The 69,965-nt window shown below is 46.5% G+C and overlaps 4 protein-coding genes and 1 long non-coding RNA gene across 9 annotated transcripts in view; 1 reads left to right on the top strand and 4 right to left on the bottom strand.

Moving 5' to 3' along the window:
* Positions 1 to 12,633, bottom strand: part of LOC144578912 (uncharacterized) — a 20,994-nt gene extending 8,361 nt beyond the window's left edge. The window contains exon 1 of the long non-coding RNA XR_013525450.1: positions 12,397 to 12,633. This is a non-coding gene — a long non-coding RNA (uncharacterized LOC144578912). The remainder of the gene's footprint in view (positions 1 to 12,396) is intronic.
* A 10,247-nt stretch (positions 12,634 to 22,880) lies between these two features.
* DEFB136 (defensin beta 136) lies at positions 22,881 to 49,841 on the bottom strand. Of its 5 annotated transcripts, XR_013525272.1 has the most exons (8): positions 49,772 to 49,841; positions 45,452 to 45,587; positions 43,704 to 43,884; positions 39,052 to 39,068; positions 38,831 to 38,941; positions 38,478 to 38,719; positions 27,054 to 27,290; positions 22,881 to 25,713 (listed from the first exon to the last, which is right to left on the bottom strand). XR_013525272.1 is itself a non-coding variant. In XM_017963638.4 (7 exons), the coding sequence occupies exons 6-7, from the start codon at positions 38,530 to 38,532 to the stop codon at positions 37,557 to 37,559; spliced, it is 237 nt and encodes a 78-aa protein (XP_017819127.3). In that variant the 5' UTR covers positions 38,533 to 38,719; positions 38,831 to 38,941; positions 39,052 to 39,068; positions 43,704 to 43,884; positions 45,452 to 45,587; positions 49,772 to 49,841; the 3' UTR covers positions 37,535 to 37,556. The 5 variants fall into 5 exon arrangements, 4 of the variants coding, with proteins under 4 accessions (XP_017819127.3, XP_078203017.1, XP_078203018.1 ...); XM_017963638.4 differs by lacking the exons at positions 22,881 to 25,713; positions 27,054 to 27,290 and adding an exon at positions 37,535 to 37,738; XM_078346891.1 differs by lacking the exons at positions 22,881 to 25,713; positions 27,054 to 27,290; positions 38,831 to 38,941; positions 39,052 to 39,068 and adding an exon at positions 37,535 to 37,738 and having other exon boundaries at positions 46,963 to 49,841.
* DEFB135 (defensin beta 135) lies at positions 45,505 to 47,566 on the top strand. The gene is made up of 2 exons (XM_017963642.3): positions 45,505 to 45,568; positions 47,397 to 47,566. Exons 1-2 carry the CDS (start codon positions 45,505 to 45,507, stop codon positions 47,564 to 47,566), a joined length of 234 nt encoding a protein of 77 aa, XP_017819131.1.
* Positions 49,842 to 53,662: 3,821 nt separating the features above from the next.
* Positions 53,663 to 55,664, bottom strand: DEFB134 (defensin beta 134). The gene is made up of 2 exons (XM_017963619.4): positions 55,542 to 55,664; positions 53,663 to 53,805 (listed from the first exon to the last, which is right to left on the bottom strand). The coding sequence occupies exons 1-2, from the start codon at positions 55,597 to 55,599 to the stop codon at positions 53,663 to 53,665; spliced, it is 201 nt and encodes a 66-aa protein (XP_017819108.1). The 5' UTR covers positions 55,600 to 55,664.
* A 7,409-nt stretch (positions 55,665 to 63,073) lies between these two features.
* On the bottom strand, positions 63,074 to 68,504 carry LOC103787423 (beta-defensin 130B). The gene is made up of 2 exons (XM_008979025.3): positions 68,416 to 68,504; positions 63,074 to 63,255 (listed from the first exon to the last, which is right to left on the bottom strand). Exons 1-2 carry the CDS (start codon positions 68,471 to 68,473, stop codon positions 63,074 to 63,076), a joined length of 240 nt encoding a protein of 79 aa, XP_008977273.1. The 5' UTR covers positions 68,474 to 68,504.
* Between the last annotated feature and the right edge of the window lie 1,461 nt (positions 68,505 to 69,965).

The raw sequence follows: 69,965 nt of genomic DNA, 5'->3' as shown, positions 1-69,965 counted from the left end.
GTGTGAGCTGTGGCACCTAGCCTTTTTTATTTTTGAGACAGGGTCTCACTGTTGCAAAGGCTGGAGCGCAGTGGCACAATAATGGTTCACTGTAGCTTCAAACTCCTGGGCTCAAATAATCCTCCTGCCTTGGCCTTCCAAGTAGCTGGGACCACAGGCGTGTGTCACCACACCTAAATTAATTAATTAATTTTTATTTATTTATTTTTTGTAGAGACAGGGTCTCCCTATGTTGCCCAGGCTGGTCTCGAACTCCTGGCATCAAGTGATCCTACCACCTTGAACTCTCAAAGTGCTCAGATTACAGACACAACCCACCATGCCTACCCCCATTTCTCTTTTTTCTAAAAGAAAAAGTTCAGTGACAGTGGCAAGAGGCAATGAATATGTGGCCTCAGTGTTGGGGAGAAACTAAAGGAGGGAGGAGGAACAATGGAACGTGTAAGCCTTAAACAAAGAGGGTATCTTCTACTCAGTTCTAGCAGATTCCTGCCGAGTGGGGATGAGAGCAGAATGTTGCCATGGCTTCTGGTTTATTCGCTAGAAGTAGAAATTCATATTTTTGGATGCAGCCTCCTGCTTTTTAAATGTTGACTCAAATGGAAGAAAAAACAGGAGTCCGGGCCAGAGGAGAAGGAGATTTGGAGTAGGGGGGCTGCAAGGAGGTGGTGACAAGTAGGACTACTCTGAAGGCAGAGACTTCCTCATGGGTTGGGCATGGGTATGAGAGAAAAAGAGGAATTGAGGGTGATTCCACGTGTGTCTCTGGCTGAGCCACTGGGCTCTGGAGCCTCCTAATGACCCCCTGCCTCCTACTCACCCTCTCGCCGGCATGCCAGTCTCAAAGCTGCACCTGAGGGCTTATTCAAAACCTGTCAAATCATGCACTCCTCTGTTCAAAGCCCACCAATAGCGCCCACGCCATCGAAGTAAAATCCCAGGCCCAGGGAGGAGAATGGGGTCGGCCAAGGGCTAGGGAACAGGGACCATTGGTGTTTAATAGCTGCAGCATTTCAGCTGGGGCATGAGAAGGTTCTGGAGATGGAGTGGAGACGGTTGTACAACAATGGGAATGTCATAAGCGCAGGTGGGAAGACTTCAGAGGAGGAAGTTTTATGGGGGCGAGCAGGGGCTCCGTTTTGGGCACATCAAGAATGGGATGCCTCATAAAACATTCAAGCCAAGACAAGTTCACAGAGTGCCAAGATCGGGACATGGATCTGCAATCCATCAGTGCAGAGATGGCATCAGCTCCACAGGACTGAGAATTCACCAGTAAAGTCTTTTAGGCTGGCTGAGGGTACCCTGGGCACCATGGTGAACCCCGTGACGATGGCCTCCTGGAACTAGAAAGTCTGAAGTAACTGGAAAACCACCAAAGGAGAAAGAAAGATCAACCCCTGTGGGCGCCTAATCACCTTTGAGACATTCTCTATTTTTCCTTACTCCTGCCTCAATTGATAAGGCAACTGGACTTTGTAATCAACCTTGGTCAACCTCGTGACTCCAAACCCTACGACCCCCCTCACAGCTTGCAAAAAGCTGCCCTAAACTGTAACTTCTGTAACTTTCCACTGCCTACCCCAAACCTATACAACCAACTCCTATCCCACGCCCTCCACTGAGCCCTCCACTGACTCTTCTTTCGGACTGAGCCCTCCCACACCCCGGGTGAATAAACAGCCATGTTGCTCACACAAAGCCTGCTTCGAGGCCGGGGTGGGGGGAGTCTCTTTATTCAGAGCCTGCACATTTTAACAACCAGTGTAGTGAGAACAGCCAAAACCAAACCAAGCCAAAACTCTCTCCACAAGTCCCAAAAGTGAGCCAAAGACTTGAAGTCTAAAAGGTCAGCGACCCAAGGAGGGACGAAGAAGGGGAAGATGAGGAGCAACATCGAGGGAGGGAGAACCGCTGGAAGGTGGGCACTCTGCTCGTGGGCTTGGGTGGAGAGGTGCATTGGGAGCTCCACACCATCAGGGTTTGCGCCTGCATCTGTCCACAGCCCCTGCTAAATCTGAGGGCCATCGGGAGGCAGTTCAGGACTGGAATTTTGTGAGGACACAAGATTAGGGGTAGGAATTGAGGAGCAAGGCAGGAGGACCAGGGGTGGAGGGAGGTGCCCCAGAGGAGGAAATGGGAGTGTGTGGGTTGGGAAGCAGCTATTCAGAGGGGTCCCCTGTGGGGCCCAGACACTGGAGCTGATCTCCAGAGTAAAGAAGACATACGTATCCTCTAGGGACCTGAACTGTCCCCCTACCCCCATAAAAACAGTTTGGAGCTGCAGATAGCAGTCTCCTCAGTTAACTGACTTGGGGCCGACAGTTCACTGATGGTGACAGCCAGGGATGGCAAGGCCTGCACAAATGAGGCCTGGTCTGTGTTATGGTCTAAATAGTGACTTCCCCCAAATTCAGATGGTGAAGCCCTAAGCCCAGCTACCTTCGAATGTGACAGTATTTGAAGATAAGTTCTTGACTTTTGTTTTGTTTTAGGGTCTTGCTCTGTTGTCCAGGCTGGAGTGCAGTGGCATACTGATGGCTCACTGTAGCTTCTACTACCTGGGCTCAAGTGATCCTCCTGCCTCAGCCTCCTGAGTAGCTGGGACTACAGGTACGGGCCACAACACCCAGGTAACTTTTTTTTTTTTAACGCGCCACCATGCCCAGCTAATTTTTGTATTTTTAGTAGAGACGGGGTTTCACCTTGTTGACCAGGATGGTCTCCATCTCTTGACCTCGTGATCCACCCGCCTTGGCCTCCCAAAGTGCTGGGATTATAGGCGTGAGCCACCGCGCCCGGCCCTAAACAAGGTTTTTGAGATATAGAAAAAAGATTCTCTGCAGCCCAGTTCACGTTGGCCTGAAGCAGATTTCCTGAACAGAAAAGGAAGTGCAGTGCCCAGAAAATCTGAGTCTTCTGGGATGAGGCCCCTTGCTGCCAAACCCTCATCAACCCTCAGGTTCCTTCCTGATGAAATGAGAAGCTTGGATCGCTCCCAAAGGTCCTTTTCTTTTCTTTTCTATAGACAGAGTCTTGCTCTGCTGCCCAGGCTGTGGAGTATAGTGGAACGAACTTGGCTCACTGCAACCTCCACCTCCCGGGTTTAGGTGAGTCTCCTGACTCAGACTCCCACATAGCTGGGACTACAGGAGGGCACACACCACCGCACCTGGCCAGTTTTTGTATTTTTAGTAGAGACGGGGTTTTGCCATGTTAGCCAGGCTGGTCTCGAACTTCTGACCTCAGGTGATCCACCCACCGTGGCCTCCCAAAGTGCTGAGATTACAGGCGTGAGCCACCATGCCCAGCCAATTTCTTTATTTTTATTTTTGTGTATTTGTTGTATGTTTTTAGATTTGAGGTTACTGTGAGGCTTGCAAATAATATCTTATAAACCATTATTTTAAACTGATGACAACACTGATTGCATAAACAAAAAACGAAATAATAAACAAGCGAAAAGAAAACTAATATATATATATTTTTTGAGACGGGGTCATGCTCTGTTGCCCATGCTGGAGTGCAGTGGCATGATCTCAGCTCACCGCAACCTTCACCTTCTGGGTTCAAGCGATTCTCCCACCTCAGCCTTCTGAGTAGCTGGGATTACACGCACATGCACACACCACCATGCCCAGCTAATTTTTTGTAATTTTAGTGCGGATGGGGTTTCACCATGTGGGCCAGGCTGGTCTCACACTCTTGACCTCATCATCTGCCTGCCTCGACCTCCCAAAGTGCTGGGATTACAGGCGTGAGCCACCACACCCGGTGGACTAATAAAAATTCTACACTTCCACTTCATCTCCCCACATTTTAGCTTACTTATTTAGTTTTTTGAGACAGAGTCTCACTCTGTCACCTAGGCTGGTGTGCAGTGGAGCTATATCAGCTCACTGCAACATCCACCTCTCAGGTTTAAGCAATTCTCCTGCCTCTGTCTCTCTAGTAGCTGGGATTACAGATGAGCCCTAATTTTAAAATTATCATTCCTGGCTAATTTTTGTATTTTTAGTAGAGACAGGGCTTCACCATGTTGGCCAGGCTGGTCTTGAACTCCTGATCTCAGGTAATCCGCCTGCTTCTGCCTCCAAGTGCTGGGATTATAGGAATGAGCTGCCACGCCTGGCCCATTGTTTCTATGTACTGTCTATGACTTGAACAGTCGTGGTAGTGGTTATTTTTGATTGGTTCATCTTTTAGTCTTCTTCCTCAAGATATGAGTAGTTTACACACAATTACAGTGTTAATAACATTTTCTATTTTTTTGTGTACTTACCAGTGAGTTTATATGATTTCCTTTATATGATTTCCTATTGCTCATTGATGTCCTTTTCTTTCAGAATGAAGAACTTCCTTTAACAATTTTTTTTGAGATGATTTTTTTTTCACTCTGTCACCCAAGCTGCAGTACAGTGGCGCAATCTTGACTCACTGCAACCTCCATTTCCCAGGTTCAAGTGATTCTCATGTCTCAGCCTCCCGAGTAGCCAGGATTACACACATAAGCCAACAAGCTCGACTAACTTTTTGTATTTTTAGTAGAGATGGGGTTTTGCCATGTTGGCTGGGCTGGTCTCGAACTCCTGGCCTCAAGTGAAATACTTACCTCAGCCTCCTAAAGTGCTAGAATTACAGGCAGGAGCCACGACCCTGGCCCCTTTAGCATTTCTTGGGGGACAGGTCTAGAGGTGATGAAATCCCTCAGCATTTGTTTGTCTGGGAAAGTTTTTATCCTTGATGTTTGAAGGATATTTTTTGCTAGACAAACTACTCTAGGAAGACGTTTTTATCTTCAGCATTTTAAAGATGTCATGCCTTCTCTCCGGGCCTTTCCACTGAGAAGTACTGCCAGGTGGATGGGAGCCCCACTGTACGTCATGCGTTTCTGTTCTCTTGCTGCTTTTAGGATCTTTTCTTTAGGCTTGACCTTTGGGAGTTAGATTATTAAATGCCTCGAGGTAATCTTTTTTGGGTTAAATCTGATTGGTATTCAATAACCTTCTTGTTATTGATAGTGATACCTTTCTCTAGGTTTGGGAAGTTGTCTGTTGTTATTCTATTGAAGAAACTTTCTGTAATCTCTCCTTTCTCTTTAAGGGCAATAGCTCTTGGATTTGCCCTTTTGAGGCTACTTTCTAGGTCTGTAGGCATGCTTCGTTGTTTTTTTTTAATTTATTTTCCCTTTTGAGGCTTTTATTTATTTGCCCTTTTGAGGCTTTTATTTATTTGCCCTTTTGAGGTCTGTGGGCATGCTTCGTTGTTTTTTTAATTTATTTTCCCTTTTGAGGCTTTTATTTATTTGCCCTTTTGAGGTCTGTAGGCATGCTTCGTTGTTTTTTTTATTTATTTGCCCTTTTGAGGCTTTTATTTATTTGCCCTTTTGAGGTCTGTGGGCATGCTTCGTTGTTTTATTTATTTATGTGCCCTTTTGAGGCTACTTTCTAGGTCTGTAGGCATGCTTCGTTGTTTTTTTTTACTTATTTTTTGTCTTCTCTGATTGTGTACTTTCAAATAGCCTGTCTTCAAGCTCACTCATTCTGCTGGAACAAGCCTGGAATCAAGCACCTGAAGGGCCCTCTTGGTGCTCTTCCTCACTGTGGCCGAGCTGGCACCTAAGCTCATAGCAAAGTGCCCTTTCCTCTTCCCTCTCCCTTCCTCCAGCAGTGGTCTCTCTTCATAGCCACCAGAACTGTGAATGTGCTTCAAGTCACACCTAAGCCGGCATGTCTCGGTCTCACTCAAGAACCACTGTCTGCACTACTTGGTTATTGCTGCGATTGTTCTGGCCCAAGGGCTCTTTAGTCAGCAGGGGATTCATTCTTCCAGGGCTGAGTTCTTCCCTTCCGGTCAGTGGGTTCCCTTATGGCCAAGGGTGTGTCTAGAAATGTCACCCAGGAAATAGGGCCTGGATCAGAGGCCTCATGACTGTGACTAGTGTCCTATCCTACTGTGGCTGAGCTGGTATCCAAGTTGCAAGACAAAGTCCTCCTGACTTTTCGTTCTCTTCTCCTACGCATCAGGAAGGGGTCTCTTCTGGAGCCGTGAGCTGTGCTGCCTGGGACTGCGGGAGGGGTGCTGCAAGCACTCCCTTAGCCACCCTGGCTGGTGTCTTACGAGGTCATGTCCCCCCAACATCCACTGGCTCTGAGCCCACCACAGTACCACGACTTGCCTAGGAATGGCCGTCCTTGTGGCCTAAACATCTTCAGGTTTATTTAGAGCCCTATCACCCCACCCAATGGTGGTGAGGCTTGCCCAAACTCAAGGTCCAACCTCTGGGATGGGTTGGGATCTATCCTTTTGGCTAGGACTGTTCTAACTGCTCCCTCCAGGGGCACAGGCTGAGTTCTTCCCCATGTCAGTAGCTCTGAGTTCCAAGTCAAGATCCCACAATTGCTGTGCCCTCCTTCTCCCAAGCACACTGATTCTCTCTTCATTCCACATAGCCAGCCACTGCCAGGGGATGGGAAGTGGGGGGTGATCGGCAATTTAAGATTGCCTTTCCCGACCTCTTCAGTGACTCTTTGAGGAATATGATGCTTAAAACCGGGTACTGTGATTCCTCTCCTGATTTCTGGTTCTTATTAAGGTATTTTTGTGAATGGATAGTAGTTAAATTTGGTGTTCCTGCATGGAAGATGATCAGTGGAGGCTTCTATTTGGCCATCTTGCTCCACTTCTATTTTTTTTTTTTTTCTGTAGAGACAGTGTCTCACCATATTGCCCAGGCTGCACCTGAATTCTTGGGCTCAAGCCATTACCTGCCTTGGCTTCCCAGAGTGCTGGGATTACAGACATGAGCCACCATGCCCAGCCTCTACCTCTATTTAAAAAATTTTTTTGCATCAACTTTGGACAAGAATTTTTCAAGAAAAATATTTTAAAATTTAAATTAAAAAAATTTTGAAATCTCTGCTCTCAGAAGCACACAAACATTTTTAATGTGCTTATTATTTCACTTCTGTGGAAAAATATGATAGGAAAATTGAATAAAAGAAATTTAGATTAACTTTTTTGGGGGGACCATTTCATTTTTGTACACATATTTGCTTAAAATCAATGAATGTCTAGGCCAGGTTCAGGTAACTGAAGGGCCTTTGTAAGTGGTTTATATTTTCTATACACAATGTTTACTGCAAACACAGTCTGGAGCAAAATGGGAAATAACATATTTCTGGAGATGGGCACAGAAATTCTAATCCAGTAAATTGTTTCTTTCCCAGGTAGCAAGGCTGCTAGGCCACAATTCATGGGCATAGCCTAGAAAACAGGGTACAGACCACCCAAAACAAGGCCAGCCAATCCATGCCGTGTGATGATCAGGCTTCAAAATTCAAATCACCTGTCTGCAAAGGTAAACTTATAAACCCCTTGTGAGATGCATGCTATCAAAAGGAGATCACTGGGCCGGGCACAGTGGCTCACACCCATAATCTCAGCACTTAGGGAGGCCAAGGCGGGCAGATCCCAAGGTCAGGGGTTTGAGACCAGCCCGACCAACATGGTGAAACCTCGTCTCTACTAAAAATACAAAAAATTAGCTAGGCATGGTGGTACATGCCTGTAATCCCAGCTCCTTGGAAGCTGAGGAAGGAGAATTGCTCAAACCCGGGAGGTTGAGGTTGCGGTGAGCCGAGACTGCACCATTGCACTCCAGCTTGGGCAACAAGAGTGAAACTCTATCAAAAAAAAAAAAAAAAAAAAAAGGGTTCACTGGATGGGCGAGATGGCTCATGCCTGTAATCCTAGCACTTTGGGAGGCCAAGGCGGGTGGATTACCTGAGGTCAGGAGTTCAAGACCAGCCTGGCCAATACAGTAAAACCCTGTCTCGACTAATAATACAAAAATTAGCCAGGCACAGTGGCTCACGCCTGTAATCCTAGCACTTTCGGATGCCATGGCAGGTCGATCACCTGAGGTTAGGAGTTTAAGATCAGCCTGGCCAATATGGTGAAACCCCATCTCTACTAATGATACAAAAATTAGCTGGGTATTAAGGCGCACACATGTAATCTCGGCATCTGGGGAGACCAAGGCAGGTAGATTACATGAGGTTAGGAGTTCAAAACCAGCCTGGCCAATATGGTGAAACCCTACCTCTACTAATAATACAAAAATTAGCCGGGCATGGTGGTGCATGCCTGTAGTCCCAGCTACTCAGGAGGCTGAGGCAGGAGAATGCTTAAACATGGGAGGCAGAGATTGCAGTGAGCTGAGACTGCGCCACTGCACTCCAGTCTGAAGGAGAGAGCAAAACTTCGTCTCAGAAAAAGCAGGGTGGGGGGGGATCACTGCTGTTGGTGAGCCAGCAGCTCTATGAGCCTGTGTCACGTTGTTACATTCAAGATGTGTCAAAAAAACTGTCTACTAGGCCATGAAGCCATGAAGGGTAGCATTAGGTCCAGTATGTGCGGATCCATGTTCACGTAGACTCCTTTCTGCTTATGGAAGTTGGTTAATTTTTCCAGTTATCATATGAATAGTTACATTTTCCTTGACAGTATATCATCGGCTTGATGATTTTGCATCTCAGCTTTATACCCCGCTTCTCCCAGCAACCAGGGCCTCCCAGTCTTCCTCACCAGGGTTTGCTGCAACCTCTACTCAGCTGGCCCGGGTACAGCCATCTTTCAAGAAATCTAGATTTTGAAGCAAAATTTCAGAGCAAAACTTTCACAGGGACTTTCTAGCATCATTTGACCAGGTCATGGTTGTTTTTTCCCTTCCAGGCTGCGTGGTTCCTGGCCTGCTGTCAGAGCATGATTTAAGAGGGTTGTTTGCTTAGCATGAGTGGAGGCCCCCACAGGCCAGTTCCCACCCCAGGGGGACTTGAGGGCAGCATGGGGGTTGAGGGGGCTGCTGAACCGTGGACATCAGACCAGCCCGCGCAGGCCGGGAGAGGGCACAAACTCCACAACACAGCGAAACTCCACTCGTTTCTTCAGAAGTCTTTGAAAGGAGCTTTCATTTTTGTAGTTTTGCTTCCTCTGTTCTTGGCTTGTACAGTGACCTCAATGTCCCCTGACCATGGAATCACATGCCAGTATCCACTCTGGAGTCTGAGCTTGGCGAAACCCCTACTCTTTCGCAATAGCTGGTTTGTGGCCTGGTGTCAGCAGTGGGGAACAGTCTTCCTGCCACTTTCCAGTCATGTCCACGTGATTCCAATCTAAAATAGATTTTTCTGGGGAGCCCTTGATGGTAACCTCCAACAGAAGAAGCCATGCTAGGCAGATTCTCCTGAGACAGGCCCTTATATGCTAGGAAGAGCCTTTGTTGAGTACTTTTAGCATTTACAAAGCCTCTCCAAAGACAGACTTTCATTTCATCCGCCCAGCAATGTCGGGTGTAGGTGTTTCAAGTGCATTTTACAAATGAGAAGATCTGCCACTGAGTGGGAGAACGGTGGGGTAGGAAGTGTGGTTAAGGAAGAGAACCAGCATTTATGAAGTATCTTTCTGGGGCTAACACTGTGCTGGGTGCTTCACGTATGTTTCATCCTTTAACACACTTCTGAAGCTAGTAGCATTTTCATGCTATTTTCTTTTTTAGGTGAGACCGCTGAGGCTCAAACAGGCACAGCAGTAAGTGGACGAGCAGAACTAAAACACTGCTCTGCTATCTCATGGTTTGTGCTTATGCCCATCACTGCTTAATCAGTTACCTTTTTCTGAGCAGCAGTTTACCCCCAAACTTAGTGGTTTAAAACAACAACAGTGATGTGTGAGATCCCAGATCTCACGTTTCTGTGAATCAGGGATCTGGGAGCAGTGAAGCTGGGCTGTTCTGACCTATGGTCTCTGGTGGAATCGCTGTGAGGTGTCCACTAGGGGGCGCTGTCACCTGAGGCTTGACAGGCTAGTGCATCTGCTTTTGAGGTTGCTCCCTTGCATGGCCAGCAAGCTGGCGCTGCCTCCTGGCAGGAGGCCTCAGTTTCCCTTCATCTGACCAGCTTCAGCACCCTCTCCACATGGTGCTGGCTTCTCCCAGAGTGAGTGACACCAAAGAGAGCAACGCAAAAGCTGCTATGCCTTTTAGGACCTTGCCTTGGACACCAGACAGTCACTTCTGCAATATCCCTCCCAGTGGTTACACAGGTCAGCCCTGTGCAGTAAGGAGGGTCAGCAGATGTTGAGGTCGCTGTGCAGGAACAGGTTCAGAGAGGAAGCTCAGGTGTGTGAGCACCAGGAGCAGGGACTGCTGGAGCTGTCTTGAGTGCTAAGGATAACGCTGAGATACAACACTGCTCATCCAGCCAATGAAAATGGGTGTCAGCATTGGCTGCTGAAGAACACTCCTTACAGGAACAGCATTTTCATAGTGTTACCTGCATTCCAGGGTCTGAAAGTGTGACGCTTTTTAGGTGTTCCTGACTTTATAATCAAAATTGGACTCGGGTTTCTTCCCACCAATAACGTGAACATTGGAAAGGATTAACATAAAGAGATAGGATTTGGATTTTGGAGTATTTCATGAATTAGAAATTTTAAGCATTCAGTATATGTTTTTAAAAAAAAAAGATTTCCCCCTTTGAGTCCAGGAGTTTGAGACCAGCTTGGGGAACATGGTGAAACCCAGCCTCTATGGAAAATACACAAATCAGCTGGGTGTGGTGGCATGCGCCTGTAATCACAGCTACTCCGGAGGCTAAGGCAGGAGAATTGGCTCGAATCCGCAAGGCAGAGGTTGCAGTGAGCTGAGATCGCACCACTGCACTCCAGCCTGGATGACAGACTGAGACTCCTTCTCAAAAAAAAAAAAAAAAAAAAAAAAATTCCCAACATAGCTTAAACTAAGATTATCACACTTAAAAGTAACAATTCGGCCGGGCGCGGTGGCTTAAGCCTGTAATCCCAGCACTTTGGGAGGCCGAGGCGGGTGGATCACGAGGTCAAGATATCGAGACCATCCTGGTCAACATGGTGAAACCCCGTCTCTACTAGATACAAAAGATTAGCTGGGCATGGTGGCGCGCGCCTGTAATCCCAGCTACTCAGGAGGCTGAGGCAGGAGAATTGCCTGAACCCAGGAGGCGGAGGTTGTGGTGAGCCGAGATGGCGCCATTGCACTCCAGCCTGGGTAACAAGAGCGAAACTCTGTCTCAAAAAAAAAAAAAAAAAAAAAAGTAACAATTCTTTGACATCACCTAATACTCAATCCAGGTAGACCTCTAATGTCCTTTTCAGTTAGTTTACATAGAACCCAGCACTGCACCTGGTCGTTACGTCTCTTAAGTGTCTTCGACTCGAAAGTAGACCCTTTCATCATCACTGATCCCGGCACCGAGAGCTGTGCCGCATGCCCCACTTTGCGGGCTTGTCTAGTTGCTCCCTGTCGTGAAGCTCAGTCTGTTCCTCCACACCTAAGTTTCCTATAGTGGAAAGGTAGATGGATTAAAAGCAGCTCATTGGCTGGAATTAATCCCAGGAGATGTACTTCATGTTTCCATGAATCAAGAGACACAGAGAATCTGGCTGTACTTCCATTAGAGTTGCTTACAATAACTCCTGGATTCGAGGGGGACACCTTGATCTCCCCATTGGACAGTTTCTTTCCTGCTTGTGTCCAGAAAGTAATATATATATATAAATATATTCTTTTTTTTTTTCTTTTTTTGAGATGGAGTTGTTGTCCAGGTTGGAGACTGGAGTGCAATGGTGTGGTCTCAGCTTACCGCAACTTCTGCCTCCAGGGTTCAAGCGAATCTCCCGCCTCGGCTTCCCGGGTAGCTGGGATTACAAGTGCCCACCACCATACCCAGCTAAGTTTTTGTATTTTTAGTAGAGACCGGCTTTCCCCATGTTGGTCAGGCCAGTCTCGAACTCCCGACCTCAGGAGATCTGCCCACCTGGGCCTCCCAGAGTGCCGGCATTAGAGGTGTGAGCCACGGCGCCCGGCTTTCCTTTTCATCCACAGCATGTGTTCGCTGTTGTAAGTTTCGTGTCATGCATCTCTGATAGGACACATCAGGAGGGCTCCGGGAAGCTTAGTTTACGTGTCAGCGGCAGTTCCGTGAGCAATGCTAAATTAAGACATGCAGAGACCCGCGGTGGCTCGAGCCTGTAATCCCAGCGCTTTGGGAGGCCGAGGCGGGTGGATCACGAGGTCAACAGATCGAGACCATCCTGGTCAACATGGTGAAACCCCGTCTCTACTAAAGATACAAAAAATTAGCTGGGCATGGTGGCGCGTGCCTGTAATCCCAGCTACTCAGGAGGCTGAGGCAGGAGAATTGCCTGAACCCAGGAGGCGGAGGTTGCGGTGAGCCGAGATGGCGCCATTGCACTCCAGCCTGGGTAACAAGAGCGAAACTCCGTCTCAAAAAAAAAAAAAAAAAAAAAAAAAAAAGAAAAAGAAATACAGAGACCTCCCCACATGCTTTTTCTCACCTTCTTAGAAGGAGCCTCAAGCGTCGCTTCAGTATCAACGTCGTCCGCCATTTTCTCTAGACGCCCGGCCGGCTTTCGGGCACCTGCGGGGCTGACGTTCGGAAGAGACCGCTGCCGCCGCTGCTTCTGTCGCCGCCGCTGCTGTGGCTACGGTTCAGCCCCAGGCGCAGGCCACGGGACGGCCCGGCGGGAGCATCAGGCCCCAAGGACCGTTAGGCCGGAGCGAACCCAAATCTCGCGAGACGCCGCGGGTGTCTAGGGCAAAGGCAGTTGGCGGACGGCCTGTCCATCTTTCAGAGAGCTCCGCCTCGGCCTCCCGCTCGTGGCGCCCCCTCACGGCCGCAGAAGGGAGTATTTGAACGTTCCCTGGGCATTGTCCAAATGTCCGGTTCCCTGTTTACAATTCACTTCGTAATTTCTTTCTTTTTCTTTTTATTTTTCTTTTCTTTTTTTTTGTTGAGACGGAGTCTCGCTCTATCACGAGGCTGGAGTGCAGTGGCGGGATCTCGGCTCACCGCAGCCCCCGCCTTCCCGGGTTCAACCGATTCTCCTGCCTCGGCCTCCCGAGTAGCTGACACGACAGGCACGCGCCACCCCAGCCGGCTAATTTCTGTATTATTGGTAGAGACGGGGTTTCACCATGTTGACCAGGATCGGCTCGTCTCTTGACCTTGTGACCTGCCTGCCTCGGCCTCCCGAAGTGCTGGGATTACAGGCGTGAGCCACCGCGCCCGGCCAGTGTCCCCATTTCACAGTTAAACGGAGCCGGGTCCTGAGAGGCTGGGAGAGAGTCCGGACTCAGTCCAGGGACCCGGGTCGAGCCATTCCCAGCGCTGTCCCCCGCATCTTACAGGAGCGACCTCCCACAGTTCCCAGCTCTGAAATCACAGTCCAGCTCCGACTTCTTTTTTTTCGCTACCCGAATCCGGTTGGGGACCGTTTGGACCCACAAGTACCCCGTTGATGCCCCTGAGCCCTGCATTTTTGAACGCAGGGCTGTGGTCATGGCGCACGGCAGCCTGCACCTCCCAGGCTCAAGCAATCCTGCCACCTAAGCCTCGGGAGTAGCTAGGACCGCGGATGCCCGCCACCATGCCCGGCTCATTTTATTGATGTTTTGTAGAGATGGGGTCTCGTTAGGTTGCCCAGGCTGGCTTGCTGGACTTTTGAGCCCAGGAAACGAGCGGATCCCATTGCCTGAAGGGACCACGTGCCGTTGCATAATGGACAGCCACCATTTCTGCACTATCCATCTACCGTACGTGGGTTTGACAGGCCTCTCCAGGCCCGGATCTGCGTCTAATGTAGGGTTCAAGTCATGCAGGCCCGTGGGCCCCTGGAAGTCATCACAGAGCGCTTCTCCACCAAGCGCTTCTCAGGCGTTCCTTGCAGCGGCTGCGGGGCCCGGCGGCGCCCTCCGATAATGCCGGCAGCGCCACCAAGCGGCCAGTTGGGAAAGAGCAGCCACCTCACTCCAACGAAGCAGGGATGAATGAGGAGCGGGTGGGGAGAGCCCCGCTTCGGTCGCGATCCGGTGGACACCATCCCGGCGGGGAGGAGCCAAGATCTTTCTCTAGGTTTCACTCTGGTATCCAAGACCTCAAGAGTCCCTGCTCAGATGGCACTGAACCCATGTCTGGGGCTTGTATGTGTTCCCATAGATCTGACCTTGACAGGGTGGAAGGTACCTGCAAGCCAAGCGTACTGTCAAGAGGTGACTGTCTACTGGGGATGTCGCCGGGGTATTCACACGAATGATTGAGGTGCAGCGTGGAAATGGGTGTGGAAAAAGAAAGGGGGCGGACCATCATTTTTACTTTTTTTTTTTGAGATGGAGTTTCACTCTGTCACCAGGCTGGAGTACAGTGGCGTGATCTCTGGCACACACCACCATGCCTGGCTAGTTTTTGGTATTTATAGTAGAGACGGGGTTTTACCATTTTGGTCAGGCTGGTCTTGAACTCCTGACCTCAGGTAATCCACCCATCGCGGGTTCCCAAAGTGCTGGGATTACAGGCGTGAGCCACTTCGCCCAGCCCAGTTTTACTCTTGTTCCAGGCTCTCCAAATGTTAGGGACAGGCCTGGGAAGATAGGCATGGGGACTGAGAGGTGGGGCGTCACTGCAATTTTAAATAGAATGGCCTTTTACTAAAGAGGAGGAGGAAAGGAGTGGCATGTGTGGCTGTCACTGACAGTGTCCTCCAAGCCCAGGAAAACTGAGTGCCGAGGTGCAGAAGCAGCCCTATGCCTGGCACGCCCAGGAAAAGTAAACCTGGGCACCGTGGCCCAGGGGACCTGCCACATCTGCGTTTGTGCAAAACCTAAAAGAAATATGCCCTCGATCACTGTTGGGTTGAATGAATGAATGGTCTCACCTCCAGGAGGAGCCACTCCCAACAGCACACAGCTGCCTCTTCTTCCCGGCTCTGTGCCAAGGGGCGTTTCGACTTTGCTTTGATCCCGATGACCAGGCACTGCTATTCTTCAGGCCAGGATTTCCCCAATCCTTGCTGTTTTGAAAAATACATTCCGGTTCCCTTGAAACTCTCTCCTTATCACCTCCACTTTCCTGTTTTCATCTCCCGCTCCTCGGCTCCCTCCATCTCTTCACGGTGTCCCCATGACACTGCCTGCGTGTGGGTTGACCCCAGCCTGGGAGCTTCTCAGGGACATCCAGGCCGGACATGGCTGCAGACAGAGCTGAGAGGGCAGCCTCGGGTGGGTGGTGGCAGCCTCCAGGCTGTGGGGGCGGAAGTGAGGGCCTGGGAGGTGGCAGCTCAGGCCTACGGCAGGACAGAGTCAGAGCTTGGAGACATGACCTGATAGGTCTCAGCCGTGGGAAGGAGTTTGGGGTTTTACCCAGATAAGCAAAAAAGACCTATTTTGGGGGACAGGTCATAAAGTTTTGACCTCCCATAGAGCCTGGGTCTCAGATTTTCTGTGGGTGGCTTCTCAGGTTCCCTGCTACCGCTCTGGGCACCTTCTATCCTCAGAGACAGAAGGGCTCCCCAGGAGGGGACAGTGCATGGTGGCCCCCTTTAGTGAACATGGATACAGCTCTCCACTTTTGAGGCTGCCATCTCCTGCCCTGTTGGCACATGCTGCTCTCCCTCCTGCCCTTCCTGCCCTCCTCTGCATCTGCTCAGCTACAGGCCTGAGCACAGGTGGCCTTGCCCCAGGAAGTTCGTCCTGGCCAGCAAGGCCCCGCCTCCTAATTCTGGGTTCTGTTAATGAGCCCACTTGGTGAGTGAGGCAAAGCCAGTCTTCTACTTTGTTTTCTTTCTCAAACATTTTCAGGCTGGGCACCGTGATGGCTCATGCCTGTAATCCCAGCACTTTGGGAGGCTGAGGTGGGCAGATCACCCGCGCTCAAGAGTTCGAGACCAGCTTGCCCACCATGGTGAATCCCCATCTCTACAAAAAAACAAAACTTGGCTGGGCATGGTGGCATGCACCTGTAGGGCCAGCTACTCGAGAGGCTGAGGCACAAAAATTGCTTGAACCCAGGAGACAGAGGTTGCAGTAAGCTGAGATTGTGCCACTGCACTCCAGCCTGGGCGACAGCAAGACTCCATCTCAAAAAAAAAAAAAAAAAAAGCTCCCCCAGTGCTGGAGCTCATCTGAAGCTTCCTCAGAGCAGAAACTGATTCCAAACTCGCTCGCGTGGCTGTGGGCAGGATCTCATTCCTGTGGGGATGCTGGCCCACCACACTCAGCTTCTAGCTGGCTGTGCACCAGAAGCTACCCTGCTCTTTGTCTCTATCATGTGGGTCTCCAAAACTTACTGCATCAAAGCCAACAAGGGAGAGTCTGGTAGCAAAACATAAGTCAGGATCTTTGGTAATCTAATCACAGAAGAGACATCCCTCGTGTTGAGGTCTTCGAGTAATTAGAAGCAAGTTACTCAGGAGGAGGGATTACATGGGTGTGACACCCGAAGGGAGGAATCACTGGGGAGCATGGTAGGAGCTGAACACTGCACAGTCCTTTGGGTAGGCTCTCATGTGTGGACCCAGGCCTGGCCCCGGAAGTGTTCCGCCTGGCACCTCCTCTCCATCTAAAAGACACTGCTTCAAAACTCATGCTTCAGAGTCAGCCAAGAGGCCAGGTATGCTGGTTCACACCTGTAATCCCAACGCTTTGGGAGGCAGAGGTGGACAGATCACCTGAGGTGAGGAGTTCGAGACCAGCCTGGCCAACATGGTGAAACCCATCTCTACTAAAAAGACAAAAATTACCCAGGCATGGTGGTGCATGCTTATAGTTCCATCTACTCGAGAGGCTGAGGCAGGAGAATCGCTTGAACTTGGGAGGCAGAGGTTGCAGTGAGATGAGATAGTGCCCCTGCACTTTAGCCTGGGTGACAAAGTGAGACTGGGTCTAAAAAAAAACAAAAACCCCAAAGTCAGCCAAGATATGTGAGAGCCCTGACTCTATCACATCATAGTTGGGTGACCTTGAACTAATCTCCCTGAGTCTTAGTTTTCTAATCTGCAACCTGGGATAATAAATGTCCTCAAAGAGCTTATGTAAGATAATATTCAGCCAGTATGCACCACCTTAGACAGGCTTACCAGTTCTTGAAATACTGAAATCTGCCAGGCACCATGACTCGTACCTGTAATCCCAATGCTTTGGGAAGCTGGGCTGAGAGGATCCCTTGAGGCCAGGAGTTCCTGTCTCAGGCTCCCAAAGCACTGGGATTATAGGTGTGAGCCATGTAATTCCAATGCTTGAGGAATTACCCAATTTTTATTAATAAAAATTCCCATTTTTATTAGAGATGGGATTTGGCCATGTCATCCAGGCTGGTCTTGAACTGCTAACCTCAAACCATCTGCCCACCTCGGCCTCCCAAAGTGTTAGGACTATAGGTGTGAGCTACTATGCCTTGCCCCTGGCAGACATTTTGATTGCACCCTTAGGAGAGACCCTGAAGCAGAGATCTCACCAAGTCATTCTTGGACTCCTAACCCACAAAGACTCGGAGATAATACATATGTGCTTTTTTTTAAATCCTCTAAATGTGTCCTGGTTTGTTATGCCACAATAGGTAAGCAATACGGACATACATCAAATAATATAAAAACGATGGGAGTTATATTATTTAGACAAAGAGTAAGACACAACACTTTTAGTTTGATTTTATTTAATAATTTATATTCGTGACAGTGTCTGACTCTGTCACCTAGACTGCAGCTGTGGCAAGACCTTGGCTCATTGCAACCTCCACCTCCCTGGTTCAAGTGATTCTTGTGCCTCAGCCTCCTGAGTAGCTGGAATTACAGACGTGCTCCACCAGGCCCGGCTAATTTTTGTATTTTTAGTAGAGACAGGGTTTTTACCATGTTGGCCAGGCTGGTCTCAAACTCTTGCCCTCAAGTGGTCCGCCTGCCTCTGCCTCCCAGAGTGCTGGGAGTACAGGCGTGAGCCACCGTGCTCGGGCTCTACCCAGATGTTTCAAACAAAGCCTTGGCTGGATGCTGTGGCTCACGCCTGTACTCCCAGCACTCTGGGAGGCAGAGCCAGGAGGATCACTTGAGGGCAAGAGTTTGAGACCAGCCTGGGCAACATAGTGGGACCTTGTCTCTAAAAAACATTAAAAAATTAGCCTGGCATGGCGGCACACGTCTGTAGACTCAGTTACTCAGGAGGCTGAGGTGGGAGGATCACTTGAGCCTGGGAGGTTAAGGCTGTGTGAGTCACGATTGTGCCACTGCACCGCAGCCTGGGTGACGGAGCGAGAGACCCTGTCTCAACAAACAGACACAAAACGAAACAAAACAAACAAATCTTGATAGAAGTTGCAAAACTATGTTTTCACAACTACAGGCAGTTAACTGTCTTTTTTTTTTTTTTTTTGAGACAGAGTTTCGCTCTTGTTACCCAGGCTGGAGTGCAGTGGCACGATCTTGGCTCACTGCAACCTCTGTCTCCAGGGTTCAAGCGATTCTCCCGCCTCAGCCTCCCGAGTAACTGGGATTACAGGGGCCCATCACCACCCCCAGCTAATTTTTAAAGTATTTTTTTAGTAGAGACAGAGTTTCACCAAGTTGGCCAGGCTGCTTGCTCTTGAACTCCTGACCTCAGGTGATACGCCCACCTCGGGGCTTCCCAAAGTGCTGGGATTACAGGCGTGAGCCACCGCTCCCGACCAACTGTCTTTAAATATTTCTCTGGGACAGAATATTTTTAGTTGAGGCAAATCATCAAATTATTAGTTAAGTAAATGTTAATTAAGTAAGCTCAAAAGATGAGCCATGGCAGAGGGGCTCAATGCAGCTTCGACCTCCATAGCAGCTGGGAACACAGGTATGCACTACCACACCCGACTCATTTTTAAATTTTGATTGATTGATTTTTTTAACTTTTTACTTTGAATAGAGATGAGGTCTTGCTATGTTGCCCAGGCTGGTCTCGAACTCCTGAGTTCAGGTGATCCTCCCACTTTAGCCTCCCAAATCACTGTTGGCAAGTGCCACCACTCCCAGCCAACAGCACCCAATTTTACCCTTTGATAAGAAGGTAACTTTGTATGTTTAATTGCTAGGGTAATCATGATAAAATAGTGCATCTACTTTTCAAATTAGTAGAGGAAAAGGACGGAATGATTAAATTAAAGTGAAGAGCCAGGTGCGGTGGCTCAAGACTGTAATCCCAGCACGTTGGGAGGCTGAGGCAGGTGGATTGCTTGAGCCCAGGAGTTTGAGACCCACCTGGGCAGCATGGTAAAACTCTATCTTTACAAAAAATTTTAAAATTGGCTGGGTGTGGTGGCTTCCACCTGTAATTCCAGCTATGTAGGATGCAGAGGTGGGAGAATCGCTTAAACTTAGGAGGCTGAGGCCACAGTGAGTTGTGATCATGCCACGGCACTCTAGCCTGGGCATCAGAGCGAGATCTTGTCTCAAAAAATAAAAATAAAATAAAAAAATAAAGTGACAGTAAGAAGAGAGAAAAACAGAACAGTCAGGACAAATAGAAAATTACAAAAGAGGCTGGGCATGATGGCTCATGCCTGTAATTCCAGCACTTTGGGAGGCCAAAGTGGCTGAATCATGAGGTCAAGAGATTGAATCCAGCCTGGCCGACGTGGTGACACCCTGTCTCTACCAAAAATACCAAAATTAGCTGGGCATGGTGGCAGGCACCTGTAGTCCCAGCTACTCGGGAGGCTGAGGCAGGAGAATCACTTGAACCTGGGAGGCGGAGGTTGCACTGAGCCGAGATCATGCCACTGCACTGCAGCCTGGTGAGAGAGCGAGATTCCATTTAAAAAAAGAGAAAGAAAATTACAAAAGCAGTGGTAGATATAACTCAAATATGTCAGTAATGCCGCTAAATGTAAATGTACTAAGTGCTCTTGTTAATAGACAGAACTTAAGACCATAGACGGTAACTTTACGTGGACCAGAGAGGGAACTCACCCGTCAGGTCCACCAGGAGCCACGGCAGGGCCGGCAGCCCGGTGACCTGCTTCCTGCTCCTGTGTTCTGTCAGCTCTGCCCAATTCAATTCAACCCAGCTCGCTGATGCTGAACAGCCTGTGCTGGTGAGGCCAGGGCCAATTTTGGAACATACAAAATATATCAAACAAGGTTTCTGCCCTAAAGGCGTTTTCCCAAGTGAGGAGAAAATATGCTGTAGCATGAATTCCCGGGATACATACTCCTCTAAGGGCATATGGTCACATCACATCTTCACGGGAGCCGGGGTTGGGGTGGTGATGTTTTGGGGCTGTGTCTGAGCGTGGCCCTGCCTGTGCCTGGGTGTCCACCGCCTTGGACACACGCAGGCAGTGGGCTGGGCAGGAGGAGGGGCTTTTCTGAATGGAAATTCATCAATGTGTTTCTGTCTGCTGCAGTTATCAGTGTTGCTATTTCAGTGAGTAATGGTAGAGCCTTCACTGGGCTCAGGGCAGACGTGGAGGGTGGGGGTGCGGGCCCGTGATACGGCTGGGGTCCTCTGTCGTCAGAAAACATGAGCTCATGCCAAGGTTTCCGCAGGTCACCGAGATAGCACCGGCTCTCTGGAGACAGGCGTGACCCCCAGGTCGGCTCCTCGTCATTGAACTAAGTGGGCTCAGTGTCGGCCTGAACGTTAGTGGTGATAAGGGCCGGATAATGGTAGCCAAACTCCCACGGCCTCTTCAGGCCTCCCCCGGGGCCCTGGGGCCAGCAAGAGGGCAGGTCAGGGAGGGGCCACGAGGAGGAGCAGGCTGGGAGGCTGCTGGCGCCTTTGGCCCAGCCGGTGGGGCTCTGAGCCGTTTGGAGTGTGCCCTGGGGACCAGCTTGTCCATGCCCGTGCCTCCAGGCCAGTCACTAGGACCAACAGATGTCCCCGGGAAGACAGCAGCCACCACTGTGTGCTGGAAGCATATCACACTGGCAGCGCTTCCTTCTCTGGACTTGTTTTTCTTTCATCAAATTTGCTGCATCTGTTGGGAAATGTGAGTGAGTGGGGAAGTAGTGATGTGTTCCAGGCTCTGCTGTGGACCTGGGGTCACGGTTACCTGCTGGGGGTTTCAAGTGGGAAAGGCCAGAGCTTGATCACAGCACACACAGCGCCTGGGGATGTTTCTCAGCCTCTGCACTCCATGGTCCTGAGTCTGCCCCCTGTGAGGTCAACCTTCCTAAGCCTTCTTGGGCCTTAAAATAAGCCACACCACCTCTAAAACAATGACACCTGTGTGTAACCCAGATGGGAGCATGGTCCTGGTCGTGAGTCTGCCTCTCTGGGCTGCTCCCCAGCACAGAGGGGAGGGCAGGAGGTGGGTTTAGAGCCGGGAGGGCCTCAGGTAGTCTCCTGGGGCAGCAGCCAGCACACTGCCTCATCCCTCTCATGTCCCTCTATTGCTGGTCCAGGACTGAGCCTTTTCTTTCTCCCCAGAGCAGCCTCCCAGGAGCCACTGTTTTTATTTGATTGTAGTGGCGCGATCTCGTTTCACTGCAACCTTCGCCTCCTGGGTTCAAGCATTTCTCTTGTCTCAGCCTCCCAGGTAGCTGGGACTACAGGTGCCCGCCACCATGCCTAGCTGATTTTTGTATTTTTAGTAGAGATGGGGTTTCACCATATTGGTTAGGCTGGTCTCAAACTCCTGACCTCGTGATCCACCTACCTTGGCCAAATCCCAAAAGTGCTGGGATTACAGGCGTGAGCCACTGCGCCCGGGATGCAAAGGAAATCATTCGAGGTTTCATTGTTTCCGATGTTACTTTAAGTCTTGAAAAATGAAGCTCCTGCATTTTGCAGGTGGACAGTCTCAGACTGCAAAGCAAGTCAGCACTAGGGCAGAAGGAATCCCAAACGCGCTGAGAACAGAACAGCCGCGCTCTCGCTGACTGGATCCCGAGTGACATCTACTGGAGCAAGCAGGCACTGCACGTGCGCGGGCGGCCGTTCCGTCATTCCCGTTATTCCAACACAATCGAATTTATGTAGAAATTTACGTGCATCAGTTCTATGGGCTATTTATGATTATATGCACATGTAGAAAGAGGAAAATATGCTTGTAAATGAGAAACATAACTTCAAGATAGTAGTTACATCTGGGTTGGGTAGGGGTGAAGGAGGGGTAAAGGTTTTAGTTTTATCTGTAGCAAATTTTTTTCATTAATTTATTTGTAGAGATGGGGTTTCACTATATCGCCCAGGCTAGTACTGGTTTCAAGCAATTCTCCCACCTTGGCTTCCCAAAGTGCTGGGATTACAGGCGTGAGCCACCGTGCCTGGCCACAATTTGTATTTTATTTCAAAAGATCCGATACCAGTGTGCCAAAGTATTGACATTTATTAAATCTTTCAGGGTAGTCATACTGAGGTCTGTTTTTCTGTACTTATTTCTATATGTAAAATAGTTCATAATAAATATAGTTTATATTAATAGTAATAATTATAGAGTATATATTATGCTATATATTACATTGTATGCATTTAATATTTGTTATGTGTTATATACTTACATTTATGGAAGGACAATAAAAAGTAAAAATGGAAAATATGTGGTCCAGGTTATTGGTCCAAATGGTAGCAGGGCAGTTTAATAGTTTTTTTTTGTTGTTTGTTTTTTGTTTTTTTTTTGAGATAGAGACTCTCTTTGTCTCCCAGGCTGGAGTGCAATGGCGTGATCTCGGCTCACTGCAACTTCTGCCGTCCAGGTTCAAGTGACTCTCTTGCCTCAGCCTCCTGAGTAGCTGGGATTGCAGGCACACACCACTATGCCCAGCTAATTTTTGTTATTTTTAGTAGAGATGGGATTTCACCATGTTGGCCAGGCTGGTCTTGAACTCCAGACCTCAGGTGATCCACCCATCTCAGCCTCCCAAAGTGCTGGGATACAGGCGCGAACCACCATGCCTGGCCCAAAAGTTCTTAATACTGGTTGGCTGCTGTTATTATTCTCAATACGTTTCCTGGAGTTGACTGTACAGCAGCCGAAGCTCGCGTACAGGCCAGAGGAGAATCGCACTCTTCAATAGTGGTGACAGGATGAAGACACACCGAGAAGACTCGTTTATTTGCTATTATTGAAAAATGGTACATACCCCATAGGAAGATGTGACATAGAACGTCAGGATGTTCTTAGAGTTGGGAACCTGTCACGTAGGAGGCTGAAGGAGAAAGCCAAGACGACCATTTTATTTCCAGATTAAAATTGCTGCCTAGAAATGATCACAAACAACCCGCCACTGTTAGAACAGAATCCAGAAGCCACCACCGAACACAGGCGGCAGCGCCAGAGCAGTGCTCACATGTTTTGATCATTCAAGTTGTACCTTTATGAGTTTTTACACATCCAGGTACCTATTATACTATTATTTGCATAGTATATCTTTAAAACCTCACTTTTTATGCCAGAGATTTGAATGTAATCGGTCTGGGTTGTGTCCTGGGATTTAAAAAAATGTCCCCAGTTGATTGTAAACATGAACCAAGATTGAAAACCATTTCTTCAAAGCAAGAAAGGGGAATCCCAGATGCGGGGATGCAGAGGAATTGAAAGGCAGAGTGGCAGGTGTGAGCGCCTGCGTGTGGAGTCTGAGGAATGGCCGTAGGACGAGAAAATCGTTCCTATTGGCCAGAGGCTTGGATTTTAACACTCTCACAGGGACAGGCTTCTAACAAAGGGGAGCTGGATCTGAGATTCATGCAAAAGTGAGGACCCTTGAAAAGCTGCTTGCTCAGTGAATGGGGGACCAGACAAATCCTAGCTGCTGCTGAGGGAGACTTGATTTGCTCAGGCCTCTTGGTGGGGAAAAAAGTCTCTCTCACATAATAAACCAAAACCTAAGCTGAGAAATTCACTTAAACATTGGTCCAAACAACTCAAATATCCATCCATGGATGAATAAATAGACTACATGTGGAATATATGTATAATGGAATATTATACTGCCTTAAAAAAGGAAGGAAATTCTGGAAAATCTGAAATACTGGATAATTCTGCTTACATGAGGTACCTGAAACAGTCAAATTAGTAGACTACATACACTGTTTTTCTGTTGTATAATCCATATACATTCTACACATTTGGGGAATTTTCATCTTGGTGTGGAGACTGTTCTTGTTTTTTCTGACTGATACATTGTTATACTGTGCTATAATATAATTCATCGGAGGAAACACCAGAGACAAGAAAAAAAGGAAAGACATAAAAACAACAACAAAATACTCTACGATGTCTACCCACAGCCTTGTCCATTAACATTTAGGTTGTTTGTAATTTTCACTACTACAGATAATTCTGCATGCGCATGCTTGTGCATATTTCCGCGTGGATAGATGCAAGCATTTCTCTTGGGAAGCGACGGAAGGTAGAATTCCACAAGAGAAGGCGCATTTAACATTTCAGTGTTTTAACCTTTACAGATTGCTCTCTGCAAGGCCTATATCAATACACACCCCCATAATCAGTGTATGAAAATACCCATTGCTTCATCCTTTTACCAAAACTAGTTGATTGCCCTTTTTTAAAGGTTTTCCCTCTGAGTTTGTCTTTCTCCTTAGCATCCTCCACCCCGCCTCCCTTCTTGCCGTCTCCCTCAGCAGACCCCAGGCAGACATGATTCACAGACTCATACGTGGCATTCAAGCCATAAAATGGCCCCAGTGTATAGCCATGTGGTCAGAAGTTATGGGATGAAAACACTCAAATAGACACACACACAGGGGTTGGCAAAATCACACACGCACGTCTTCACACACAAACACAGTATTCTTTCCAGTCAAGATAAGAATATTAGTGGGAAAAGTCCTGCTGGACTATCTCATTTCCCTGTGTGGGCGGCCCAGATAAGTGGCCTCTCAGGTCTGGACAATAATACCCAGCCCGACAGCTTGTCTGCAGCCTCTCCGTCCCCCGTCCCCCCCAGAAGCCTCTGCGAAGCTGACTCCTCTGGGGTGGGGCCTGGCAGGGGGTGCACAGCTCTGAGCAGACCCAATGGGCACACAGTGATGGCAAGAGGCGCTCCTGGGGCCCGGGATTGGGTGAAGCTCATGGCGGCGGCAGTGCCTGGGATACACTGGCCAGGCCGGTGCCCAGAATCACCAGGGCTATGATGGCAAATCAGAGTCATTAGAGCAACCGTGGGGGCCCAGGGTACCGTGCTAGGAAGCGGGGGTGTGGGCAGCTCAGCTTGCGGTGTGGCCACATCAGGTTTGCAGACGTCTTTCCTTCCTTTCTATTCCCGGGGCACGAGGGCAGGCCGGTGCCTGAAAACAAGGGCTCCCTCTTCTTCCGCTGCACCCCTCCTTTCCCACACCGCTCAGGCTTTACGCTGTGCCTCTTGTTCAGCGGTTTAGGAGGTTCCTGGGACTCTGCTAGCTCTGGAGAACACAAAGAGGCCCCGTTCTTGCCTCCGAGGACCTCACAGCCTCGGGAAGCCTCCAGCCCCCGCCCGCCCCCCACCCCACAATTCCAGATGGTCTCTCCCGCTTCTTGTGGTGCAAGAGTCAGGGTCTTGCTATGTTGCCCAGGGTGGTCTCAAACTCCTGGCCTCAAGTGATCCTCCTGCTCTGGCCTCTGAAAGTGGTGGGATCACAGGCGTGAGCCACTGTGCCCAGCTGTCATTTCCTCTGCATGTTAAGTGAAGTCATGTGGAAGGGCATCTGGAGTGGTGAGTGGGGCTCTGCTTCCTCAGGATGGCGGGAACTTCTGTCTAGATCTGAGGCTGGGGATCAAGTTGCTCCTTGTCCCATATTCAGGGTTGGAAGAGAGGCTGGAGCCTGGGAGATCCTGCCTGGAAACCTGGAGACCGCAGCAGGCCTTGCAGAGTGTGAAGCCGCCCGCTCTGATGGTCTCCTCTGATTCCTACCACCTGGAAGGGAGAATGAACAAGACTTCTTATATCTGTCACAGATGAGGAAACTGTAGCCTACAAAGGTTAAATGACTCACTCAAGGCTGCACAGCCGGGAAGGAAAGAACCCAGGTCTCCGACTTGAACTCTGGCATCCTACCCATGGGCCATGTTCTTGGAAACTTGCACCACACGGCAGAGCCCCTGAAGGAGGCCAGACGCTCTGGAGGGCGCGCTCTTAGGACTGAGACCTCTGTGGACCCCCTTAGCAAGGGGCGGACAGTGAAAGCCACACGTATGCCCTATGCAGCCCCCAACACTGGTAGTAGATACCACGTTGTTAAAAGTGGGGAGAGAAACATGAAGGGCAGAACTGAGGGCAGCCCGCCTGGCAGGTGGTTATGGCTGCTTGGGTGTGTGTATGCCTCATAGTTTCAGCTCCACTGGATGAAGTTACTGGCCTTTTCCTTAGACACAGCGTGAGTCTTTTGCTCTCCAGTCTGAGATCCCAAACCCTCAGACTTCTTTTTTCTTTTTTGAGACAGAGTCTCACTCTGTTGCCCAGGCTGGAATGCAACAGTATTGTCTCAGTTCACTGTAACCTTCATCTCCCAGGTTCAAGCAACTCTCCTGCCTCCCAAGTAGCTGGAATTACAGGTACCCACCATCATGCCACCATGCTCAGCTAATCTTTTGTATTTTTACTAGACGGGGTTTCACCATGTTGGCCAGGCTGGTCTTGAACTCCTGACCTCAGGTGATCCACCTGCCTTGGCTTCCCAAAGTGCTGGGATTACAGGCGGGAGCAACGTCACCTGGCCTGACTTTTTACTTTTTATTTTCTTTCCCTACCCCCTCCCTCCCACCTCCCTCCCTCTCTCCCTTCTTTTCCCTTTCTCTCCTTTCCTCTCCCCCTTCCCTTCCTCCCCTCCCTTCCCCTCCCCTCCCCTTTCTTCCTTTTTCCTCTCTTTTAACAGGATCTTGCTTTTTCACCCAGAATGGAGGGCAGTGGTGCAATCACAGCTCATTGCAGCCTCAACCTCCCAGACTCAAGAGATCCTCCTGACTCTGCTTCCCAACTAGCTGGGACTATAGGTGCACACCACCACACTGGGCTAATTTTTAAATTTTTAGTAGAGATATGGACTTACTGTGTTACCCAGGCTGGTCTCAAACCTCTGGGCTCAAGCAGTCCTCCCACCTCAGTCTCTTAAAGTGCTGGGATTACCAATGTGAGCTATTGTGCTTGACCCAGAGCCACCTTCCTCTTTGCTTCTTTCCTTCTTTCTTACTCCTTCCCTCCCTCCCTCTATTTAAAATAAGACAAAACAAAAAACCTTGCATTTATTGAGTACTTACTACACACTGGGCACAAAGTAGTAATTCTTACAACGGTGCGCTGAGATGGTGACAATCATGTCCTCGTTTTACAGATGGGACCACTGAGGTTTGGTGAGGTTAGGTGACTTGCTTGGCTCGAGCCCACATGGCTGTGAGAAACGCAAGCCCAGCTCCAGCGCTGCCATCTTCCGGGTGACCTCATGCACTCCATTCCGGCCTGGGCAGCAACTGGCACTCTTAAAGCATTGGACCAGACTGAAAAAGACCAACAGTGAGGCCACCAGCGCAGTGACATGCCCAGGCAGGACGTGACTGCTTCCCTGAGGCCACTGCCTGCCTGAGCGACTCTTCCCGCCCTCCCTGCAGGCCCCTCCATAGTCACACATGGCACCCTCAAGGAAGGGGGCTGAGGAGCAGGAAAGTGGACCCCTGAATCTAGATAGTGATTGAGGCTTGAATTCCCACTCTGGATTAAAAATTACTGAGACTCTCAACATGGACCCAATGAATGGACTATGGTCAGCGGGCTTAGGATGGAGAGCAGGGACTCAGAAAGGGAGGCTCCTCTGCTGTCTGTGCAGTAGCCTCTAACTCAGCTACTGTGCACCCCACCGCAGTGTGGAGGAGGGAGGAAGTCAGGCTGAGAGAGGCGGCCACGTGCAGGGCCAGCGCTGGCCCTGGGTGGCAGGGGCCCTGGATCAAGGCCGTGGCTTCTCTGATTTGAAGGCTGTGGCTGACACTCCACAGAGCCTCCTCCTGTGCCAAAGTAACCAGAGCAGAGGCCAGCCTCCGTGCTCCCTTCTGCTCCCGTTCCGGAGGCCTGGCTGGCTGATAGGAGCTGTGTCCCTCAGATGAAGTCATCTGTTTTGGTGCCAGGGAAGGGAAGGGCTGGGGGAGCCGGCGGAGGGGCCATCGGGGCCGAGCTCTGTCTGCTTTTCCCAGGCTGGCGCCGTGGGGAGGAAAGCCTGGGTCTTGTCTGGGAGTGCCCATCACTCGGAAGCAGTGGGTGGGTGCCCTGAGGGCAGGGCCTGTGCATTGTTAGGAAATCAGAAAAAGAAACAGGAGCCTGGCTGAAGTGTCAGGGAGCTGGGGTTTGCAGTCTTCTTGCTAATGTTGTCCAGCTGATGTTTGAATGATTTCCACGGTGATCGGATGTGAGCACACATCTTGGAAGACACACTATCCCACAATCTACGGAAGACGGAAAGCACTGAAGGGCACTCAGCACTGTGAACTTGGCCTTGCTCTCCAGACGCTTCTGTGATTTGTTGCTCTTTGAGGGAAGCCCTAAGCAGGTTGTGAATTTTCTTTCTAGACCTCAGCAGAGCTCGGGTTTTTGATTCATTCTATCTCAGCAATTAGAATCTGGGTAGAGGTCTGACAGGTGCTATCAATTCCTATCATCAACTAATAGAATCAGATGCACCAACATCCACCGACCTTGCAGGAGGTCCCAGATAGGTGCTAACTGCGGCAACTTCCTCCTGCTCTGTTGTGCAATTACTTTTGTTTATCAACAAGTAAGTGAAGTTCAGAAAGTTAAGTACCTTCCCTCATGTCCCGTAGCTAGTAAGTGACACACTGAGCTGAGCCCAGGCTGACTGCATCCAAGTCTCTAAAAGTCCCTGACACCTTTCAGTGCTGTTCTCCTAGTGCTCTTCTTTTTTTTTTGAGAGGGTCTCACTCTGTCATCCAGGCTGGAGTGCAGTGGTGCAATCTCGGCTCACTGATTCCTCTAATTCCTAAGGTCAACTGATCCTCCCCCCTCAGCCTCTGGAGTACCTGGGACCACAGGTGTGCACCACCACACCCGGCTAATTTTTCTATTTTTAGTGGAGATGCTGGCCAGGCTGGTCTTGAACTCCTGACCTCAAGTGATCCACCCACCTCAGCCTTCTAAATTGCTGGGAATACAGGAGTGAGCTACCGGGCCAGGGAGGTGCTCTACTCTTCACTGATTATTATCAATATTTTTGTTTTGCCTCCACCTGCCTTGTTTTCCAAATTGGTGTCTTTCCTTTGACATTTTGAATGTACAACTTTTTGCAGAATTGAACCCAATTGATACATCTTATCTTTGCGAAGGATTTCCACTTCCTAAGTGGTCAGAAATTGATTTCCACCCATTGTTTTTGCCAGCTTCCTTCCTTAAATGCACGTGGTGGGGCATGGGGCACTGGGCTGCCCCTGCGAAGATCTGGGATCCAGTTTGGTTTCTGGTCTCCCTCACAGCGTGTGTGATCCCGGCAATGTCCCTTCCCCTCTCTGGGGCTCCGTTTGCTCATCTTCACAGGTGATTTCCAAGAGCCTTGCCAGATCCATCTCCAGGCACGTGTGAGTGTGTTTGCAGGCACGGAGCTGCCATAGACAGCTGGGCCTCCTGGCTGCTGTCTCATGGGCCCACACCAGGGGCTGCTTTCCTGGGTCAGATCCAGCAATGGCAGGAGTGTCCCCCGGACAGCCTCGCCCAGCGCTCACCCGGTTCTCAGCCCTACCCTGTCCTATGATCAGGACACCCATGGCTGTGCTCCGTTGTTTGAATTTTTAATGTGGGCCCTAGCTCCCCCTTGCTGTGTGAGGAAGACCACAGCTGTAACCTCTTGGGCCTTTATCGTTGTAAACTGTCACATTCTGCAAACACCGGTCACAGAGCATTTGGAGAGTAGACATTCTTGTAGAGAAATTTTGCAAAGAGAGGTTTTGCCTCCGTTAATCCACTTTACATTTATTTATTTATTTGAGTCTCAGTCTGTCGCTCAGGCTGGAGTGCAATGACATGATCTTGGCTCACTGCGACCTCCGCCTCCTGAGTTCAAGTGATTCTGCTGCCTCAGCCTCCCAAGTAGCTGGGACTACAGGCATGGGCTAATTTTTGTATTTTTAGTAGGGACAAGGTTTCACCATGTTGGCTAGGCTGGTTTCAAACTCCTGATCTCAGGTGATCCATCTACCTTGGCCTCCCAAACTGCTGGGATTACAGGGGTGAGGCACCATGCCCAGCCCATTAATCTACTTTGCTTATAATAACAGAGGAGGTATAAGGACATGACGATGAGTGCCGCCTCGGGGCTGGGGTTGGTAAACAAAGCTCTGACTGACCGGCACGGTGGCTCTCACCTGTAATCCCAGCACTTTGGGAGGCTGAGGCGGGTGGATCATGAGGCCAGGAGTTTGAGACCAGCCTGGTCAATATGGTGAAACCCCCCACCTCTATTAAAAATACAAAAATTAGCTGGGTGTGGTGGCACACACCTCTAGTCCCAGCTGCTCCAGACACTGAGGCAAGAGAATTGCTTGAGCCTGGGAGGCAGAGTTTGCAGAGGGTGCAGTGAGCTGAGATCGTGCCACTGCAGCATGGCACTCCAGCCTGGGAAACACAGTGAGACTCTTGTATAAAAAAAAAAAAAAAAAGAAAAGAAAAACTGAACTATTATTATATTTTTACTTTCAATTGTGCTGCAAAACGTATGACAAACTTTACCATCATAACCACATTTTTTTTTTTTTGAGACAGAATCTGGCTCTGTCGCCATGCTGGAGTACACTGGCGCTATCTCTGCTCACTGCAACCTCTGGCTCCCTGGTTCAAGCGATTCTTCTGCCTCAGCCTCTGGAGTAGGCAGGAGATTACAGGCACGCGCCGGGATTACAGAGTAGCTGGGATTACAGGCACGTGCCACCAGGACCAGCTAATTTTTGTATTTTTAGTAGAGATGGGTTTCACCATGTTGGCCAGGATGGTCTCGATCTCCTGACCTCGTGATCCGCTCACCTCAGCCTTCCAAAGTGCTGGGATGACAGGCGTGAGCCACCACGCCCGGCCCATAACCACTTATGAGAGTATGGTTCAGTCCTGTGACATAGACCACACTTTGTTACGCAATAGGCCTCTAGAACTTTATCTTACAAACCAAAACTCTGTTTTAACTGTGTTGTTTAACAAGCTTTGCTTGCTGCTAAATGCTGACTCTGCCCAAAGCATTGTGCTGACCACGAGGACCAAAAAGAAAAGGAAGCAATTGATTGCCAAGCAGAACTTCAGAAAAGACACAGGATTCCAACAGCTTGTCCACCCCAACTCCCGCGGACCCTAAGCAGTTGTGGAAGAGCTTAGGGTGGAAGAGCAGGCAAAGTCTGCCACCTGGTGGCAGGAAAGAGACACAGTCCACAAGGGAGGCTTCAAGAGGATTCCACAAAAGAAGTGGGGAACAGGAAAGAGGAAGAAGACACTTAGTGTCAGGTACGCAAAACAGCAGGAAGTGTTGGATAAATGGAAGTGAAAAAAACATTTTTGGCTGGGCGCAGTGGCTCACACCTGTAATCCCAGCACTTTGGAAGGCTGAGGCGAGATCACCTGAGGTTAAGAGTTCGAGACCAGCCTGGCCAACATGGCGAAACTTTGTCTCTACTAAAAATACACACACACACACACCACACTCTAGCTGGGCATGGTGGTGCTACCTGATGTGGCTGAGGCAGGAAAATTGCTGGAACCCATGGCCACTGCACTCCAGTCTGGGCGACAGAGGGCGACTCCATCTCAACAACAACAACAACAAAAACAACAAACAAAAACCACAACTTTTTTTTTTTTTTTTTTGAGACAGAGTCTGGCTCTGTCACCCAGGCTGGAGTCCAATGGCATGATCTTGGCTCACTGCAACCTCTGCCTCTTGGGTTCCAATGAATCTCCTGTCTAAGCCTCCTGAGTAGCTGAGATTACAGGTGTGCCCCACCATGCCCAGCTAATTTTTGTATTTTTAGTAGAGAGGGGTTTTCATCAGGTTGGCCAGGCTGGTCTTGAACTCTTGACCTCCTGATCCACCTGCCTCCGCCTCTCAAAGTGCTGGGATTACAGGTGTGAGCCATCGCACCTGGCCAAAACACGTTTTTAAGAGACACATCCAGCTAATTTTAAAACTGGTTTTTGTTTGGCAGGGCACAGTGGCTCATGCAGGTAATTCCAGCACTTTGGGAAGCCGAGGCAGGTGGATCACCTGAGGTCAGAAGTTTGAGACCACACCAGCCAACATGGAGAAACCTTGTCTCTACAAAAATACAAAAATGAACCGAGTGTAATGGCACACTACTCAGGAGTCTGAGACGTGAGATTCGTTTGAGCCGGGAGTCTGAGGTTGCGGTGAGCTGAGATGGCACCACTGAACTCCAGCCTGGGTGACAGAGGGAAACTCTGGCTCAAACAAGACAAAACAAAACAAAAACCCCACAAAAACAAGACTGATGAGACACCACTACACACCCCCCAGAGGGTGAGATTATAGAAGACAGGCGATGCAAGTGTCTGTGAAGATGGGTGGCAAGTGGAACTCTCTCTTTGCTTGTAGGCTAAGCGGGCAGAGGGGCGGGGAGAACGAGCCCTTGGCCATGGCGGCTCGCCATGGGAGGAGCAGAAAGTCAGCACACCCTGGGCCAGCAGAACCCAGTACTTATTTGTAATTACTCTCTGTATCCTCCAAAGATTCTGCCTTACATGAGACAGAGAGGACTAAGAGAAGGACAGCAAGAGTGAGGTGGGGCTCTTCATGGCTCCGGCACTTGCCTAAGCACAATTTGGAGAAATGAAGGGGAAACATCCTGTTCCTCCTCGATCACCATGTGGAGCATTGTGTTATTTCCATTTTCCTTTGAAAGACATTGAGAGCAGAATAAATGGATTTTGGCCTAAAACTGACCTCTTGCTGCTTTCAGAATAACTAAGGTTTCTGAGCCCATGGTAGGGAATTGCAGAACCGGGAGGAATTCAGATTCCCCTGTAGCAATGGTGAAGAAAAACACAAGTATGTTCAGTAATATTAGGCAGGGTTTCCCGAGGGGCTTTTTAAATTTGTATTTTTGAGACAGGGTCTTGGTAACTCACCCAGGCTGTGTGCAGTGGTGCAATCATGGCTCACTGCAGCCTTGACCCCCTCAGGCTCAAGTGATCCCCCCACCTCAGCCTCCTGAGTAGCTGGGAGTACAGCTGTGAGCCACCAGACCCAGCTAAGTTTTGTATTTTTTGAAGATATGGGCTTTCACCATGTTGCCCAGGCTGGTCTTAAATGCCTGTGCTCAAGCAATCTGCCCCACGTTGCAGTTCCAAAGTGCTGGGATTACAGGAGTGAACCATCACACTCAGCCTCAAGGGGCTTTTGTATTTGGGCCTGGCTCACAGTTCTCAGCATTTGAGATGAAATGAACCCAGTAAACAGAAGTTCCGAAAGCTGATTTAGCTGGGTTCCCTAGAAGCGATTTATGTTGTAGTTACCAAGCCTCCAGGACATCTGCCTGCAAAGTCAGAAAGCCAGCCTGCTTTTTTCCGGTGTGTGTGAAGGGTCTGTCCTATAGAGAATGCCTACGCAGTGTCAGGAGGCCAACTGCAGATGACAGAGCCTCGTGAGTGCACGTGGAGAGGACGTAAGGCTTTGAACATTCTGCCAAATCCAATAAACGCCTTTCCCCACTCCAGGGAGGTTTTGGTCTGTGGAAGTCCTGGGACACCTCGAACATTTGTACTCCTCTGCCCTCCTCCAGGCACAATGAAGGCCATCAAGATACAGGCTGCACTCATCAGGACTTGGGCTGGAGCCAGCCAGGCACCCAGGAGTCAGCCTGCACCTGAGGCTGGGGGAGGAAAAGCACCATCAAGTGCGCCCAGACTTTGGTTCAAGGTCTTTTATCCCTCTGCAAGGGAGCTAACTACAGGGCAGTTGAAGGGAAGGTCAGCTTCTTCTGCGGCTTCTCCTTCTTCTCAATTCCTCTCTTGTCTAGCTCCGCCATTGAGCAGAGCTGAGCAGTGCTAGCTTGTGGGGAAAACAGGGCAGAAGCTAGAAATCTCCTGCCCAGATACTGGGAAGGAACTTTCTCAGACCAGTTTTAACCAGTCAGGTCCTTTCAAAGTCCCAGGCTATAAGCTTAAGGATCCCTGCCTCGTGGTCTGGTTGGAAGGGCTGATTTCTCTCAACCACCTGACTCATGCTTTTCTGACCTGACTCCACATCTCCAGAAGGTTGCAGTTCACCTCTTCCCTTTCCAGTGCCAGCAGTACCCTCAGAGGGACCGGGGCGTCATACTACAGATCAGGAAGCAGAAAGGGAGGGGCTAGACCTGTGTGTGAATCCCAGCTTTGCACACTGATGAGTTGCATGGTCCTGGGAAAATGCCTCGTCTGTTCTGAATGTTAGTTTTTACTCCTGCACTTTAGTTATGAAGATTTTACACTATCAGGTCCCCTGATGGGTTGGCAGTTAGTTGAGTAATCTGCTCCATTTTTTTTTCTTTTCCCCAAGACAGAGTCTTGCTCTGTCACCCAGGCTGGAGTGCAGTGGCGCAATCTCGGCTCACTGCAACCTGCGCCTCCCGGCGCAGCCACCTGCCTCAGCCACCAGAGTAGCTGGGATTTCAGGCACCTGCCACCACACCCAGCTGATTTTTGTATTTTCAGTAGAGATGGAGTTTTACCACGTTGGCCAAGCTGGTGTTGAACTCCTGACCTTGTGATCTGCCCTCCTCTGCCTCCCAAAGTGCTGGGATACAGACGTGAGCCACCGTGCCCACCCAATCTGCTCTGATTTTGGAGAACAAGATTGGATGACTTCCTTACAAACAACCTCAGGAATCAGAGCCAGGAATCCGTCTGAACACCTCACACTCACAGTCAATTGCTCCCGTATTGCACACTGGTCCTGGCTCCTGCCTGAGTTAAGAAGCCATGATATTGGCCTGGTGTGGTGGCTCACACCTGTAATCCCAGCACTTTGGGAAGTCGAGGCTGGTGGATCACTTGAGGTCAGGGGTTTGAGACCAGCCAGGCCAACACTTTGAAACCCTGTCTCTACTAAAAATACAAAACAATTAGTTGGGCATGGTGGCGTGTGCCCATAGTTCCAGCTACTTGGGAGCTGAGGCAGGAGAATAGCTTGAACCTGCCTCATGGAGGCAGGGTGGAGGTTGCAGTGAGTCCAAATCACACCACTGCACTTCAGCCTGGGCGACAAATCGAGACTCCATCTCAGAAAAAAAACAAACAAAAAGCAAAAATAAAAAACCCGCCACGACTGACGTCCAGACTAAGTCATTGTCCCTTCAGCGTGTGGCCACTGGCATTGCCTGCTTAAACCCTAAACTGTGAGGGTTGGCATGGCTTGTGAAACATGCTGCAGTACGTAGCAATCGGGTATTTTTTGGAGGGAGCATAAGGAACTGCTACTCCTATCAACTCTGTGTGATAGAATTGCTTTTGTCCTCAGGGCGGGTCTGTGGATTCACTGTCCTGATACAGTTTGCTGCACCAGGGAAAACTGATATCTCGATGGCACTCATGTGATTCTGTCACTCATCCCAATAACATTTCTGGGGACAGAGGTCTCTAAGCCTAAATTGTGGACCCTCCCCATGGGTGTCCTGGGACTTGGAGAGCAAGATTGGCACTCGTGCCTCCTCAGAGACACGGCCCCCTGACTAGGTCCACACCCAGGGGCTGCAGGGTCAATACATTATGCTGTTGGTGTGATGACTTTGTATTCTTGTTTCCCGTGTGGGTTTTCAGCAGAAATAATTGTACATGCTTCGGTCCTCTCTGAATGCTGCTGGAGAGAGATGTGTCTTTTCTGCCCTACTGTCAAGGTTAGAGCAGCATCTCCACCAGGCAGGAGTGGCCATGAACTTAGGAACTGCAAGAAAAGGGTCGACGGCTTTAGCCTTTTTTGAGCTTTGGATCCTTTTGACATCTGGTGAAAGTATATCTGCTTTTTCCTTTCACCCGGTTTTCTCTTGTATTTTCTTTTTTCATGTTAATTTCAACGCATTTGTATTATTTGTGAACTGTTGCAATGTCCTGGTTTTTTTTGGTAAGAGGTAGTTTGAAGTGAGCACGGGCAGGTGGTCTGACACAGAACCTCTGTGGACACCCGCATGCCCGCAGGGACCAGCTGAAGCACAGTGCCCTCACATACAGAACCTCTGTGGACACCTGCACGCCCGCAGGGACCAGCTGAAGCACAGTGCCCTCGCACACAGAACCTCTGTGGACACCCGCACGCCCGCAGGGACCAGCTGAAGCACAGTGCCCTCGCACACAGAACCTCTGTGGACACCCGCACGCCCACAGGGACCAGCTGAAGCACAGTGCCCTTGCACACAGGACCTCTGTGGACACCCGCACGCCCACAGTGACCAGCTGAAGCACAGTGCCCTCGGAGGCCCGCCTCGTGGACCAGGGTGATCTCTGGTTTTTCTTCTTTGCTGGAATTTGGAGGACTGATGTTGAGGCAGAGCTCTGAGCAGGCAGCTCACCCCTGCTTAGCATTCAGTGTAGATGTTCAGAGCATGCCCGCCAGGCACGCTCCTGGAGAAGTGAGATCTGAAACAAAGCTACCCTTCTCTTTTCTTAGCAGAGAACGATTAGGGTCTCCATGCAGACCCGAGGCCTCTGACTCCAGGTGGAAACCCTGGAGTGGATGGTGAGGACCCTGGGCAGTGCTGCCCCACAGACACTGCAGGTTTGGAGTGGGCGTGTGTGGGCCAACGCTCCACCTCTGTGGTGAAAGCAGCAGATCGGTGTGTGGGATCTGAGGGACCGTGACTCATGAAAGCCACTGAGTACAGAGCCATGAATGCGACTTGGCAGCCAGAAGCACGGTGGCCTTAAACCACAGGATGAGCGTCGAGGGGCTTGTCCTTCCGGGGTCTAGTTGGATTCTTGCCTCCTCTTTGGAACCACAATCTGGCCACATTCTCATACTTACTGATGGAGAGGGGCAGCAAAACCAGACACTGGGCGAAAACTGCCTGGGTTCAAACCCAGCACTAACTCTTACTTGTCGTGTGACCTTGGAAAGCATTCTTCACCTTCCAAATGGGAGAAATTGTAGATTTTACTGTGCAGAGTAAGTCACCTAATAGATATAAACCACTTACATGTGTGACGGAGCAGGGCTAGCCCTTGTTTCTATGCCCAGAATATATCATCGCCTGGGTCTGTGAACTTGTATCAATCAATTGAATTTGTTTTTTTTGAGACAGAGTCTCACTCTGTCATGCAGGCCAGAGCACAGTGGCACGATCTTGGCTCACTGCAGCCTCCGCCTCCCGGGTTCAAGTGATTCACCTGCCTTAGCCTCCCCGAGTAGCTGGTATTACATGCGCCCACCACCACACCCGGCTGATTGTTGTATTATTAGTAAAGACAGGGTCTCACCATGTTGGCGAGGCTGGTCATGAACTCCTGACCTCAAGTGATCTGCCTGCCTCACCCTCCCAAAGTGCTGGGATCACAGGTGTGAGCCATCAAGCCAGGCCTGAATTTGAATTTGAAAGAGGAATGAGTAACTGGAGATGGGAGGGTAGGAAAAATAATAGGGGATGCACTTCACGGCTGGCCGTGCTCCCTTTACGGAATGCTTCTGGAATTTTGCCAGTCAATTGTCAGAATCTGATCCTCATTTGCTGCCCATGGCTCACATAGGAGCTCTCAGATCCTACACAGATTAGGAGTTCAGCCCTTTGAACCATTCGCATCTCTTTTTATTTAGACCATGGCTCTTTGGCTTGTGGGGGCAGAAACTTTGTCATACTTTTACAGCAAGACAAAATATTGTGGCAGAATGAAATCCACGTATATCCTGGTGGACACCCGAAGAAGCATACGGCGTTCCGGCTAGTGCAGGTGCGAACTCGGACTCCATTGTTCCCAAACATACCTCTTCCTCAAGTGGGGAGAGACCACAGAAAAGAACAATCAATCTTCATGAGGCTGGGGAGAAATCCTAGGCTGCATCACCTGGTGGACGGCTTGTTATCTGTGATTCACTTCACCTCTTACCACATCTCAGCAAGGCACATAAAGCTCAGGCTGGCCAGAGGCGTGGGAGGGGAAATGGGTTTGGGTGGCTGCCTGGTTCAGTCCCTTCCCTGGTGCCTTGTCAGGTCTTCAGGCTGCAGGAACAGCAGAGCAGGGCAGGAGCTGCGGTCTGCTTACTGCGCCCTAACCTGCTGGCCCATCTGATATTGGTGTCCTGTTGCTGGGCTTTTACTTAGAGGGTTTAAAGAAAATTTTTTTTTAAATTGCATTTTAGGTTTTGGGGTACATGTGAAGAACATGCAAGATAGTTGCATAGGTACACATGTGGCAGTGTGATTTGCTGCCTTTCTCCCCTTCACCTATATCTGGCATTTCTCCCCATGCTATCTCTCCCCAACTCCCCACCCCCGCTGTCCCTCCCCTATTTCCCTCAACAGACCCCAGTGTGTAGTGCTCCCCTCCCTGTGTCCATGTGTTCACATTGTTCAACACCCGCCTATGAGTGGGAACATGCGGTATTTCATTTTCTGTTCTTGTGTCAGTTTGCTGAGAATGATGGTCTCCAGGTTCATACTTAGAGGGTTTTTTAAGCATCTCAATCTTTGGGAATCTGCCCATGTTCAGACCCACACTCACTATCTTACCTGAAGGCAATAAGATTGCCAGGAAGAGGAGTAACGGAGAAAGATAGAGGTTCATGGCCAAGGAGCGCACAGGGCTGGAACTTCCAGGCTGTCTGAGAGGCTCCTTTATAGAGCTGGGCTGGGCTGAGCTGGGTGGGGCTGGCCACTGGCCTCACTCTTCCTGGAGGGGCGTACTGGGGAGATCACAGGCTTCTACAGAATTCCAGGAAGAAGAGGCCCTGGGCTGTTCAATGCTGCCTTTTCTACAAACCACAGGAAAAGAAGAGACTCAGCTAAGGCTGCCTGCCATGTTTCCTGGCAGCAGAATAGGACAAAACCCAGGCCTGAACCTTTCCCTCTCCCTCCAAATGTACCTTGATATAAACGTGACAGTGAAAATGTCTGCTCTGCCTTTTCTTTCCTCTGGAGAACCACTGAGCGCTCAGCAGAGCCGGGATGTTATGAAACACAGCCGTAATTTAAGCCTGAAAGACAGTTCTAAGACATGGAGGGTCCCAAGGTGTCAACCACAGTCCTGACCAAGAGAACTAGCGGAAAAAGGACAGCTTCCTTGTCTGGCAGCCGACTTACTTACCTGGCTGGAGGCAGATTCTGCAAAAAAAAAAAAAAAAGTTCCTGAAAAAGTTCATTGAAGGACTGTTTTCCAGATGGCTGGTATGAGATGTCGGCTAGGATTAGGGGGCTTGGGAGGTTCTAGGAGAGATTTCTTATTTGGAGTTGAGGAGTTGGAACTCTCCGTCAGTCTACAGGAAGAGTTGGCTCAGTGCCATGTTCAAGGTTGGATGCACCGCGTCCACAGTGGAGCCAGATGGGGCTTCTCTGGAGCAAGAGCTCAGCCCCCGGGAAGGACCCTTAGACCTGTCTCTTGTGGGGTAATAATGGATGTCTGAGAGTGAAGATGACAGTAACTTTGGTTTCGTTTTGACCCTTAAGGCAGACTTGTATCGGGGCAGCCCATGAGCGCAGGGCTGCAGTGGAGCACGGCGTTACCGGCTGCGCGCTGCTTTGCAGGCTCACACCCTCGGATGTGTAATTTAGCATCGCAGCCTCAAGATCTGCTTCTCACAAAGTGCACTGCAGTGTTTCGTGTGTTTTTTTGAGGATGAGATGAGATACAGCTTAGAAAATGCTTTGCACTCACACTGCCATAGAGTAGGTATTCAATACTATTATTATTGTTCATTTCTTTTTTTTTGAGACAGGGTCTTGCTCATCACCCAGGCTGGAGTGCAGTGGCCCAATCTCGGCTCACTGCAACCTCCGCCTCCTGGGTTTCAACAGTTCTTCTGCCTCAGCCTCCCAGGTAGCTGTGACTGTAGGTGCTCCCCAACACGCCAGGCTCATTTTTGTATTTTTAGTAGAGACAGGATTTTGCCATGTTGGCCAGGCTGGTCTTGAACTCCTGACCTCAGGTGATCCACCTGCCTCGGCCTCCAAAAGTGCTGGGATTACAGGCGTGAGCCGCCCACCCGGCCAATACAGTCAGCATGTATTTTCTCAATTTTCTGGTTCTTGCTTACAAACCTCTCCTGACGCCCGGGTTGTAAACTATTTCCTATATTATCTTCCTTTCTTCTTTCTTCTTATTTTTCTTTCTCATTTAACTCTATAACCACCTGTGATGGTTTCTGTGTATGGTATAAATTAGGGGTCGGATTTAGTTTTTTTTCCCTTATGAAAAACCAATTGTTTCAAGACCAAAAATTATTGAAAAGATTGTTTGTCCACTATCTTCCTGTGCCACCTTTGTTTTAAATCGAACTCCACATATGTGAGTCTAATGCTGGCAAACGTGATCAGCTCTGTTGTTCTGTTTGTCTAGACTTGCACTAATGCCATGCTGTCTTACTGCTACAGCCTTATAGTAAGTTTCATAAGCTTTTAAATAAGATCAGTCCATCCATCCATCCATTTATCACTCTGTCTCCAGATCTTCCCACTTAACTGTTTTTGGTGTGTGCGTTAGTGTCTTCGCTATTTTTGGTTCTTCGCATTTCCATACAAATTTTAGAATCAGCTGGTCAAGTTCCCCCAAACAATCGTTCATTATGCTGTTAGTGTTGATTCTTTCCTTTTGCGATGTACAGCCTCCTGAATGCCTCTGGGCTGTTATATTTGTGGACTGAATGCATCTTGTCTTCATGTTGCAATGAACACTTTACAGGAAATAAAGTTGTGAAAGATTCTGCTTCCTAGAGAACAGTGAATATCCTAAGGACCTGTCTCCCCATCTCATGAATCCCAGAAGACACCAGTGGGGGCACAGAGCTCCTGTACCTTAACTTCCCTGGTTAGTCTCTGGGGATTAGGGAACCTGGAAGTGGAGAGGGATAGTGTCCATGGCTCTGACCAAGAGCTCCAAGTTTCATAACAGAGCATAGTAACACAAGGCAGATGGTTTAAAGATGCCTCGCTGCATTTTCCTAGACAATCCTCCTCCCAAAGGATCTTTGTCCTCACACCCAGTCCATTCCTGGAGAATTGTTGAAGATGCCAGCCTTACTGAAGGTCTGGGATACATTCCCATGGCCCTGCTTAAAATATGCTTATCCCTTTATGTGGAATCACTTATGTCAAAAGGAAGATCAGAGTCAGTACAAGGGGGAAGCTTCTCATGCCTCCGTATAATTTTCAGACGGAGGTGGGGACACCTCTCCCATTGATCTGCGAGGTGACTGGGGTGTAGTATGGCTTTGCTTTGCTGTATAGAATTGACGGGAGAGCTGAGGGAAGTTACAGTGAGGTAAAAATGACTTCCTATCTTGCTTCCCACTACTTAAAAACTGGGGCATTTCAGCCCGGAAGAATAAAGGGCCTGAGCATAACATTCCTCCGGTTCTTCTGACTACTGGCAAAGCTGGACTTAAATTCTGGCTCTTCCAGCCCTGCTTCAGGTATCTCCACTCATTCACCATGCTCCTCTAACTGTATATTGGGACAGGACTTAGAGCAAGAGCTAAAGCTCCAAGAGCTAACTTCAGACCAAAACCCAAGCCCATGCCTGAGCAGGAAGAGTCTGTCTGGTTTCAAGGACCAGCTACTTAGACACGAGATGAATACAGAAGTTACTTTCTGCACCTGGGAAGGTTCACAGAGGAAAACAAGATCTGATTGTCCGAAGTGATCAAGAAAAGTACGTGCCTGGCAGGGACTGTGTAACCAGGTGCATCAATTTATTCCCTTTAGTAGGATTTCATTGTGCTTGGGATCTTAGGACATTCTGTGAGGAGAGATGGCTTGGAACTGGTTCTTGGCCACACAGAGGAAACACTTCAGTGCTTGCTTTCAAGATTGAATGCCCTCGTGCCACTGGGACTAGTGCCTGGAAGTCCTCAGGGCTAGTTTCATTCTTCATTCGCTCCTGGCAGATTGTCTACAGAATCTGATTCTTTCCTTTGGGCATTTCAGTATCTTCCCCTTCCTCACATTTCTTAACATAACTGTAACAAGCAAGACTGTCCTTATCTCCATGGATTCCTGAGAATGACTGAGGAATCCATGATGATTGAGAAGAAAGGCTTCTCCTCAGAATGACCGAGGAGAAAGGCAGTTCTGTGATGTTGACAATGAATCTGGCACGCGATAAACCTTCAGCCTTACCTCCACACCTGGGAGCAGACCCTCAGTTCACCCCTGCCTACCGACTCATATCTGCAATGGCTGAGACACAGACCCAATGTGGGAAAATTTTAAAGGCCAGGATCACTATGGATGTGAGGAGAAATCCAGACAGGGTATGGAAATAGAGAGCTCCAGAGAGTGGGAGAGGGGAAGAGACTGCTGAGTTCAGTGTGGCAGTCTACTCCATGGGGGACCCTGTGCTCAGGTCTAGGGATGTGAAGAACGGAGGGGTGTTTCCCCTACAGTCCCATGGAGCACAGAGAGTTATACAGCTGTATTTTAGTATAAAGAGGTAAGAACTATGCTACTGTAGAATGATCAGTATGAAAAGTGGGTTGGGCGTGGTGGCTCACGCCTGTAATCCCAGCACTTTGGGGGGTTGAGGCAGGCAGATCACGAGGTCAGGAGTTTGGGACCAGCCTGACCAATATGGTGAAACCCTGTCACTACTAAAAATAAAAATATTAGCCGGGCATGGTGGCATGCATCTGTAATCCCAGCTACTCAGGAGGCTGAGGCAGGAGAATCGCTTGAACCCAGGAGACGGAGGTTGCAATGAGCTGAGATCGCACCATTGCACTCCAGACTTAAGATTCTGTCTTAAAAAAAAAGAGAGAAAAAAAAAAAAAACAAGGTGATATTTTTTCTTTTCATGCAGCGATTGGGAGAGAGAAATGTCAACATCTAAAGAGTGCTCTACTCTTGGGTGTTCATTACACTTGCACATTTACGACAATCCGGGGCTTATTTCTTGATTTTCTACTACCCCAAAGTACATGTACCCCTCAGGGTCAGGTTCACATAAACAGGCTCATAAGATTGGCTTAATTAAGTAGTTTCATAATATTTTAACTTGTGAGGAGAAACTGCCATCATGGGATTGAAATATTCTTTTTTTTGAGACAGAGTCTCACTCTGTCGCCAGGCTGGAGTGCAGTGGTGAGATCTTGGCTCACTGCAATCTCTGCCTCCCGGGTTCAAGCAATTCCCCTGCCTCAGCCTCCCGAGTAGCGGGGACTATAGGCATGACACCATGCCTGGCTAATTTTTTTTCGTATTTTAGTAGAACTGTATCTGGGAAGGCTTGATGAGCAATCCAGTGTGGACAGGGTGAGGGACAGGGTGAGGGACAGGCGTCAGGGTGAGGGACAGGGTGAGGGACAGGTGTCAGGGTGAGGGACAGGGTGAGGGACAGGTGTCAGGGTGAGGGACAGGGTGAAGGACAGGGTGAGGGACAGGTGTCAGGGTGAGGGACAGGGTGTGTCAGGGTCATGTCAGGTAATGGCATCGTTCTGCAAATGGCATGGGGCTGTAGGAGATTGTGAAGTGGGGCTTACTTGTCCCCTGGGGTGTGGAGCCTGGGTCAATGAACAACCTCCAGTCACCAAGCCTGCCAGGAAGCAGTGTCTTTAGGGAATCCGTAGAGAAGAACCTAGCATTTCGCCAAGGCACACAGGTGGAAGACATAAAGGAGAAGGTGTGTTTACAGTGTAGCTGTGGTTCTGGAAGGCACGGTGGGAAGGGTTCAGATGGAGACAGAGGGGTTTGGCTGGAGAACGGGAGATCAGGACCATGAGGGCTGCAAGAATGCAAATCAGGCTGTACCTATTGCTGCAGGTTGGAAAGTGGTTCTCAGGAGAGTCCCTTCATGCACTTGTGTGTGCTTCATCTTTTCTCTGTGCTCTTCGAAACTCAGGTCCTCTAGTCTATTTGCTGATTTTCTTCTGCTCCGCGGTTCTCTATGAGTCTGTCACAGATGTGTTGTCTCGACCACATCACAAACATCCTGAAGTTGGAAAACAAGAGTCCATTGAAGTGGCATATATTCGATGCATTCTTGTGAATAAAAGAAGGATGGAGAGAGGGAGGCATGTGTTCCTCGTCCTGACTATTTCACTATCTGGTTGGAGGGGCAACATCTCTAGTTTCATTTATTTAAATAGGGAAGGGGGTCTCACTGTGTTGCCAATGCTGATCTTCTCATCTCGGCCTCCCCAAGTGCTGGGATTACAGGCATATGCCACCACACTGACCAATATCTATAGTTTTAAATGTCTCCTTCTGCAATATGGGCCTAACAGTTTCTTAAATGTATGTTCTACACCTTTGTGTAGAATTAATTCTGGCCTCAAGAATTACTTCATTTGGCCTTACAAGCCTTCTTGGTAAGTGGGACTGATGGAGTACCCCCTTTTTTCTTTTTGAGACAGGGTCTCACTGTGTCACAGAGGCTGGAGTTCAGTGGTGCAATCATGGCTCACTGCAGCTTTGACCTCCTGGGTTCAGGTGATTCTCCCACCTCAGCCTCCTGACCAGCTAGAACTACAGGCACTTACTACCATGTCTGGGTCATTTTTGTATTTTTTGTAGAGGCGGGGTTTCACCATGTTGCCCAGGCTGGTCTTGAACTCCTGAGCTCAAGCAATCCACCCACCTCGACCTCTCAAAGCAACAGAATTGCAGGCACAAGCCACCGCGCTTTGCTGCATGTACAAGCTTCTTTACAAGTGAGAAAACTGATGGTCAGAGAGATGAAGTAAGTGCTTTATCAAAAGCTTATCAAGCTACTGCATGCAGAATCCAGACCAGAAAGACTCTGGGCTTGGTGTTCTCTATACAGTATCAGATAAAGTTGTTGGAAAACTTAAAACACTTTAAAAACAAACGCTGTCGACCTTTAGTCCCTCCAAGCAAGAATTCTGTCATAAATTCTTTGTGTGCTTCCTATTACCTGGCACGCAGCATATACTCAATGGGGAGCCATAAGACTCAGTTTTTCCCAGGGTCATGTTGCGGGTGTGATGGGGACTTGCTTTGTCCATGCTGGTTCTGAGGAGCTCTTATTTTCCTAGAGACATTGCAGCTATACCAGAACTGGGCAAGGCCATACTTTAGTATTTCTGTATATAGGAGTCAGGGAAGCCTGCTTTTAAGTCGTGTTGCTGCCATTTAGGATCTATGTAAACTTGGGAAAGTCATTTCTTCCACTTGAAACTCTATTTTTGCTTTTAAAATGGACAGAATCACGCCTACCTGGATTTTGTGTGTGTGTTTGAAAGAAAAACCACTTTCTCAATTATACAAGGCAGGCTTATGGTTCTCTGCACACTATGGGCATTTGTTAAGTGGACGTACAATGAAGATACACAGACATCTACACAGTATCCAACCAGAGCCTAAACAGGGCCGCTTACACAGGGTGCACGCAGCTGCTAGCACACATGTGGCACCCAGGAAGTGTACTTTAACAAAGAGATGTCATGCCCAGACCTTCTGCTGATTGGACTGCTCAATGGAGCAGGCAGACGTTCTTGTTCCAAAAGGTTCACTAGCCACGCAGCTTCCCTTCTCACCAAGGCTGCGTAGAGTCACTCTCCCCGGCACCGAAGCCGCTTCTTTGCTGATTATGGTCACAAGGAGTGTCCTCTTGGGCCTTGCGGTCCTTGTCTTGCTCTCCTATGTCCCACCAGGTAAAATGGAGTCCCTTCCCTGTAGAATTAGGAAGAATAAAGGGAAGAAGGGTGTGAGGTGCTACCAGAGTGAGAAAAAGGAGGAACTGGACAAAGGAAGCTGGTATAGAGAACGGAGAAAAGGTGCAAAGACACAGAGCAGGAAGCAGCTCTCTACAGACAGAAACTGGGCATAGGTCTTGGTCTGGGGAGCTGGTGAAGTTTGAGGGGAAGGTTGGACTGCTGGTGTTGGTAGAAGTAGGGCAGAGCAAAAAGATGAGACCGTGAAGAACAGGGAGGACGTGGAGGTGAGAGGGAGGCTATTCTTAGAGGACTCTTAGATTTGCCTTCCACCGTCAGCCACACATGTTATTTTTCACTCATTTAGAAGCCAAGGCAAATTTTATGCTGAGCAGAATCCATAGACACAGCTGGTTATTAAGGTGTATTACATTAACTCATAGCATGACGAGGTCCTATGAAACATCAGTTTGAGGGGTTTACATTCTCTGGACAGAAGCCAGCAACCTGGTGACAATGAGAAAAGTCTACTTCAGTCACTAAAGTGAAGGTTCTCAAAACTGTTGTGCTTGTGGTTTTCTGGGGTCAGCAGAAAGCCCCTACTCTTTGCCTCAAACCCTCATCTATAAAGTGTATCACTCAGGGACCAAGTTTGAAGTGTTTAAAAGACAGATTTGAGGCCGGGCGCAGTAACTCACGCCTGTAATCCAAGCAATTTGGGAGGCTGAGGTGAGTGGGTTGCCTGAGGTCAGGAGTTTGAGACCAGTCTGGCCAATATGGTGAAACCCTGTCTCTACTAAAAATACAAAATTAGCTGGGTGTGGTAGCGTGTGTCTGTAGTCCCAGCTACTTGTGAAGAAAGAAAGAAGGAAGGAAAGAAGAGAAAGAGAGAAATAGAGGAGAGAGAAAGAAAGAAGAAAGAGAGAGAAAGAAAGAGGACAGATATGAAAGTGGATCATGCTGAGATAGTGGCTGATTTTCTGCATGGTGGGACCTCTGGACATTTTGCACTGTGTCTCTACTGGACACCTTTGTCCCCAGAAAGGTGCCTGAGGTCTACTGAGCGCACAGCGGGCAAGTTTGCCTGCTAATGGCCCTTGATCATACCACACTGATTATTTTCACACCACAAAGGCTCAGTCCACGGACTCATGGGGGCACCTGGGTGGAGAGACTGCTAAGACTTAGCATGCAAGAGCAGATGATTCAGTAGAGGCAACTCAGGGCCACCCTTACCCTCTCAAACTGCCTCTTACCACCCCTCCTCCACCCTTTGGTTTCCAGAGGCTCCCAGTTCTTAAGGTCTAGGAAAATTACTAGCAATAAATTTCCTTATTTGTCTTAGCTATTTCAAACCATTTCACACTCATTCTCCCACGGGTTCTCTTAAGTACCTTGTGATGAAGCACTTGATAAAAAGTCATGTAGAACGTTATTGGAGAGTACAGGGGTAGAACTGCAGGCTCCTAGAATTCTAGTTCAGTGATCTTTCTTTCTTCATGCTGACACTTTGACAATCACACACTGCCTCATGCAGCTGTTCCAGACCCTGCACACCTTCTGGTATGGGACCTCTGCTGACTCCTGGGAGGACTTCGATGTTCTGAGTGTTCTTTCTGTAGCAATCTCAAGCTGAGTATGTTGGCCCCTGTTAACTCCATGTAATTGATTAGCAATTCATGTAATTAATTGTGGAGTCATAAAATGGCTTATAATAGGACCCTCAGAAAACAAGGTAAGAGCAACTGAAAAGGGACATCCAGCTGTGAAACGTCTTGCAACATGACACTGCAGGACGCTGTGCGTTAACCTTTGCTTCTCTTGGCAGGTAGCAGCGGACCCAATGCCTACATACAAAAAGCCTTTGCTTCATGTTGGCGACTACATGGTACTTGCAGGTCAAAATGTTTAAAAAATGAAGAATATCATATTCTGTGTGATACTACATATCTGTGCTGTGCAAGCCCAAAACAGCTGCCTATACTGACTGGGAAATAGCTGTGAGTGCCTGGAAGCTGCTGCTGCTTTCTTCTGGGAACCCAGATCTTCTCAGTTGTAAACTTCCATCGAAACAATGGCTTTAGGCTATCAGTGTTCCTGTGTCTGCTGTCTTTCTTTTTATTGTCTCTCCTAGAAATACTCTAATTCCTTGTATTCAGTATTTTTTCTTTTTATTAATTTATTGCTTCTTAAAAGTCTCTTAAGAACTTTTTGAAGCATAACACACAATTAAAAATATGCAAACCATAAGTAAACATCATCCTGATAGTTGCACAAATTTAACACACGTGTGTAATCAGCACCCTGCTCCAAAAAAGAACATTACAACATCACAGGCACTACCAGCCACTAATCCATACAAAATGATTTCTAGCCTGACTTTTAATAGGAAACTCCTGACACCTGTTTTTGAACTTTATATAAATGGAATTATAGGCATTTCTTTGTGTCTGGCTTCTTTTACTCTACATTACTTTTGTGACGTTTATTAATCTGTGTCATGTAATTGTAGTTTATCCTTCTCAAGGGCATACTGTATTACATTGGGAAATATATTACAATTTGTTTGAAGAGTCTAGTGAAGATGGTCATATCTGTGGTTTCCAGTTTTTGCTTTTATAAATGCTGCTGTGGTGCAGGCATTTCTGTGGGGTCATACACCTAGGAGTGAAATTGCTAGGGCACTGGCTATGCACACATTCAGTTTTGGTAAACACATAGCATGACTGTTTTCCAAATTGGTTGTACCAATTTACACTTCCATCCATAATGTCTGAGCATTCTTCTTGCTTTTACATTCTCATCCACATCTAGTATTTCCTGCCTTTAAAAAATATTCTAGGGAGTATATAGTGATGACATATGGGGTTTAATTTGTGTTGCAGGGATGACCTAATGTAGCTGAGCACCTTTTCAGATTTTATTGGCCATTTAGATATCCTTCTTTGTAATATGACCCTTAACGACGTTCGTCCACTTTTCTATTGGATTGTCCAACCTGGGAACCTACTAAGGAACACTCGTGGTTTGACATTGAAAACAATAAAGCAGAAGTCATACTGAAAATAGTTAAACTGAAATACGAGTGTGCTGTAAGTTTGCAATGCACGAAAACATTCTGTGCTGTTTAGGATGACCAGGCCATAAACATGTTTCTATCCGTGAAAAATTAGGAATGCTTTTCCAAAATGGTGGATTAGAGGAATTGCTAGCATCTCTCTCCCGCTTGGAAGGACAAAATAGTGTGTACAGATTCACACTGTGAACTAGTTTTCAAGAAGCAATGCAATAACTGAACAGGAAAACCGCAGGAGTCTACTGATGCTTTGAAGGAAGCAGGAGGCTGCAGCCTACACTGTGAGTCAAGCGAAGGGCTGCGAGTCCCCTGAGTGTGAGAGGGGGAATTTGCCTCTGGGATACGTACCCCACTAAGGAGCCTGAAAGTCCAGGACACGAGGTGGGGGTGCTTGGTGGGGGGTGGGGGAGGAGGGAAAGCCCTAACCGACCTAGCGCAGGAACAGACTTGGAGGGGGTTATGGAATACAAAAGTATTCCATACTTTCAGGGGCAGACCCTTGCATGCACTTCCAGATCCCAGCGTGGATTGAGTGCAGCCACGCCTTACTGTTCCTCACAGGAGGACCTGCGGCCAGCTAAAACGTTCTGGCGCTGGTTGCAGGTTGAAAGAAGCTCTTCACAGGGCTCCTCAGTACCACCTCGGATGGGGACGAACTTCCCAGGCCAGGGCCAGGACCGGGGAGGGTGAAAAGTGGGTTGCAAGTCCAGGAGCCGCAGGTGCAGGAGTCGTGGGTGCAGAAACTGCAAGCGCAGGAGCAGGGGTGCACCCCAGCTCTACGGCGGACAGGGAGGGGCGTGGCCTGAACGCCCGGGCTGCAATCTCTGCGGGGAACGCTTTCGGCCCCCGGCAGCCGCGAGTTCACTGCAGGCTGAGTGGAAGTGAGCTCACTGCTTCCGGCGAACACTGTAGGAGTGGATCTGCCTTGCAAGTGGGTAGGAGCTGCGGAGCTTACCACCGCCTAGCGCACCCCACACCCTGCACAGGCTCTTCTCTGCAGCAGGGGCAGCAACGCTCCCCACTGAAACATCAACCTGAGACCCGCGCCCCTCCCCGACACCCGCAGGGGCTGCTGTTTTCTCTGCACAGGGAAACCCGTGTGCAAACCCGTCCGTCCCAGCCCCTACCTGACTGCCCCGCCACCCGCGCCGGTAACTTAACGCAAACGACGTAATCTCCTGGAAGCGACGTGGCCCCGCCCCTGTCCGGAGAAACCAGCGTTTCTCCTTCTGGGTAACATCAAGCAAGCAAAAACCCCACTGCTGCTACCGCGGCTGCTGCTGTTTTGCAAGCGCCACCTCCTGGCTGGAGGCCAACCGACACTGTCCGTGACAGTATCGCCCCGTGGATTAATGCTGCACCCAGGGAAGAGAAAACCGCTATGCATCTCACCTGTCAGCACTGCCTGCACCACTCTGGCTAACCAGGAGGTCCTGAGTCTGTCCGCAAGACGAGTTTGTTACTACTGTAACCCGCATTCAAGAAAGCCAACACACTTAGGCTATCAATAACCAAGGAATTTCACAGAAGCTATGTCACAACCCTGCCACCCGCATTCGAGCTGGTGCTGCTACCCACTGCTGGGCAACTCGAGCACAGGTCACATAACTGAATCCCTTGCAGACATTTCCCAGCACCAGCCTAGAGTGTGGCAACTTTTCTGGGCAGCTAGACCCAGAGGAGCAACAACATTCACAGTAATCTGGCTCCCGGGGACTCCCATTTGAAGGGGAAGAAGGAGTGCACCACATCAAGGGAACGCCCTGTGGGGCAAAACAATCCAGACGGCAGGCCTTGAGCACCAGATGGAAAGCTTCCTTCAGTAGAGGCAAGGTTGTAATGTTGGGCTCAGGAGGGAAGGTCTTCAGCTCTAGCCCAACAGTCAGACAACTCTGGCGCATGTGAAGGGTCTTGGGGAAAAGGAAGTCTTTCCCACCTTGTCCACCACCACAGGCACAGTTGGGGCTTCTCCCATGGGAGCTTAGTGTGGGTGCAAATATAGACAATCTTCCTGGAACACATGAGGGTGGCCACATCCTCAGAGAAGGCGCACCCTCTAGGTTCAAACTTGCACGGGAGGCAGAGCCACATTTCCTCTCTATTTGGAACATCAACATTCCTACAGATGAAAAGAAGTGCCTGTCAGTCAGCTCCTGAACACTAGGAACACAGGGACAGGAGCATGCCTGAGAGGTGTAACTTTCCTGCTGATCTGGCAGGAGGGCTGAGATGGCTCCAACCCTTCCCCTGTTAAGACCCCAGTGCAACTGACCGAGAGCTCCTCCAGCCTCCTCTGTCAAGCCTGGGACATCCTTTACCCCTCTGCTTTAGGCACAACTGGTTCCTACTGGCCAGAAGCCTGAACCACCAATTAGTGAATAAAATACTGCGGGAAAATAAATAAATAAAAAGTACACACTCTGGGGGGATGAGATAAGCTTCAACAGACCCCTACCCTTCCAACCCACAGAACACCATGAACTTGCTCACAAACTGAGCACACCGCTACTACAACTAGCACATGAGAAAACCATCATACGAAGACTCTGTAACCAAGGGTTTTCACCCCTAAAGCACCAGGAACTAAATGAGGCTATGATTAACTGTAAGAACTAAAGTCTCATCCTCAAGGAGAAAAAAGCAATTAAAAAACCACAAACAAATGAGAGAAACAGTCATACAGTCATATCAAACATAAATTCAAGAAAACGAGAAGAAATAGCCTATCCAGATGAGAAGGAACCAGAAAAATAACTCTAGACACGTGACGAAACAAGGTGGTATAACATACCTAAAAGGTCACACTAGCTCTTTAGCAATGGACTCAAACGAAGATGAAATCTTTGAAATACCAGATAAGAAATTTAAAGATTGATTATTAAGCTACTCAAGAAGATATTGGAGAAAGGCAAAAACCATTATAAAGAAATTTAAAAAGCAGTTCAGGATTTGAATGAAAAATTGTCCAGAGAGAAACTATCAAGAAAAAAAAAACTGGAACTTCTGGAAATGAAAACACACTGAGGGAATTACAAAATACATTGTAATTTTGTAATTTACAAAATTATGAAATTTTCTACATGTTCTAGTTGAAAGTTTCTAGAACTAGAACATGTAGAAGAAAGAATTTCAGAGCTCAAAACAAGGCTTTTGAATTAACCCAATCAGACAAAAATAAAGAAAAATTATCAAAAGAAATGAACAAAGTCTCTAAGAAGTATGGTATTATGCAAATGACAAAACTTAAGAATTATTGGTGTTCCTGAGGAAGAAGAGAAAATGCTAAGTCTGGAAAACATATTTTAGGGAATAACTGAGGAAAACTTTCCCGGCCTGCCTAGAGATCTAGATACGCAAATCCAAGAAGCTTAAAGAACTCCTGGGAAATTCACTACATCTTCACTAAGGCAATAGTCATCAGGATATCTAAGGTCAACACGAAGGAAATAATTCTAATAGCAGTAAGAAAAAAGCAGCAGGTAAATTACAGAGGAAAACCTATCAGATGAACAGCAGACTTCTCAGGAGAAACCTTGGAAGCCAGCAGGGATTGGGGTCCTATCTTCAACCTCCTTAAACAGAACAACTGGCAGTCAGAAATTCTGTATCTTGTAAAAGGAAGTTTCATAAATGGAGAAAAATAAAGTTATTTTTAGACAAACAAATGCTGAGGGAATTTGTCACTTCTAATCTAGCACTCCAAGAACTGCTGTAAGGAGTTCTAAACCTTGAAACAAAAGCTCAGTATACATTAAAATAGAACCTCTTGAAGATTTAAAACTCACAGGGCCTATAAAACAATAACAATGAAAAAAAAAAACCTTTCTAGATAACGACATGATGAAAAAACGTTGCTTCATATTTCAACATTAACATTGAATGTAAATGGCCTAAGTGCCCCACTTGGGTACAGGATGGAAGAATGGATTAAAAGATGACAATCCAAATGTCTACTGTCTTCATGAGACTCACCTAACACAGAAGGATTCATACAAATCAAAGATAAAAGGGTGGGAAAAGGTAGTCTGTGCACGTGGAAATTAAAAGAGAGCAGGAGTAGCTATTCTTATATGAGGCAACGACGGGAAGGAGGGAGGTGTGGCAGATCCCTTATTATACCTTCTCCCTTTGGGGTTTAGGCACAATGGGCCAGCATTAACATTAAAACAGAGATCTTAACTGAGAAAACAGACTCTGCAGCAATAAGACACCAAATTCCAACCTGGCTCTGGTATAACATCACGAGATAGATAGTGGGCTACAAAAATCAAAGTATTTGACCCTAAAATACATTTTTTTGATGTATTTTTTTTTTCTTTTGAGATGGAGTTTTGCTCTTGTTGCCCAGGCTGGAGTGTGATGGCGTGATCTCGACTCACTGCAACCTCCACCTCCTGGGTTCAAGCAGTTCTCCTGCCTCAGCTTCCTGAGTAGCTGGGATTCCAGGCATGCACCACCATACCCGGATAATTTTGCATTTTTAGTAGAGACAGGGTTTCTCCATGTTGGTTAGGCTGGTCTCGAACTCCTGACTTCAGGTGATTCACCACCCCCACCCCCGACTTCCTAAAGTGTTTGGATTACAGGTATGAGCCACTGCGCCCAGCCTCTTTGACATATTTTGAAAGTCCTGCAAAGCTGTCTCTTGATGGGAATTTCATATTCTGTAGAGAATCTCCTTCCTTTACTGGGGCTCTTCAGGAGAGTCTGACACTGTTTAACCTATTTCCCATTCAGAAAAAAAGTGCAGCTTGCCTGTGCTCATATGATTTTATATAACACGCTTTTTGAAGCTGATGCAAATTTGACTGATTTTCAATGTGAAAATGAAACATAAAAACTGTTCTTGGAGTCATTTCTAAACAGAACTTGTCTCTAGTCCTAATGCAACAGAAATATATGTGATGTTACATTGGGATTAACACAGTTTGTCACAGTTTGATCTAAATTCCCTGGTTTTGTGAAAGATGGCAGAATCAAGGGCCTTCAATATGGTGGCAATTCCCTGCTTTTTCGTGTCAGGGTGGAGGATTTCCTGGGACACAGCACTCCAGCTGAAACTTACAGTAGGCAACTAGCATTTCACTCTCATAGCACTCAAGTCTGCAGATGCCATTTTTATAGCATTTCTTGTGCATTTCTGATGATAATGGATTTAGACCTGGAAGGAAAATAAATAGAAAGATAATTCACTACAGGCCTTTTTGGACCATAAAATCACTAGTCCCTCAGTTTTTATCCAACTGGGTTCCAAGGAGATTTGGTCAAAATAATTGATTCTGTAACTGAAAAAATTAATTAGTGGTATGGCTGAATTTTGTCACCCCAAAATTCATATGCTGAAACCCTGTCTCTACTAAAAATGCAGCCCCGATGTGACTGTCTTTGGAGATAGGGCATTCAGAGAGTAATATAAGGTAAATGAGGTCATAATGGTGGAACCCTAATCCAATAAGATGGATAGGCTAATCCAGTAGGATTTATGGTCTTATTAGTGAAGGTCACAGCAGAAAGATGGCCGTTCACAAGCTTGGAAGCAAGCTGTTATCAGAAGTGGAATCAGCTAGCACCTTGATCTTGGATTTCCCATCTTCCAGAACTACAAGAAAATAAATTTTGTCTAAGCCACACAGTTTGTGGAATTCTGTTATGGCAGCCCAAGCTGACTAAAGCATCTAATAACTTGGAAGCTGCCCTGAATCGGTCAGTGAATATGATCCACACAACCAAGCTAGCTATTCACACAGTCATTCACTCATTATTTATTAATTAAATAACTACCCATTGTTATTCATAAACCAATCTTTACAAATCATGTGCATCAAGGACTGTTGGGGTACAGATCTGAGTATGACATAGACCTTAATCTCAGTGAATTTTCAGTCTAGACAAAAAGGGAAGAAATACAAAATACGCCTGAGAGAGGAAAGATCATGACAAGTGCAATGACGTATTTGCAAATGGAATGGTCTTGTCGTTTGGAGGAGGGTGAAATCAATTCTGAAGATGTGAGAAGTCCCATTGGATGAAGCTCAAGGAATCTGTAGAAATTTTGAGCAAACACATACCCTGACTGAGTCTTGATGCCCTGGAGGATAATCATCCTACAGGAACAAGAAGGGATCAGTGTTACTTAGTTGGCAAGACAGAAGCCCAAGAGGACAGTCTGTAACATTTTTGAGAAGATGAAATATAATGGTCTATAAAACGAGACAAGAAATTTCTATGGAAATGACAAGTTAGGAGAATGCAAAAGGAATTGGAAGGAATGTTGTACACTAGATGGGGTCTTTGTCTGGAGCCCACAAATCCATCGCCATAAACCATAGTGGATTTGGTCCCAGCAAGAATCAATGGAGTCACAAATAGTAAATTAACTATAAGAAACTTATAGTATATTAGAAAATTAACAAATTGTGTTGTCACTATTTGCTGGTTTTGACTATTACACTTAGATACATTCTTGAATTAGAGACAAAATAACAGTAGCAAAACAGGATGGGCATTACTGATGAAGATACAAGGACAGCTCTCAGGAGCCAGGTACTTTTCATATTATGTATAGACATATTCCATACATGCTCTGATTTAATCCTTGTAAGGCTCTTCATTTCCATTTTTCAAATGAGGAAACTAAGGCTCATTGATGCTGATCAGTTCAGCCAAAAAAGGAAAAAAACAAACAAAAAGGGAAACTAAGGCTCAGAGAAGCCCAGACCTTTGTTAACAAGCTGGAGAGCCAGATTCAAGCCCAGGTCTTGCTGACATCAAAACTGGCTGATGCCTTTTTCTACTTTGAAAATTAAAGGGTCCGTGGTGAGAGTGTTTATAGGGTTGTTTAGTGGAATTGTTCTTCTATATGAAGCACCCCTTCCCCCCCAAATCTGCCAGTTTTACCTGCCAGCATTGGATCCCAAAGGAAAAGAAAGAGAAACACAATGAGGAGAGGCTTCATGGCTGGGAGCTTCTGCTGAGGAGGCTAACGGCAGGGTCTGATATTGGCTGTCAGAGAATAGAGAGAAAGAAGTGGAGCACACACCCCTGTACAAACCTCTCAGGTCTGGGTTACGGCCCGCTTCAGGTAGATACGCTGCACTGAACACCCCTGAGGCAGCTGTGTTCGCAATGCTCATCTGAGGACAAAAATGGACAGCCCTTTCCTGTTTGACAGCTTGTCCTACTGACAAAGACACTGTTCTCCCATCTGCGTTTTCCAAAAGTACTCATGGAGGCCTGAGAACTACATGCTCTTACTTTTTTAAAATGAATAAAATTAAAATTCCATAAGCTTTTGTTACAACAAAAATTTAAAGCTAATTTTAGAAAATTGGTAAAATATTGAACATGACAAGGACAGGCAAGTTACACTTTAACTTCAACTCTCAGAGACAAACCGTGTGTTTCTTAAGAGAGTTTCATCTATGCTTAGTTTGTTGTTTAATATTTTGTTTTACATAGTTAAAAACAATATTCTTATAATTAGATAACCTGGTTTTGTAAATTGACACATACTATGTATCAGTGTCAATATAAACTTTATCAATACTATTTTTAAGTGTTGCATAATATTTCATCGAGTCATTTAAAATAATTGTCACCATTTTAAAAAACATTTTTATTGAAGTGTAAATGACATACAATAAACTTCAAATACTAAAGTGCACCATTGGGTAAGTTGTGCCATATCTGCACTTCTGTGAAGCCGTCATCACATTCAAACTCATAAACATATCCATTCGCCCTGTTTCTTCACGCCCTTTGAATACTCCCCTCCTGTTTCTCTTTCACTTCCCCGTCTCCAGGCCACAACTTTTTTGCTGGCACTATAGATTACTTTGTATTTTTTTGGAATTTCATGTGAATGGAATCATATATTCTAATATACACTATAGTCCTTCTTGTTGGGTTTCTTTTACTTGGCATAATTATTGGAGACTAATCCTTGCTATAATATGAATTAATTGTTCATTCCTCTTCATTGCTGAGTACCACTGCATGGACACACATCTATGTGTTTATTCAGTCACCTATTGACGGACGTTTGATTATTTCCAGTTTTTGGCTATTGTAAATAAAGCTGCTATGGACATTCACGTACAGGTCGTGTGTGGATATATGTTTTCATTTCTCTTTTGCAAATATTCAGGAGCAGAAAGGCTGGGCCACTGCTGTATGCTGTCATCAAGAGACATATCTCACATGCAGTGATATTCATAGACTCAAAGTAAAGGCATGGAGAAAGACCCGGCAAGCACACGGAAAGCAAAGAGAACAGTGGTTGCTCTTCTTATTTCAGACAAAACAGACTGTAAAGCAGCAACGATCAAAAAGGACAAAGAAAGGCATTACCTAATGATAAAGGGTGCAATTCAAAAAGAAGACTTAACAAACATGGTGGGATCCCGGCTCGGTGTCTGCTTCACTTAGGCTTTGGAGACAAAGAGGGGATGTCTGTGCATCGTTTGAAAACAAGTTTGTGGTTTAGCAGCACACCAGCTTTTTCCTTCTGCCCGCATACTCCCCTAGGGTCACACGGTGCTCTGGGGTTGGAAAATGGAGAAGTACAGTACGCTCCATGCTGGGACTACACAGCTCTTTCTTCTCCGTCCTGGGTTTGCTATTTCTTTAGGGTCATCATGCCACCCTCACCATCCTGATCTGTGGATGTTCTGCACCTGCCATATTCTCAGCTGCAATTGAAACGTCCCTGTCTGACCCTCAGCCTTACAGATTCAATATGCGGCCTTTCCAAATGGTAATCGTAATAAACAGAAATGTATTCTAGACAACAGTGGGAGATGTAAAAGGAAGGAGCTGCTGTATCCTCTGTGAAGAGATGGTCCTCTTTCCCATTACACATGTTCAGAGCACCCGTTACTTTTAGACATGGACGTGTCTTGAAAACATTAGGCTAAGTGGAAGAAGACGGATATGAAGGATCACACATTTATGATTCTGTTTATAGTAAGTGCTCAGGATAGGAATCTAGGTAGAGACAAAAATCAGACTAGCGGTTGCTGGAGACGGGGAGGAGGAGAGATTTCTTTTTAGGGTTATAAAAATGTGAGGAATTAGTGGTGATGGGTGTACCATTTTAAGAATACACTGATAGGCACTGAATGGAACACTTTAAAGTAATACATTTTATGGTAAATTATATCTCAATAAACATATGAAAAACCCACTAACATTCATGGAGGAAAATTATAATTATTCACAATTACATAAATAAGGGAATCTTCAATAGTGAAGTGTTATATAAATGAGGAAATCTTGAATTGTGAAGTATTAAAATGTACTTTAGAAATTATAAATAAGTCAACTAGTAATCTAAATCTCAGCTATAAACCACAGTTTAATATGTTTTTATTATGAAGTACTGATGAGTTTTTAAATTAATTTGGGAAAGTCATACTGATTATTTAATAAATATAGCTATATAATTGGCTAATTATGTGGTTAAAAATTAAGGTGGACTCTTAAGTCTTACCACACAAAAAGTAATTTCCACATACATTAAATGATATCATAAGAGTTTTATTCAATTTTATTTTTATTTATTTATTTTTCATCTTACTAGCACTTTCTAGTTGGCAAGAATTTTTTTTTTTTTTTTGAGACGGAGTTTCACTCTTGTTACCCAGGCTGGAGTGCAATGGCGTGATCTCGGCTCACCACAACCTCCACCTCCTGGGTTCAGGCAATTCTCCTGCCTCAGCCTCCTGAGAAGCTGGGATTACAGGCACGCGCCACCATACCCAGCTAATTTTTTGTATCTTTAGTAGAGACGGGGTTTCACCATGTTGACCAGGATGGTCTCGATCTCTTGACCTCGTGATCCACCCGCCTCGGCCTCCCAAAGTGCTGGGATTACAGGCTTGAGCCACCGCACCTGGCCTAGTTGGCAAGAATTTTATTCAACTTTAAAGAAACACAGAGAGTAGGTCCCTGCCTAGGTCAGTGGTGAAAGTGTCCTGTGAATCAAGGATTACGGCGGGGCGCCCACCTCTTCACCTCCAGCCCTTCTTCTAGTCTTCACTTGCTTTTCTTTCTTGCAGTTCTTTAAATTTCCTGTATTCCGTGTGCATCCTGTCACCATCTTTTGATCAAACACAACTCTCAAGTCAGTTTATTTTTATTTATTATCATTATTTTTTTGAGACAGGGTTTTACTCTGCTGCCCAGGCTGGGTGCAGTGGCGCGACCGAAACTCAACGCAGCCAATGTTCAAGCGATCCTCCTGCCTGAGCTTCCCGAGTAGCCAGAATCACAAGCACGTGCCACTACACTGGGCTATTTTTTTTGTATAGTTTTGTAGAGATGGGATTTCGCCCTGTTGCTCCCCCAGGGACTGGTCTAGAACTCCTGAGCTCAAGTGATCCACCCACCTCAGACTCCCAAATTGCTGGGATTACAGACATCAGCCGCTGTGACCGGCCTCAAGTGAATTTATAATAGGTTAAATCACTGCAATGAACCACCTTATTGATGTCTTTAGTATGACTCTTCGATCCTCTGAGCAGCCTTCATGGTACAGTAAGATCTGCCCATGTCTAATTTATTTTCAGATTCTTGAAAAACCTTCCATTTTCTTTTACTTGTAATTTCAGAATTTTGGAATAAAAAATTTCTGTCGGCCGGGCGCGGTGGCTCAAGCCTGTAATCCCAGCACTTTGGGAGGCCAAGGCGGGTGGATCACTAGGTCAAGAGATCGAGACCATCCTGGTCAACATGGTGAAACCCCGTCTCTACTAAAAATACAAAAATTAGCTACTCGGGAGACTGAGGCAGGAGAATTGCCTGAACCCAGGAGGCGGAGGTTGCGGTGAGCCGAGATCGCGTCATTGCACTCCAGCCTGGGTAACAAGAGCGAAACTCCGTCTCAAAAAAAAAAAAAAAAAAAAAAAACTTTCTGTGTTACCTGGAGGAATTGTGGACAGCAAGGCAAGGACTCCAAAGATAAAAAACAAGACCCTCATGGTCGAATAGGTGAAGCAGGTTAGAGAGAATCAGTAGCCGAGGTGAAGAGGACTTCTGTGTACGTTTAGTCCTCTTAAGAGATGAGCTGCTGAATGATTATTGAACCTTCCAGGAGCAAGAACAATTCTGTGCTTCAGCGAGATTTTGTATCAGGAGACAGCATGCAATCATCGTGACTATCAGTCATTCAAAGCACATTTATCAAATCTCAACAGGGTGTGGACAAAGGAAGCAGAAAGCACAGCCATGGCAAAGGCAGGAAAGACTGTTGAAATATCGGCATCGTCTCATGCGTTCTGGAGGAACTGTAAAAGTTAAGGAAGCAGTTATAGAGGAAAAGCATTCATTTTATTTTTTCTGATAACAGGAGGACGCACATGATACAACAGCAAGCCTATTTCTTAATGTTTTTGGCACTGTGTATTCGCATCCTTAAGCAGTGGCATTAGATCTGAAATTGTAAACACACTAGTAAGATATAGAAAAGATTTCATTTGATTATCTTTCTGTCCAATCAACTGAATGAGATCAACTAATTTTTACACTGAAATCTAAGTTAATACAAATTCTTTTCTCATCAGTTCTATGTAATATGAGAGGAATAGAAGAAAGAGGAGTGGGCCTTAGAGAACCTATAATACATGTGGGAAAGTAAACAGTATGTACAAAGCAATGGCAATGCAACCTGAGCAAAGTTTATTTATTTGTTTATAGACAGCGTTTCACTCTGTTGCCCAGGCTGGAGCGCAGTGTTGTGATCTCAGCTCACTGCAACATCCACCTCATGGGTTCAAGCAATTCTCCTGCCTCAGCCTCCCGATAGCTGAGTGTACAGGTGCACACCTCCGGCTAATCTTTGTATCTTTACTACAGATGGGGTCTTGCCATGTTGGCCAGGCCAGTCACGAACTCCTGGCCTCGAGTGATCTGTTGCCTTGGCCTCCCAAACTGCTGGGATTACAGGTGTGAGTCACCACATCCGGTGAATATCAACCTCAGAAACTGCAAAGTACATGCACATTCCTGGTCTTACTTGATCTTCATGGCTTTCTAGATGGTCTCACTACAGGTGAAGTCACTTTTCTCCGTACCAAAAAGGAAGTTCTCTTTCTGCCATGGCTTCTTCAGGGTGCTACTTCTATAATACTTCAGAGTTTTAGTGAATGGAACCTGTGGTTACTTTATTTAAGCAGACATTCCCTGCCTTTAGAGACTTTGAAAATGACATGTTAAGTTGAATCAGGGATGGGGAGGTCTTGGAAGAAGCGCACTTCACAAGTCTAAGCCTATAAGGAGGGCCAATGAGGGGCATGAAAGCTCTGGGATGTTTTCCCCTAAACCTCCATTCAGGTCCTTCCTCCTGAGCTGCAGGGCAAGCGGTGTCTGGGCACAAGCCTCTGCCAGCACCCTAGAAACACAGAAGGGGATCTTAGGGTCGTTGTGCTGGTGATTGCTAGTGCTGACTCTTCCTTTTACTGAAACCAGAATGGCCTAGGACCACTGGCATCTCTGATCAAGAATCCAGAATTCACTGATTTTTCTCACCTATCTGAGAAGTCTTTCCTTCCTGATCATGAGGAAAAGCTTTGGAAATACAGTTTACATTACAAAGCAATAGACTTTATGCGAACAAATAATTGAAATCCTTTATGGAACACAAAGGGCAGAATTTTCTGCTTGATATAGTCTATGAACTTGGTTTGCCAGCTGTAGGTTTGCACCAACCTAATAGAAGTGGAGCCAGGAGACAGATTTGGAATCCTTCCCAGGAAGCCCAAGAACACTGTGTAATCCACGGGCCGGCGATCAGGATATCAAAGAAGGGTCACAGGAAGGTTCACTGCATTCTGGGAGTGGGCCAGTAGGTACCAGATGAGCATTGAAAGATGGCTTAGATTGCAGAGGGCTTCAGTAAAAAAAGATAAAGTGCTTTGACGAATGCCTTTCCTTAAAAGAACACCAAGAAGAAGATCAGATAGCTGTTGAATATAAGCTGTCACCGTAGAAGAAGAAGGAGGCAGTTTACTAGTAGATAGTTAAATTTGACCAGAAATTATTCGTTTTATTGCACATGGCACTCCAGGAAGGTGCCAGATTTTCAATAAATAATTTATAACCGAATATTCATTCTTTACCTTCCTTCATTTGGATTCTAATGCCTTGGGCTTTAAAATAGAGATTGAAGACATTCAATCTTTGAACTTCGATTTATACCTAGACATTTTAAAAGGAAAGTTGTTGTTTATATGCAAATGTGGAAAATTTTTCCTTTTTTAGCATTTTTATGTAGGAGGGTATTTATGACTTTAAAAATCCCTTACTGTCCTTAATTATCAGATAATCTCTAATGTGGTATACTGAATAACACAGTGGCACATAACTTAAGATGACAAAGAAGATATGAGTTTTCAGCTACGGGTACAGTGTACGTGGTAAAAATTGTATTAGTGTGTTATTCTGAGATTGGCTTAGAATCTGATCTCAGAGTAATATGCTGTTCATGCGCGATTCTGAGAAAATATAGAAAAAGCAATGACTATGACTGAAGAAACAGATCCACGAAGATGCAATTCGAGTTATCTGAATAGACTCCTAATGTTTCCTCTGCATAGGGAGATAACCCACCCTTCCACTCCCCTGGTTGATGGACTATAAGCTTTGCGGTTAAAAAAAGACACAAACTCTTGAATTTTGTTTGCGGGGTAATTTGCTCTCATTCTAGATTTTTTCCATCTTTGTGGCACTCATGCCATGTCGTACTCCTGGTATCCTGTCTGTCCTTTAATTATCTTGGCCTGAAAACGGAGTTATCTGAGAGTTTGGGAAGAACGAACCAGGCGTGCTGACTTAGCAACTCTTCAGTGTTACAGCTCCCCCTAGTGGGCCTATTGTAGAAAGCAGGTCTTCTTTTCTATTTCTCTAGGGGCAGAGAGGGCAGCAGAGGGGGGACCTGCTTCAAGGGATGGAATGACTGGAACGGTCATGTGCCTAATTCTCAGATGCAATGTTAGCAAGGTCGCACGATTAGCAGACGTTAACCCATGTTATCTAAGTAGGTCTCTCTCGGTGATGAAAATGACATTTGTTCAGAACCAGATGAGGAAGAAGGTCGACTTTCCACTTCAGATAACCAAACACTGCCTACTGCGACTGCCCGTTCTTATTATTTTACATATTTAACATTTTTATCTTTGTTTTTTCCTTAGAAACTTACATTTTTTATAAACACCTGTAGGGTATGAGATTCCTCTATTATTTATTCTTATAGTTCTTAAGAGGCCTGAATGTGCATCCAGAAGAAATGCTCCAGGGGTCAGTCAGTACATGGGATTAGGGATTAGGACAACATTTATTTCCAGTCAAGAAAGAATGAGAAATTATGTTAAACACAAGTCTGCAAAATGTATCCATCCATTCTGGAGTTCAAAGGGCTTACAGTTTGCTCCCACCTAAGGAGATTTTCCTTTGGGAACCGGAGTTGGATAGGGCTCAAGTATCCACCACCTTCTACAGCATTTTTTCTCGTCGCTACATACACCAATGGTGTCATCTAGTGTGCTGCATCCGTGGTCTCTGCACACCCCTTTCAAAACAATACACTGTTTCTGTCCTGGAATAACGCCAGTCTTTCCTACGCAGGAAGAGATTTAGGAACATCATTAATTCACTGCTGGAAATGTACATACAACAGCCCCCAGAAGAATGGCTTTGGGATAGAAGAGAAAACATTGTCTATAAAAAAGTGCCTTTTCACGGGAGGGGAGCTAAGATTGCAGATTACATACACCTTGAGGGAAACCGGCAAATTTCTAAAAACCTTTAAGGGGATTGTCCTCCCTTGGAGCAGTACATTTGGAAGTGTGTAGAACCATTTGCTCTTGCTGCCATGACTAGGGACGGTGTCATTGGTACTTAGTGGGTAAAGCACAGAATTACTGAATTTTTCACCTAAGGAATTGTCTTGCACCAAACACAACAAGGCCCCCCTAGGAAACAGTTTCAAAAAAAGTATCTGTCCCTCCACCTTCCCTTCTGCTGTACATCATTCTTATCAAATGGTGCAGGGTTGCATCTTTAGCTCCTTTTAAAGAAAGCCTATCGATCCTTTAGATTTTATCTAAACTAATTTCCCCATTTCAGGACTATGTAATAAAATACCTTTCCTATGTTGCTCAATGCCTCATAGATAGATAGACAGATAAATAGATAGACAGACAGATAGATAGATAGATACTTGCAGAGAATTACTCACAGAGCTAAAAGGTATTTTCCCTTAAGTGTATCCACATTTTCTCTTATTCATTTGGTTGTTAAGAAGCATATGGCTATGGTGTGTCTAAGTCAGTAGTTTCTTCTATGCTTACTCTCCTTTCTCTTGCCTTCTCAGCACAACCATAGTTTATTTTTCCTACTGTGGATCACAGCACATGTCATATAAGAATTGACAGACATTAGCCGGGCGCGGTGGCTCAAGCCCGTAATCCCAGCACTTTGGGAGGCCGAGGCGGGTGGATCATGAGGTCAAGTGATCGAGACCATCCTGGTCAACATGATGAAACCCCGTCTCTACTAAAAATATAAAAAAAATTAGCTGGGCATGGTGGCACGTGCCTGTAATCCCAGCTACTCAGGAGGCTGAGGCAGGAGAATTGCCTGAACCCAGGAGGCGGAGGTTGCGGTGAGCCGAGATCACGCCATTGCACTCCAGCCTGGGTAACAAGAGCGAAACTCCATCTCAAAAAAAAAAAAAAAAAAAAGAATTAACAGACATTGGTTCCTGAACCATCCTATGAACACACCTGGATCTTATTTTTACTATCCTGTAACATTCTACCTCTTGCTTCTTTGCTTTTGCAGTTTGGCTAATAGTTTGATGGCCTTTTCAGCTCTGGATCTTTTTGTTGTGGTTTGTTATTGTTTTGTATTTAAACTAGACTATCATTATTGTCTCTGTATTTTGTAGAAATAGATCCATCGCCAGAAAAACCAGTGCAGCCTTTGGAACTGAGTGCTCATAACCTGTGCAAGATTGTCTTCTACGCTTGTTAGAAGCTTCAACCTGGTGAGGTCTGGTGTTATATTCTACTGTCAGATGAGCAGTCCGTAAACTCAGGGTTTCTATACAGCAAGAGAATGTCGTGATGGGGGAGTTGGATAATATCTCATAACACTACCTCTTTTTCCCCCCAAGAATATTGTGGAAGAGGAAGTGACTGCCTTTCAGAGAGAGACTTGAAGTCTCACCAGCCAGTTATGGAAGGTGCTGGTTTAACTGCATTGTGCAATTGGTTAAATAGCAACTCCCCATTTCCTCCTCCCTCCCCAGTCCCTGGCAACCACCATTCTACCACCTGTTTCCATGGGTTTGACTATTTTAGGTACCTCATATAAGTGGAATCATGCAGTATTTGTCTTCTGTGACTAGCTTATTTCATTTAGCATAATGTCCTCCAGGTTCATCCATGTTGTCACACACAGCAGAAAATCTCCTTAGTTTCCCCAATATACAATCAGAAGATTTTGAGAAAAAAATCAGACAGAAATCAGAGTTATCATATTTGTGTGCATATCCACACCTGTGGCTTGATAAAAACAACAGCACTGACCCAGATTAAAGAGATTTGATTTTGGCTGCAATGTTGCCACTACCTATGTGATTGTAGTAAAATCACATTCTGTATCTGTACATGGTTCTATTATCTAAAATAAAAACAACTACCATTAAATTTTATTTTAATTTGAAATCATTGCCATCATATAATTTCATATCGGATGTCACCACAAGTGTGTCTGACTTCAGTTGTACCTTCTGACCAATTGCATCTTTTGAGAACCAGAGGAGAATTGCATAAGCTCCTTCAGAAGCAGGCATATGTGAGGTAGGTCTCAACATGTCCACAGAGTAGGTTAAGATCAAACAATTGAGTAGTTTTGATTGCATTTAAAAGAATATCGGAACTGGTACAGCCAAGAGTGCCCTCTCTCACCATCCTAATCAATATAGTACTGGAAGTACGAGACAGAGCAAACAGCCTTTTGAAATAAAAGGCAACTAAATAGGAAAAGAAATCAAATTGCCTGTTTTTATTGATGATATGATTCTCTGCTTAAGACATCCTAAAGACTCTGCCAAAGGGATCTGAGACCTGAGAGACAACTTTAGTAAAGTTTCAGGATGCAAAATCAACGTACAAAAATCAGTAGCTTTTCTAGAAACCAATAATGTTCAACCTGAAAGCCAAGTCAAGAATGCACTCCCATTTACAATAGCCACACAAAAAATCAATTACCCATGAAGACATTTAACCAAGGAAGTGAAAGATCTTTGCAAGGGACACTACAAAACACTGTTGAAAGAAATCATAGATGACACGAGCAGAAAAACATGCCCTGCTATGGACTGGCAGAATAAATATTATGAAAATGGTCATACTGCCCGGAGCAATTGATTCAGTGCTATTCCTATCAAACTACCAATGACATTTTTCACAGAATAGAAAAAAGCTATTCTAAGATTCATATGAAGCCAAAATATAGCTCAGGTAACTGAAATAATCCTAAGGAAAAAGAACAACACTGGAGGCATCATCCTACTTGACTTCAAATTATACTACAAGGCTACAGTAACTAAAACGGCATGGGACTGGTATAAAAACAGACACATGGACCTTTGAAACAGAATAGAGAACCCAGAAATAAAGCTGCACATGATCTGCTCTTCGACAAAATTGACAAAAATAAGCAACAGAAAAAGGGACTCCCTGTCCAAGAAATGCTGCTGGGACAGCTTGCTAGCCACATGCAGAAGAATAAAACTGGATGCCTATCTTTCACCAAAAAATTAATTTAAGATGGATTAAAGATTTAAATGCAAACCTCAAGCCATAGGAATCCTAGAAGAAAACCTAAGAAACACCATTCTAGATACTGGCCTTGGGGGATAATTTATGACTAAGTCCTCAAAAGCAATTGTAACAAAAACAAAAATTGACATGTGGAGCCAAATTAAGGAGCTTCTGCAGAGAAAAATAAACTATTAACAGAGTAAACTGCAAACTACAGAATGGGAGAAAATATTTGCTAACTATGCATCTGACAAAAATCAAATATCCAGAATCTACAGGGAATTTACATCAACAAGCAAAAAGCAAATAACTCCACTAAAAAGTGGGGAAAAGACATCAAAGATACGAACAGACACTTCTCAAAAGAGGACATAGAAGCAGTCAGTAAACATGAAAAATAGAACATCGTTAATCACTAGAGAAATGCAAATCAAAACCACAGTGAGAGCTGTCCCACACCAGTGAGAACGGCTATTATGAAAAGTCAAAAAATAACAGATGCAGACGAGGCTTGGAGAAAAGAATGCATTTACATTCCCACTGTCGGTGGAAAGCAGTCTGAAGATTCCTCAAAGAACTTAAAACAGAGCTACCATTCAACCCAGCAATCCCATTACTGGGTATATTGTCCAAAGAAAATAAATCATTCTACCCAAAACATACATGCACTCCTATGTTCATCACATAACTACTCACAGTAGTAAAGACAAAGAATCAACCTAGGTGCCCATCAATGATGGATTGGATAAAGAAAATATGGTACATATATACTATGGAATACTATGCAGCCATAAAAAAGAACAAAATCATATCCTTTGCTGCAACATGGATGCAGCTGGAGGTGAAATCCCAAGCAAATTAATACAGAAATAGAAAGCCAAATACCGCATGTTCTCACTTATAAGTGGAAGCTAAACATAAGTGGATACTCATGGACGTAAAGATGGGACACTGGAGACCACTAGAGTGGGGAGGGAGGGGAACAGAGATTGAAAAACTGACTATTTGGTACTATGGTCGCTACCTGGGTGATGGGATCATCATATCCCAAACCTCACAGCACACATTACAACCTAACAAACCTGCACACATACCTCCTGAATCTACAATATAAGTTGACATTATTTTAAAGAAGGATCTCAGAGATAAAGCATGGAAGAGATCTTTGTTCACATCGCTCATTCATTTTGAGTGATATGAACATCCCACTATTAACAATGGAGATAATAATTTTATCAGAAACTTACTAGGATCTGGATGAAACATCCAGAAGATATTTGATTCTATATTCCCTTCAAAATTTGGTTCTACATTTTAATATTTAAACTTCTGAATCACAGACCTTAAGAATGCAACTAAGAGTCTTAAAATGTTTTCTACATTATTTGTCTTATGCTTAAAATTTTGCCATTGAAGCTTCATGCTACTGTTTATACTTTTTCCACATTCCCCTGCTCCCAAATTCCTACTGGTCTTTTATCATTTGTTGCCACACTTTCTTGTTGAACTGTGTGTTATTGCCTAACTGCTACCCTTCGCGAATATTCCTCACCAATAGACTCTACATCATTTCCATTCACTACCCAGTCTGAACCCAGGGCTGTCATCTTCGCTTCCCTTTCTGGAGAGTGAGGGCTTGATGATAGCTATTTGCTGTATTCACTAACCTTTAAATCACATCTCAAAACTTCTACACCACTTCCTCTATTTTGGTCCCATTTTCTAATTATGGACCTCTTGAACCCCCATTTTCTTTTGAAAGAACTCCTTATCCTGCTTCTAAATTTTGGATTCATTAGTACCAAAGAAGATGAGCATGTTGGATTTCTGAATTCCTACAGCTGTGACTTGGGGTCTGAGTTAGGACAGCCACAGTGTAATTCTCTCAATGGACCTCTTATGGTCTGGGCATCCCAATAGACTTCTATAATCACTCACCATCTTACCTTTTGGTATTAAAGTCACAAAGAGGAGGAGAACAGAAATAAGGGAATGGAGTTTCATGGTTGAGTGCCCAACAGAGAGGTGAGTGATCAGGGCTGGTGGAACACAGGGGCTTTTATTTACTTCTGGGGGCCTGAGGCTCCTCTTAGTCAGTGAAGCTTAACAGCAAGGAAATAAAACAGCTTCCGCTGGAATATCTCCAAACCCTAGAGTCTCTAAATTTGGTGACAGATTAACCTAATTATAGGAAACCAGATGGGTAGCCCTTTCCTTCTTCTATGGGCTCTCGATTTCACCACAGTTAATACCTTCAGTTAACTTTCTTTTTTGAATGGGGCCAAGAAGTAAGGTCATGTGAGTACAGAACATCATTATTATAAAAGTCCCAGGGCTTGTAAAAAAACATTTCCATAATACACCTTTTTTTTTTTGCAAGAGGGACAAGAGTATTATCTAAGGTTCATTTATGAGAAGCTGTTTTTAAATTAAGTTATTCCTTAAAAGAGAGGCTATCATCACTTGTGTACAGTGTTCTTAATCACGTCTGAAAGGTGGATATGCTTAATTCACATTGAAAACAAATAGTTTTTCATCATTATTGATCTTTTGCATAATTACCTCATACAGCAAGGCGAATAAGATCAGGAGAGTTGAAAGATAAAGACAGAGAAAGGGCACAGCTCCTGTCAAAAGACTCTGGGCTTCAAGAGACTCCCTAACCTTTCACCCTAACCCACCACATAGCAACAAAATTGAAAGTTTAAGAGCATGCCTTTCATCAAAAATCAATTGACCAAAATCCAATTTACCCAAAACAAATTTACCTTCTGTTCAATCCCTTATTGGCACATTTCCCTGAATTGATATTTTTTAAAATTTGTAAACTTTCATATACGATGTAAGTCTTTTTTGAAAAATCTATATACATATACATGTAACTTTTATATAGCTTTTATTTGACTCCTTTTGATCATTTTCATGACATATTTATGAGCATTCACCCATTTATCTCTTTATTAATCATCTATTTTAATAATTTCATGTTTGCAAAAATGTTGCAAAAGGGTAATATTCAAAGTAATTTTTCTAAAGTAGAACAAAGCTGGAGAATTTCGACTGCCTTGTTTCAAGACAAAGCTACGTTAATGGAGACATTGATACTGGGATAAGGAGAGACATGTAGTTCAACAGAACATAAGAGAGACTCAAGGATAAGACCATCATATGAATGGTCTGCATATGGATAAGACCGCATATATTTACACATGGTCAACGATTTTGACAAAGGTGTACTCAGTGTGTAGGTTTCACTTTTAAGAAAACGTGGTACTTGGTTTTCTGTTTCTGTGTTTACTTGCTTAGAATAACGGTATCCAGTTGCATCCATGCAGCTGGAAAGGACATGATTTTGTTCTTTTTTATGGCTGCATGGTATTCCACGGCACATATGTACCACATTTTCTTTATCTAGTCCACTTTCATGGGCATCTAGGTTGATTCCATGTCTTTATTGTTGTGAATATTGCTGCAGTGAACACACACACGTATCTAT

This window comes from Callithrix jacchus, chromosome 13 (genome assembly GCF_049354715.1).
Source record: "Callithrix jacchus isolate 240 chromosome 13, calJac240_pri, whole genome shotgun sequence".
In the NCBI taxonomy this organism is placed as follows: domain Eukaryota; kingdom Metazoa; phylum Chordata; class Mammalia; order Primates; family Cebidae; genus Callithrix; species Callithrix jacchus.
Note: the sequence above shows the minus strand (reverse complement) of the source record. Positions and strands in the feature narration are given on the sequence as shown.

Coding starts and splice junctions, on each gene's coding strand:
- DEFB136 (XM_078346891.1), bottom strand. CDS start 38,532: ATGAACCTCTATCTTTCTCCGTTACTCCTCTTCCTGGCAATCTTATTG. Junction 37,739..38,477: donor GGCAATCTTATTGCCTTCAG/GTAAGATAGTGA, acceptor TCCCCACTTGAG/GAAGAGGTATGTTTGGGAAC.
- DEFB135 (XM_017963642.3), top strand. CDS start 45,505: ATGGTCACAAGGAGTGTCCTCTTGGGCCTTGCGGTCCTTGTCTTGCTC. Junction 45,569..47,396: donor GCTCTCCTATGTCCCACCAG/GTAAAATGGAGT, acceptor TTCTCTTGGCAG/GTAGCAGCGGACCCAATGCC.
- DEFB134 (XM_017963619.4), bottom strand. CDS start 55,599: ATGAAGCCTCTCCTCATTGTGTTTCTCTTTCTTTTCCTTTGGGATCCA. Junction 53,806..55,541: donor TTGGGATCCAATGCTGGCAG/GTAAAACTGGCA, acceptor TTTTCCTTCCAG/GTCTAAATCCATTATCATCA.
- LOC103787423 (XM_008979025.3), bottom strand. CDS start 68,473: ATGAAACTCCATTCCCTTATTTCTGTTCTCCTCCTCTTTGTGACTTTA. Junction 63,256..68,415: donor TGTGACTTTAATACCAAAAG/GTAAGATGGTGA, acceptor CTTCCTGCGTAG/GAAAGACTGGCGTTATTCCA.